The sequence below is a fragment of the Dipodomys spectabilis genome, unplaced genomic scaffold (genome assembly GCF_019054845.1).
Source record: "Dipodomys spectabilis isolate Male_0828 unplaced genomic scaffold, ASM1905484v1 ptg000301l, whole genome shotgun sequence".
In the NCBI taxonomy this organism is placed as follows: Eukaryota; Metazoa; Chordata; class Mammalia; order Rodentia; family Heteromyidae; genus Dipodomys; species Dipodomys spectabilis.
The window spans coordinates 9,402,905-9,474,993 of NW_024870978.1; the positions used below are offsets into that span (position 1 = coordinate 9,402,905).

General features: G+C 39.8%; 1 long non-coding RNA gene across 3 annotated transcripts; it reads right to left on the reverse strand.

Moving 5' to 3' along the window:
• Positions 1 to 9,764: 9,764 nt before the first annotated feature.
• LOC122127428 lies at positions 9,765 to 43,868 on the reverse strand. Of its 3 annotated transcripts, none has more exons than XR_006151154.1 (4): positions 43,667 to 43,868; positions 42,136 to 42,209; positions 25,653 to 25,727; positions 9,765 to 9,789 (listed from the first exon to the last, which is right to left on the reverse strand). It is a non-coding gene; the product is annotated as an uncharacterized LOC122127428 (long non-coding RNA). The 3 variants fall into 3 exon arrangements; XR_006151152.1 differs by lacking the exon at positions 9,765 to 9,789 and adding an exon at positions 10,771 to 10,905; XR_006151153.1 differs by lacking the exon at positions 9,765 to 9,789 and adding an exon at positions 20,519 to 20,670.
• Between the last annotated feature and the right edge of the window lie 28,221 nt (positions 43,869 to 72,089).

The window sequence follows — 72,089 nt, forward strand, 5'->3', positions numbered from 1 at the left end:
TGACATTTTTTACCTTTATTACATCCTATTACATAGTATATAGATTTGCACCCAAATTATACATCCTACCTGACACCGAGCACTGTCACAGAAAAGGAAAATTTATGTGTCATGCTCGAGTCCTCCTTCCACGATTACATATTTGGCAATGCTGGGATCTAAACTCAGGGCCTAGAAGGCTCAGTTTATGAATGGGTGACTGTCAGCGCTGCAGCCTCTAGCCAATTCAGCTGCCAGGCAGTGCCCAAGCCCTGAGATGGAGCCCCATATGTTGACTGCAAATTGTGCTTAGTGTAGTTACTCATTTTATTTTTTGTTTTATTCATTAACCATTTATTTTATTGACTGCTACAACACGTGGATTTTTTTTTACTATATTTATTACATAGATTATACATTTGTCTATGCATGAAACTTCACACCTGACACACAGGACTTTCACAGAAAAGGAAACCATGTGTCACCATGGGCTTCTTACTGCATGCTTCAATTTTTATAAGTGCTGGCATCGGAACTCACAGCCTACAAGGCCCAATTCATGAATGGGTGAGTGTCAGCATGCCAGCCTGGGGCATATGGAGCTGAAAAGCAATTCCCAGCACCTGAGATCCAGCCCCAAGGATAGACAAAATAACAGATTGACATGTAGGTGATAGTACACAAATACATGTAGATCTTTATAGAGTGTCAGATATTTCTATATATTACTCAGTTATATTGGCTACATTCCTACCAATTCTTGGGTATTTATTATGCCTCCATGTAATTAATATGATTGTTTTCATCCTTAATGAATTATTAATTAAATCAACCATTGTCCCGAAACTATTGTGTCCAGGTAATTAATAGAATTCTTTCAATGTGTCAAAAATGTTCATTAAATCCATTGGCCTCCTAAAATCACTCTCTAATTTTATCATTAGTATCATTCAGGAACAACTAAGTCAACCTTAACATTCATATTCATAACCTTCCATTGGTATTCCTATGAATATGAACTAGAATCTTAGGATCTCCCTCTATTGGTAGGGGTCAAGACCCAGCTTCAAACACAGGGCCTATGTTGCTGTGTTGGCCTATGGCTTCCCTGGAAGCCCATCAGTCTTCAGCACTACCAGGTTACTAACACTTTTCAGCCGTGTCATTCAGACCCAGTATGGTCACTTTGAAAAGAAAACAAATGTAAAATCAGCAGCCATCAGCAAGTTGCCGGATTTTTTTTCTGTGTCATTTTATTTATTTTTTCCTGTCAGCCTTTGAAGCCCAGATATCCAGGTTCAGCTGTGGGTCCAGTGGCTGCAACCCAGCCTAGAGTGATCAAAGCTGAGCAGAGTTGCCATGCCCTGAATTCAAACCCTGTGCTTCACAAAATAAAATTACCTACCTACCTACCTACCTACACACACATATATATATATATATACATACATACATACATACATACGTACATACATACATTAAAAATATTTAAAAAATTATGAGGCTCCTAGGCTTGGAATTCATGCCTTTTTTCTGCCGGGCCTGCGATTTGAACTCAGAGTCTGGATAAATCTGTAGCACTGTGGGGGAAGGGAAAGCTCACAGTGCTGGAAAACAAAAAAGACAGGCCAGTTCCCAGGAGTTGAATTCAAGCCCTAACACTCAACAAAATAATATTCGTATTCACTTTAAATACATGATTTCTATTTATATGCACATGTTTACTGCATTCATTTTATTTTGTGTTTTATTTAATTATTATATATTTTAGAGAGTATGATTACATGTACAAATTTTTTGATATCCTATTACATAGGACATAGATTTGCCTATGTATTATACATTATTCCTGAAACCCAGGACTTTCACTTACAAGGAAAACAAGCGGGACAATTGGCTTCTTCCACCAGGATTAAGTTTTTGGCAGTTCTGTGATTTGAACTCCGGGCCTAGAAGGCCCACTTCATGAATGGGTTAATGTTAGTACACCAGTCTGATGCCAGTGGAGTTGTCGGGAAAATTTGAGGACCTGAGATCAAGCCCTAGGAGTGGCCAATATATAAACAGATAGATGTGTAGATTGCAGTGTGTGTGTATGTGTATTTACATATGTATATGCATCTACAAATAAATTTATAGATTATTCCTATAGATAGGAATGAGTAGGTGGCAGTCCCAGGATCGAACTCAGGGCCTAGGTTTCTGGTTTGGGCTCAGGCTTCACTGACAGCACACCATCCTTCTGCTCTGCAAGGTCACATACAATTTTCAAGCCGATTCATTGAGGCCCAGGATGGTCACAGTACAAAGGAAACAAAGTAAAACTGTTGTGTAAAACTTCCTGGTTTAGTTTTTCCTCCCCCGTCTTGGTTTTTTTTTTTTTTTTTTTGCCAGAGCTGGGAGTTGAACTCAGGTCCTAGGATTCCCGGATAAAAGCTGCACCCCAGCCTAGGGTAACGAAGGCTGAGGCAGAGTTGTGACGACCTGAGTTCAAGCCCTGTGCCTACCCCCGCAAAATGTTAAAGTCCTGGCTAGGAATTTGGGCCATTTTATCAGCCATACCTGGGATTTTAACTCAGGGACTGGATAACTCTATTGTGCTCTGGGTGAAGTGGAAGCTAACCTCCTGGAAGAAAAAAAATTCAGGGTCAATTCCCAGGGCGTGAATTGCAGCCCCAGACCTGGCAAAAATAATATTCATATACATGTATATTATATATCATATATATGTATTTGTATAGATATTACACATTTTACCTAGGACACAATATTTCCACAGAAAGGAAAACAGGTCAACATTGGCTTCTTACTCTACCTATTGCTTTCGGCATTGCTGAGATTTGAACTCTGGGCCTGGAATGCCCAATTCATCAAGGGGTCAGTGTAAGCAAAGCAGCCTCAAACAAATTCACTGCCAGGCAGTTCCCAGGACCTTAATTCTAGCCCCAGGAGTGGCCAATATATAAATAGATAGGTGTGGAAATTGCTACAAATACATATACATCTATATATATATATGTATATTCCACTGTATATATAACTATTTACTTGCACTCTAAATGTTCTTAGAGTTCCTGAGCTATAGAAGAAGGAAAGAAACATCATTGACCCATCCTGGGTTCAAATGAAGTTCACAAGATCCAAGCCCTAGCCCTGTTAGCAGGATGAACTCCAGTGTAACCCTGTATTTGAAGGACAGAAAACAGTTTCAAAAGCCAGGCTAGGTAAGGAGACCAAGGCCTGCAGGATTAGGAGGCAGAATGTACACACTCAACAGGGAAATGAGTTGCAAAACCACTTCATTCATTCCAGGCACAGTCAGCAATGAAGGGAAACCTGAAATATTTGTTAGAGTTACACCAGGGTCAGGCTTTTCTCAGCCTCTTCAAACAATGACTAATTAACCTTCCTTCCTCAGGTGAAGGGAACCTCAGGCTATCTTTAGGTTACCAATAGAGAGCCAGTATAGTGGGGGAGAGGGGAGGAACAGAATAGAAAATCCCTGATCTCTGGTCTTAGGGAATAGTTTTTTGACTCTCCATCTGTCAGATATGAAGGCTCTTCTTTTAACTTTGCCAGTCTATTCTCCTTCCTTCATTCTCCACATCATTAATGCAAATCCCCAGTTCAAGGAGAGGCACGGTTATTTCTCCTCTGTCTCCAAGCAGCTGAATTAGAGCTTGGCTCTGCCCTCTTGTCTCTGGGGCCTTTGGCTACCTGAAAATTGAGAAAAAGACAGTTTTCCTCCTCTGTGGTTGTGTGAAGGCGATGCTGGTGGTCTGGCACATTGCAGAAGGCCTCGTTACTGGGAATTGGTCCCTTCTTTCCTGCTGATGTCCAAGACCAGATACATCTACCATTTTTCTATCTATCTATCTATCTATCTATCTATCTATCTATCTATCTATCTATCTATCTATCTATCTGTCTGTCTGTCTGTCTGTCTGTCTGTCTGTCTGTCTGTCTGTCTGTCTGTCTGTCTGTCTGTCTATCTATGTATCTATGTATCTATGTATCTATGTATGTATGTATGTATGTATGTATGTATGTATCTATCTATCTATCTATCTATCTATCTGTATCTCTCTCTCTCTATCTATCTATGTATCTCTCTCTCTCTCTCTATCTATCTAATCTATCTATGCATCTATGTATCTATGTATCTACGTATCTATGTATCTAGGTATCTATGTATCTCTCTCTCTCTATCTATCTATCTATCTCTCTCTCTCTCTCTATCCATCTATCTATCTATCTATCTATCTATCTATCTATCTATCTATCTATCTATCTATCTATCTATCTATCTATCTATCTATCTATCTATCTATCTATCTAATCTATCTATGTATCTATGTATCTATGTTTCTATGTATGTATGTATGTATGTATGTATGTATGTATGTATGTATCTATCTATCTATCTATCTATCTATCTATCTATCTATCTATCTATCTACCTACCTATCTATCTATCTGCCTATCTGCCTACCTACCTGCCTAAATAACTACCTACCTACCTACCTACCCACCTACCTACCAACCTACCTACCTACCACCTTAGCTATCTCTTTGACAATTCTTGGGCTGAACTCAAGGCCTGAGCACTGTCTCTAACACTCTACTACTTGAGCCACAGGACCAATTCTGGCTTTTATCTGTGTATGTGCTACTGAGGAATCGAACCCAGGGCTTCTTGCATGCTAGGCAAACACTCTCTCACTAATCCACATTCCCTGCCCCCTCATCTTTTTTCTTAAAGGTAGTTTTACATAAGTATGCTAGCATTTTGCATAACACAGGTTATTCCTATGAACCCTGATCTTCTCTTCCCCTGCCTGATTTGTGACGGTTCCTGCATTGGCCTCAATAAAATGTAAATAAAGGCTGCTGAGAGCTTTAGTATGCACCATATAAGGACACAGGCCTGGAATCTGGGAAGAGAAAAATGATGAGGTTGAAATGAACATAATGATGCAGTACGCGCAATGAGTATATCTGAAAAATAAATCAGTAAATAAAAGCAGAAGCATTGCATACAGCCTGTTTGCACTCAGGGAGGTAGTATACACATGTAAGTAGGATATTAATACATAAACTTGGCCTTTGCTTTTTGAAATTTTTTTGGTGGCCATCCCATGGCTTAAACTCAGGGTGTGATACTTTCCTCAGCTATTGTGCTCAAGGCTGAGGCTCTACCACTGCCACAGCTCCATTGCCAGCCATCAGGTCGTTCACTGAACAAAAGCGCCTCCCAGGCTTTCCTGACTGATCTGGCCTGTATCTCTTATTTGGCCTTCTCTTTCAAAGCTGGAGCTCTACCCTCTAGGCCACTGCTCCACTTCTGGTTTTCTGGTGGTTTATTGGAGACAAGAGTCTCACAGACTTTCCTGGTAGGGCTGGCTTTCAATCATGATCTCCTGAGGAGGCTTCAAGTGGTTTTCCTCAGGGATTCACCTAGGAGCCACTCCACACAAATCTTTCATCTAAATCTCGAGAGGTACTAGAAAAAAACGGAAACAGGAAGATGCTTCTAGTGTGTTCTAGATACTTAAGTTTGGAGACACAAAACACTCATAATTATTAGATCACTTCCTAGGCAAAAGGAGCAGTGCAGACAGTATGAGGATTGTTCCAGCTTTCGGTCCTCATACCCTGAGACAGTAAATTAAGTGCATCTCAATGCTAAGTGACAGAACTGGTATGTCTAGTGGACATTTTCTCATGAATCTTGTGACACTCAATTCTCACTTTTGGTTTCAAACCTGTGACCAGAGGGGATGATGAGTAGAGAAATTCCTTTTCAGAGAACGTAGCTATAAAGAACATTGGGTAGTTGACTTATAAGTCCAAACCATTGGAATGACCCTATTAAGAAGTCAGATTGTCCAGATTATAAAACAAAGAAGAAAAGAAAGAAGGTGCCAGTGTCTGCTGACTGTAATCCGTGCTCCTCAGGAGGCTAAGATGTAGAGATTCTGAGTTCGAATCCAGCCAGCATAAGAAAGTCCATGGCACTGTTATTTCAAAGAGATCACAGAAAAATCCAGAAGTGGGATTGTGACTCCACCTTAATGCACTACCCTTGAGCAAAAGGAGCTCAGAGACAAGGCCTAGTCTCATAGTTCAACCCTTGGACCTGTCCCCTCAAAAAGAACCTGCACACCTCCATGTCTTTGTGTATGTATAGATACATTCCTATAAGTGAAGCTCCTGAGTAGCTATGATAAATGGCACCCAAGGTAGGAAATTTGTATTCAATACAATGAGTTCATAACACAGAGATTGCTTTTATGACATTACATGTTCCAGGTCTCCCCTCATTGCTCCCAGTGTAGCCTGAGGGTTTCTCTGCATCCCAGGCCAGCTGGGAGAAGTCTCTTTCATTGCCTGGACAGGCACACAAAAGGCCTCACTCCTGTAGAGCTGTGTATCAAACAACTCCATCTGGGCCAATTAGTGAGGAGGAGTGTGGGCGGGCTCTGAAGGTCAGGAGAAAAAGTCCTCTTTGTACAACAAGCTATCTCTCTACCCAGTGCTGTTTTTTTGACAGGAAGCCTTCATTTGTGCCAACTCCCATGGCAGGCCAGGTTCTGTGCACTCATCTTGTCTTTGTGAGACTATATTCCAGGGCTCATATACAGTGCTCAATATAATTCAGGAGTATTTCTGGCAGACAACTAGGGCACTGAACCTAATGAAATGTTCCACGGAGGGCAATGATGGGTTTATGATGCCTTTTTTAGTTTTCTGGAAGCTTTGGAAATCCAAGCACATGTTGTATATCACAAAGCTTCCAGTCATCTATGGCTGGTGAAACTCATCTGATTTTGAAACCTTTGACCTCTCCTAGTTGGGCTCTGGATGACTAGGTTTTGGGGTTGAACACAGGGCCTGGGTGCTGGCAATGAGCTCAGAACAGAAGTCTAGTGCTTTACCATTTTGTGTCACAGCTTCACTTCTGCTTTCTCTGTGTGTGTGTGTGTGTGTGTGTGTGTGTGTGTGTGTGTTTGTGTGTGCATATTCTAGTCCTGGCGCTTGAACTCAGGACATGAGCACTGTACCTAGTTTCTCGTCTACAAGGATTGCCCTCTCCTACTTGAACCACAGAGGCACTTTAGGCTTTTTCCTAGTGATGTGGTCCTGAGAAATCATATATGCAAAGCACTCTACCCCTAAGGCACATTCCCAGCCCTCTACTTCAGTTTGTTAGTGTGTATATATATTTTTTTATTATTGTCGGTTGGAGGAGTGGAAAGCTGGGCCTGGGGGCTGTCTCTGAGCTCTTCAGCTCAAATCTTGTTGCTCTACCACTTGAGCCACAGAGCCACTCCTGGTTTTCTTGTGGTTCATTGGAGCTAAGTGTCTCAAGGGCTTTCCTACCCAGGCTAGCGTTGAGCCATGATCCTCAGATCTCATCCTCCTGAGTAGGTAGGATGATCTGCATGAGCCATAAGCACCCAGCTATCACTTCATGTTTCTTAGTGGTGAATTGGATATAATAGTCTCATGGAACCTTTTGTGTCTGAGATAGTTTGGAACCCAGATCCTCAGATCTCAGCTTCCTGAGAAGGCAGGATGACAGACCTGTGCTATAGAACCCTAGGCCGTGACACTCTGTTGCAAGAGGTTCCTTGGCTCCACGTGGTGAAGTGCTATCCATGAGCCCAAGAGGTAAGTGTCAGTGCTTAGGCCCTGAGTTCAAGGTTCATGACTGAGAAAAACAAAACAAAACAAAACAATTGTCTGCAGGAAACAACTCACTAGTCTTCAGTAAAACATAATTTTGCCCCTCCCATGGGGACATATCTGAGTGTCAATATTCTTGTCTGCATAATCATCTCAATTGTGGAGTTCTTACAAGGACAAGATGAAAGAATACACCCTTTGATGGACAAAACATATAACACTCTTTTTTATTCTGTCGTGAGGCTTGAATTTTTGGCCTGAGCTCTGTCCCTCAGCTCTTCAGCTCAAGGCTAGTGTTCTACCATTTGAGTTACAGCACCACTTCCGGTTTTCTTGTGGTTTATTGGAGATAAGGTTTTCACCGACTTTCCTGCCCGGGCTGGCTTTGAACTGCGATCCTCAGATCTCAGCCTCCTGAGTAGCTAGGATGACATGCATGAGCCACCGGTGCCTGCCTCCACATAACCCTCTTTACAGGGTTCAGCAAAGAGCATCTTGTGAAAGACTCATCATCCAGCACCCAATGCAGGACTCAACACACTGAACTCGGTGAAGGACTCAGCACATATCCTGTGCAGGATTCAGCACACAGCACCCTGTGAGGGACTCAGAACCCCAGAAAGGACTCATCACATAGCTGTATCCCACAAGCTGTCATTAGTATTAGAGTGCTTTCATCAGCATCACCATTCTTTCAGAAACACATCACAAACTGCACAAAGTTCACATCTAATCATTTAGAGGGGTATTTTTTTGGGGGGGAGTCACCCACAGGGATTGCACTAAAATGTTGGGGGTAATATCCTAAGATCTTTTGCTCAAGGCTAGAGCTCTACCATTTTGAGCCACAGCTCAGATTTTCACAGACATCCTGCCAGGGCTGGGTTTTAAACCCACCAGTGTCAGGTCTCAGCCCCCATGTATCTTGGATGACAGGGGTGAACAAGCCAGCAGAATCTGGTTCCATGGTGCTTGGTTGCAGTGGTATACATCTGGCTATTCAGATTAGATTGCAGTTGTCAGCATCAGACACCCAGCTTGCTCTGTGATGAGGTATTTGAAGTCTTATTCTTATAGAGTTGCAGTCACAACATTCAATCTTTTTTGGTGCCCGTCCTGGGTCTTGAGTAAGACTCTAGACACAGTCCCTAAGATTTTATGCTCAAAGCTAGTGCTCGACTGCTTGAGCGACAGCACAACTTCCGGATTTTTATGTGCATGTGGTGGTGAGGAATCGAATCCAGGGCTTTGTATGTGCTAGCCATCACTATAGCACTGAGCCACAGGAGTGATGTGTATAAACAGATAAATGTGTAGATCGGCATATATATATGTCTACATATATATGTAGATGTATAAATATATATATATGTATAAAACAAGAGAAAGATAAGTGTATATTATTAAATTACATAAATTATATTATTGCCAATTATTGAAAAATTATTCCTTCCATTTTTAAGTATCATGGTTGAATACATAATAAAGTATTAATTGAAAATTAGTCAATGTAGTGTAGTTGTTGTGTATAATTTTATAGTATACTCATACACTAACTACTAATTTAATTGTTACTTTTATAACATTTGTATGGATGTATTTTGGAATGCGTTTCTTAGAATCTCCCGCCAATCATTAGTGGCAGTCCCAGGATTTGACCTCCAGGCTTAAGTTGAGGTTTCGGCTATGGCTATCATAATAGCCAGCCAAACATCAGCATGTAAGATCATGTACACATTCTGGGCCTTGTCATTTAGACCCAGGATGGTCACAATGCAAAGCAAAAAAATGTAAAACCACCTTCTTGAACTTCTCTGTTTTATCCTTCTCCTTTTTATTTTTTGCTAACGCCGAGATTTGAACTTGGGTCCTAGGATCCCAAGCTCAGCTGTGGCAGAGATGCCAAGACCTGAGTTCAAGCCCCATGTTTGGCCAAAAAACATAATAAAATAAAGCCCTGGATGGAATTTTTTTGGAATTTTTTGGAATTTTTCTGTCTGGCATGGGATTTGAACTCAGGGTCTGGGTAACTCTGTGGCATTGTGGGTGAAGGGGAAGCTCTCGGTCCTTGAAGACAAGAAATTCAGACCAGTTCCCAGGCTCTGAATTGACGCCACAGCACTGGAAAAAATAATATTCATATATGATCACTATTTACATACATGGGTTTAGTAAGTATGACATTTATTACCCTTATTTATTTATTTATTATTATTACACATATAACATTTCATTTATTACATCCTATCACGAGTATATATTTGCATATGGATTATACATCATACTGAGACCCAGGATTTTTTTTTCAGGAAAAAAATGTGTCAAAAGTGGTTTCTTCCTACATGAATAAATTTTTGGCGATGCTGGGATTTCAACTCACGGCCTATAATGGCTAATCCATAAATGGGGTCACAGTCTTAGCACACCAGCCTCTGGCAATCTGAGCTGCCAGGAAGTTCTAAGGACCTATGATCAAGCCACAGTAGTGCACTATATATATATTGATAGATGTGTAGAAGGCTATGTATATATATATATACATATACACACACATACACACACACATATATATATATACAGAGAGAGAATGTGAGGATATCATTAAATTATATAAATATAGTCACCCATTATTAGTTATTAAATTATGTCTCCATTTAATGAAGTATCATGGTTGAATACTTATAAAAATTTTAATAAAAATTAGTCAATATCCTTCCATTAGGGGAATCATACCATGGTGCTAGAATGGAAGATATAAATCCAATAATTTTTGTGTGGCATTATAAAATAGAATCACGAATTAACTGCAAAATTAATTGTTATTACACATTCCATTAACATTCACATAAATAGGAACTAGTCTTTTAGGATCTCTCTCCATTTGTGGGTGGCAGTCTTGGCATTCGAACTCCAGGGTTAGGTAGTTTACTTCCAATGAAAACCATTGGAATAATACTGTGAAGGTTTCAGATGGTCACAATGAAAAAAAGAACAACAAGAAGAAAAGAAAGCCAGCTGTCAGTGGTTCCTGCCTGTAATACTAGCTCCTCAGGAGGCTGAGATGTATAGAATGCCAATTTGAATTCAGCAAAGGCAGGAAAGTCCACGACATTCTTATTTCTAAGAGATCACAGGAAAATATCCCCATGGGTTGGTTCTGTGGCTCAAGGGCAGAGGACTACTCTTGTGCAAGAGGAGATCAGACATAGGGCCTGGGCTCATATTTCAACCTCGGACCTGCCAAAGAAAAAAAAAGAAGGCAATAACTCCATGTCTCTGAGTATGGATGGATGATGTATGGATGTCACAAAGGATTTACAATATAATCATCAGTGTGATGTCACATTGTCATTATGACATCAGCTCATTGTGACATCACAAATATGTAATGATATCACACCACTATGATATCACATTGTCATTGTGACATCATATATACATTATGAATGCCAATTATTTGATTTCATTATATTTCAAATGTGGCATGTGGGTTCATATAAAAAACACATTTTGACTTCATAATCATGGTGACATCACAATCCCTTTGTGACATAACATTGCCACTGTGATATCTCTAAACATCTGTGCCAACTCAAACATGTCCTGTCCTCATGTTTTGTGACATGTTGCCACTGTGTTAGGCTCATTGAGAGCTCAATCTATTTTTGACATATTATTTCATGTATGACATGAAATATTAGCAATATACTGTGACATCATGAACATTGTGACATCACACTACTAGATTTAATGACCATTGTGTCACATTGTCACATCACGAATCTGTTCTGACTTCATCACATTTGTGCCAACAAATGCTTTGGAATCGTCACAAGCCCGTTCTAAATTTATATACTCATTGTGAGTTAATGACAATTGAGGTCTGGAATGCCATTGTCACATCACCAATCTACTGCGACATCACAAAACTAGTTTGAACTCATCTCTATTATGGCATCATCAAATAATTGTGATATAACAACACTATTATGACATTATAATTTGACATCATATTGCAATTGTGATATTACATACTTTCACAAACCTATTATGATCTCATCACATATAAGAAAATTCATGGCCTTTGGGATATCAAGCTCCTTCTGTGAATTGTATCATTGTGAACTTCTAGCAATTCAAATGTGAAATAAGATGTCACATTACAAACTAGTTTGGACATCATTAACTCATTTATTACAAACTAGTTTGGACATCATTAACTCATTTTTATATCAATAATTATATCATTTTTATATCATTAACACTTGAACAAACGAAACCTGTTAGCAACTTTAGCACTTGTAACAAAAAACATGGCCTTTGCATCATCATACTTCATTTGTGTATGTTGTGACTTCAATCTCATATCCTCACCATAAATTAGTGGCAATTAAGATCTGACATGCCATTGTGACATCACAAACCCTTTGTGACGTCATTACCAATGTGAAATCCGACTGTTGTTATGACACCATCAGCTCATTGTGACATCATCAAGCTACAGTGACATCATAGCATTATGACATCACATTGCCATTTTGCTGTCATAGACACATTGTGAATGTATATCCTGTGATTTCATTCTTTTTCAAATGTGGCATATCAGTTGATATCAGAAACACATTGTGACCTCATAACCATTGTAACATTACAAACTCTGTGTGACGTCATAACCAGTGTGACATCAAAATGTTGTTATAACATCTTTAGCTTATGACATTATAGCATTTGCCATTATGACATTATGACATCATAGTCACATTATGAATGCCTAATCATTGTATTTGAAATGTGGGTTGATATCAGAAATTCATTGTGATATCATAACCATTGTCACATCAAAATCCCATTGTGACATCAATTTGGCAATGTGACATCACAATGTCAATGTAAAGCTACTAAGGCATCATGATATCACAATGGTCATGAACTCACAATGGGCTTCTGATATCAACTGACATGCCACATTAAAAATAGAATGAAAAACATAATAGGCAACCACAATGTGTGTATGACATCAGAATGACAATGTGATGTTACAATGCTATGATGTCATTGTAGTTTTACACGTCAAAATGAGCTGATGGTGTCATAATGCCAACATGATGTCACAATTATGATGAAGTCAGAAAGGATTTGTTATGTATCAATGGTATGTCTGTCAGTTGTCATTAGTTCCCCATAAGAATATGGATACAAAAAAGGTTCTCTGATGTCACAGAGGCCATGTGTGTTTTCAAAGGTGGTAAAAGGTCCTAATCTGAATGGCACAATGTGATTCATCATGTCACAATGGAAATGAGATGTCCCATTGTGTTTTTGATGTCACCGTGGTGGGATGAGATCACAACGGTTTTGTGATATCACAATTTGTTTGTAATATCAGAATGATATATCCAATTTCAATTACTTAGAATTCAATATGAGGATACCAGGAGATAGAAGAAGCTTCATAGTATGAGGTCATATTATGAGAAAACCCAATGGGACAGTGATTTCACAAACACAATGTAATGTCTCAATATCTTGTTATAATAATGTTTTGATGTCACAATTGGTGACACCATACTGATGAGGTGGTCGTAATAGATTGGAGATGTCCCAAGGGGTTCATGATGTCACAATGGCATATGGGATCTCAATTGTCATTAACTCACCATGAGTATATGAGTTTGGGAAGGGATTCTGATGTCACTAATGTATATGTAGTCAAAAAGCTGAAGAACTAAAAGATCTGAGATGTCACAAAGTGACACAATGGTTATGATGTCCAGCAGTGTGATATCATTATGTTACACTGGATTTTAGATATCTCATGTCGTATCTGAAATATGAGGTCGAACACAGACTTTCAACTCACAAAGGGCCTAAGACATCACAATAGCATGCCACAAAAGTTGTGAGGAAAGGAGAGGTATTTGATGTCACAGTGAGTTAGTGATATAACAAAGGCAATGTGCTGTGACAAAGAGATTTTGATGTCACAAAAGTTATGAGTTCACAGTGGTTTCCTGATATCAACCCACATGGCACATTTGAAATAGAATGAAATCAAAGAATAGGCATTCACAATGGGTCGATGACATCAAAATGACAAAGTGATGTTAAGACAGCAATGTTTGATAGGATAGGAACTCATTACCTTGCTCATGTAAATGTAATCCCTCTGTACACTGTACTTATAATAAAAAAGACACAGAAGAAAAAAAGAGAAAAATGGTATGGTGTTATTGGGGTTTGGTGATGTCACAATGAGATGATGGTGTTATGATGACAATGTGATTTCACAGTCATAATTATTGCAGAAAGTATTTGTGATGATACAATACTATGTGTGATCACAATTTTCATTAGTTCACTATGAGGATATGGCTACACAAAGGTCTGTGAAGCCACAGAGGTTATGTGTTTCTTTAAAGGTGCTAAGAGCTCACAATAGCTTTGTGATGTCACAATGTGATTGTGAAGGCAAAACAGCAATGTGATGTCACAATGGGGTTGTGATGTCACAGTGGTGATGAGGTCACAATGAGTTTGTGTTGTCAATATGAGTTTATAATATCACCATGACATGTCCAATTTTAATTTCTACTAGTTCACAATGAGGATACAATTTCAAAGAAAGAATCTTAAGCTTCAAAGACCATGTGTTTTTAGTCATAACTTGTGTAATATGCAGCCATTAAGATATTTTAGTCCTTCAGTAGGCTTAGAATCTGTTTTCAAACTCATAATAATTCAGGTAGGACATATGATATCTATCAGAAATTGACTGACATCATGACCATTGTGACATCATATGGATAGATATTAAGACCATGGTGTCACATTGTGAACTCACAAATCTGTTAGGACTTCAACACATTTGTGCCAACACATGACATTGAAGATAACACGGTCCCTTTGTCAACTCATATCTTCATTGTGAATTAATGACATTTGAGATCCAGCATGCCATTGTGACATTTCCAACCAGTTGTGACACAAACAAGACCACACTAAAGCTACCAGCACGACTATATTTATTTCAGGATTATTTACCATATCTAAGATATGGAACCAACCCAGATGCCCCTCAGTAGATGAATGGATCAAGAAAATGTGGCATATATATATATATACACACATATATACAATGGAATTCTATGCCTCCATCAGAAAGAATGATATTGCCCCATTTGTTAGGAATTAGAAAGACTTAGAAAAAATTATATTCAGTGAAGTAATCCAGCCCCAAAGAAACATAGGTTCCAGGTTTCCCTTATTTGCAATCACTAGTATATGTCTGAGTCAAGCAGAAAAGGTCAGATAAGTTGATGTTACTGGAATGAACCCTAAGATAAGTATTCCAATTTTTTTTGTTTATTTTCCTTTCATGCAATTTTTTCTATCATATTTATAAGATGATTTCTATGTTGCTTTGTATGTCCCTCCCCCACAGTATAACCCATACTTTCACTGTATTTGATGTTGGTATAGTTTGTGGAGGGGAAGGGAAAAAAATAACAAATCATTTAACTAGGGATACAGGAGGACCCATTGCAACAATGAGATGTACAAGTCGTTTTGTCGAAAAACAAACTTAAAAACTTTGGTGGGGGGTGGGAGGAGGATTGAGTGGGGAGAGAGGAGGAGTATGGGAAGAGTTTGGAAGGGGAAACGAGGAGGCATTAATGCTTGATAAGAAATGTACTCGTTATCTTGCCCATGTAATTGTAACTTTTCTGTACGGTATTCTCACAATAAAAAAAACCACAAGACATTACAAACCCCCTCCCAAAAAAATTGTGACAGCACAAACCTATTATAGTAGAAACACATTATTATCTAATAGCCATTGTGGTAGCACAATACCTTTGTGATCCCACATTTCCATAGTGATATCACTAACCCACTGTGAAATTCCAATCCTCTCACACCCAATCCAGGTATGAAATGTGATACCCGAATCCAGTGTGACATTTAGATCATAGTGACATCACACTGATAGATGTTAAGAGCATTTTGTCACATTCTGAGAACACACACCTGTTAGGACTTCATCACTTTTGTGACAACGCATGCCTTTGGAGATACCACAGTCCCTTTATGAGCTCATATACTCATTGTGAGTTAATGACAATTGAGATCACATGTGTCATTTTGATATCACCAACCCATTTTGACATCACACACCTCTTGTAAACATCACTAGTGTGGCATCACCAATTGTGATATGAAAACCTTATTAAGTTATCATATTGCAACATCACATTGCCATTATTATATCACTGTTCCATTGTGTTTTCTAAAACCTAGTATGTCTTCATAGCATTTTAGAAAATTCATGGTCTTTTATACTTCATTCTTCTTCTGTGAACTCATATCCTCATTGTGAAATAGTAGCAACTGAAATTGGACATGTGATTTTGAGGTATGACTTCACAAAACTATTTGATTTCATTACCAATTTGACATCCAAACCCATTGAGAACTTTCATTACCATTTGACATCACTATCACATTTTGACATCCCAAACCGATTAAGACCTCTTAGCACATTTGATAAAAACATAGGACCTTTGTGACATCACAGTCGCTTTGTGTAACTATAACCTCATTATGAACTTCCAATTGGTATCAGACATGCCATTGTAATATCACGAACCCTTTGTGGCATCACCAGTGTGACATAACATTTTCATTATGACAGCGTCAACTACTTTTGATATCACAAAAGTACAATGACAAGATAGCATTATGAGATCACATTGTCATTGTGAAGTTACAGATAGATTGTGAATGTTTATTTTTAATTGTTTTTTTTTCCGGTTGTGGGGCTTGAACTCTGGGCTTGGTTGCTGTTCCTGCTCTTCTGCTCTAGGTGAGCACTCTATCGCTTGAGCCACAGCACCACTTCTGGTTTTCTAGTTGTTTTTATTGGAGATGAGTCTTATGAACTTTCCTGCCTGAGCTGGCTTTGAACTGCGATCCTCAGATCTCAGCCTCCTGAGTAGCTAGGATTACAGGTGTGAGCCACCAGTGCAAAGCTATTTCATTCTATTGCAAATTTGACATATGTGTTGATATCAGAAACATAATGTGACATCATAACCATTGTAACATCATAAATCAGCAGTGACATCAAATTGTCATTATGACACCATCAACTCATTGTGACATCACCAAACAACAATGGCATCATAGCAGTATAAATCACAGTGACATTGTTACATCATAGACGTAACATTGTAAAGGCTTATTGTATGAATTCATTCTATTTCAGAAACCCATTTTGACAATATATAACCATTCTGATATCACAATACATTGTGACATCACATTGCCATTGTGATATCATTAATCTGCTGTGCCATCACAAACCAGTCCTGTACTTACAAGTTTTGTGCCATGCTGCCCTCGTTATATATTAGGTCCTTGTGAGCTCATAATCTGTTTTCAATCTCATATTTCTGGTATGACATGTGATATCAGAAATCCCCTGTGACATCATATTGCCAGATTTCATGAATATTGTGTCACATTGTGACATCACAAAACTGTTAGAACAGCATTACGTTTGTGACAACACATGCTTTTGGAGACATTACAGTCACTTTTTGAACTCATATATTCATTCCCAATTAATGACAATTGAGATCTGCCATGCCACTCTGACATCATGAACTCATTGTGACATCACAAATTTATTGTGCTCATCACGAGAATGGCATCAACAACTAATTGTGGTATGAAATCATTATTTTGACATTATATTGTGGTATTGCCGTCGTGACATCATTGTTCCATTGTGTTTTTACAAACCTACTATGGCGACATCACATCTTAGAAAATTCATGGTCTTTGAGATTTCAAGCTTTTTTCTGTGAACTCATGTACTTATGACCCCTAAAGCAAGGACACAAGCCATTGAGTCAAATTTAATATAATAAAACAATTTACAATAGAAAGAGGATTGTGATTACCTTATCCTGGACTGGATACCCAGGTCCAAGAGCATCCTTGACCAACAAACCTCAGAACTTCAATGGGCATCACCACCCTTTTTAATTGGTCTGCAAACCACCATCCAAAAAATTATGATCTCCAAAGCTCCAAACCTCAATGGGCAAGGCTTTTTACTTTTCCATTCCTCCCTCCTTCACTACAGAGCTGTCCTTCCTTCCTGGTCTTTCCCTTTATCCCTTCCACCACTTCCTTCTTCTCTTCCACTCTCCTCCACTCTCCACAGGCCTGCACTACTCTGCCCCCGTGACCACTTGCCAACCTTCTGCTCTCCATCAACTTCCTCTCTTCTCAGATTTTTCTCTTTATTCCATCCTGGTAGCACCAATTTTTATTTCCCCTTCCAATGCTCTGAAAATGCAACCTATATATAGGTTTACCTCTCTTTACTCTAACGGGTCTTCTGCCTAACAGTTTTCAACAATCACTTCCCAAACTGCCCAATGCTCAATAACTCCTTGACAGCTCACCATGTGAGGCTTGACACTTCACCTTTGGCGGCATTCCCCACACTCTCCGGTGGGCCAGACCAAGAATTTACAATGATTATCAGCTCAGACAGATAATTCTGGCCCCACTGGTTATTACATTATCCTCATAGTGAATTAGAAGAAATTGAAATTGTATACGTCATTGTTATATTACAAACTTGATGAGACATCACTAAACCATTGTGACCTAATCACCGTGGTGACATCACAAACTCATTGGGATATCACACTGACATTGTGCTACCATGATCACATTGTGACATCCCAAACCTATTATGACCTCAGAAGCTTTGAAAGAAAGCATGGCCTTTGCGAAATCACAGGCCTTTTGGTATCCATACCCTTATTTTGAGCTAATGACAATTGAGATGAGACATGTCATTTTAACATCGCAAAACCTTTATGACATCATCACCAGTGTAATATCACATTGTCATTATGACAACATCAGCCCATCATGACATCATAAAACAATGACATCATAGCATTATGATATCACATGGTCATTGTGATGCCACAGACACATTGGAATGCCTATTCTGTGATTTCATTCTATTTCAAAAGTGCCAGGTTTGTTGATATCAGAAATACATTGTGACCACATAATGTTTATGACATCACAATACCTTGATGACACCATATTGCAAGTATGATATCACTAACCCACTGTGACATCACAAACTTTCTTATTCTCATAAATTTTTGACATGCTTCCAGTGTGATCCCTTTGGCCTCTCTGAGTTCATAAATTGTTTAACTCATGATACTTCAGGTATGACATGTGATATCAGAAATCCACTGTGACATCATGACCACTGTGACACACTGCCAGATATCATGACCATTGAGTCACATTGTGACATCACAAACCTGTTAAGACTCATGACACTTGTGCCAACATATGCCTTTGGATACATCATTAACCCTCCTGAACTTATATATTCATTGTCAATTAGAGATCTGGCATAAGATTTTGACATCACCATCTCATTGGGAAATCACAAACCTATGTGACCTCATCACCTGTATGGCATCACCAACAATTTGTGACTTCAAAACAATACTATCCCATGTAATGGTAACATCACATTACCAATGGGATTTTCACCATTGCATTTTCACCAACCAATTATTTCCTCATAATATTTTACAAATTTATGGCCTTTCTGACTTGTAGCTCCTTATGTGAACTAGTATCTTCATCGTGATCTAGTAGAATGAAATTGGACATGTAATGGTGATATTACAAATTCATTGTGACACCATTATCCAAGTGTGACCTTATCACCACTGTGACATCACAAACCCATTGTGACATCACATTGCCACAGTGATATCTCGGTCACCTTGTGACATCCCAAATCTGTTGTGAACTCTTAGCACTTTTGAAAAAGCACATGGTACTTGTGACATCACAGTCCCTTTGGGTAACCTTATCCTCATTGTGAACAAAGGACAACTGACATCAGACATGCCATTGTAACATTACAAACACTTTGTCACATCATCTCCAGAGTGAGATCACATTGTTGTTATGATACCATCAAATCATTGTGACATCCCAAAATGACAATGACGTCATAGCATTAGGACATCACATTTTCATTGTTAGGTCATAGAGACAATGTGATTGCCTATTCTGTGGTTTCATTATATCTCTAATGTGACATATAGGTTGATTTCAGAAACCCATTGTGACCACATCACCATTGTGATATTACAATCCCTTTGTGACCTCATATTGACATTGTGATATTATTAATGCAATGTAACATCACAAACCTCTCGTCCTCATAAATTTTGTAACAAGTGTCTACCTTGACCTGGGCTAGATGCCCACAGCTAAATGCAGCTTCAACCATGAACCCTCAGACCTCCAAAGAGGAGCCCAACCATTTGTTATCTGGCCTGTAAATAAGCAACCCCAAAAATAATGATCTCCAAAGCTCCAAACTTCAAAGGACAAGGTTTTTTTCTTTCTATTCATCCTCCTTCTCTACAGACCTGTCCTACCTTTCAGGTCTTTTCACTTTTTTCCTTTCACCATTCCCTTCTTTTCTTCAGGCTTCTCTACTCTTGACAGGCCTGCCCTGCCCTGTCCAGGTGGCCAGTTGCCATCCTTCACCTCTTGGTCTCCCTCAATTTCCTCTCCCAGGTTTTTACCCTCCTGCAGTCTCTTTACTTCTTTCCTTCCAGGCCTTTCCCTCTTTTCTCTCCCCTTCTGTTGCTCTGAACATGCAGCCTATGTATAGGCTGTACCCTTCCCCCACTGCACTATGTTTCCTGCATAACAGTTTTCAATCATCACTTCCCAAAAGTCCATGCCCAATCACTTCATGGCAGCTCACAATGTGGGGCTTGACAACCTATCTCCTTCAGCAGCATGTGCTGCTCCCTTCAGCTGCATGCACCCGCCTCTCCTGTGGTCCAGACCAGGAGGCCATGATGACTATCTGTTCCCATGGATGATAGGGTCACTGCTGGTTATTAAGTGTATCATGGTGATCTAGGAGAAATTGAAATTGGACAAATTTGTGATATTACAAACTCATGATATAACTAACCCATTGTGACCTCACCAACACTGTGACATCACAAACACATTGTAACATCACATTGCTGTTTTTGACACCAGGATCACATTGTGACATCCCAAACCTATTATGACCTCTTATAACCTTTGAAAAAAATACATAGTTTTGTGACATCACAGTCCCTTTGTGTACCCAAATCCCCACCATGAAATATTGACAATTGAGAATCAAACATGACATTTTAACATCAAAAAGTTTGTGAGATCATCACAATTGTGACATCACATTGTAGTTTTGACACCATCTGCTCATCACAAAAGTAAAATAATATGATAGAATTATAACTTCACATTGTCATTGTGACATCATAGACACATTATGAATGCCTTTTCTGTGATTTCATTGCATTTCAAATGTGGCCTGTAGGTTGATATCATAAACAAATCTTGAAATCATAACCTTTGTGACATCACAACCCCTTTGTACATCACATTGTCATTGTGATATCACTAACCTACCATGACATCACAAACCTATCCTGTCATCATAAATGTTGTGACATGCTGCAATTTTTTTTAAGCCTTTTTGTCCTCATGATCTGTTGTGGACCTCATTAGATTTCACATATGACGTTTGATATCACAAATTCCCAGTGACATCATGACCATGGTAACATCACACTGCCAGATGTCATAACCATTGCGTCAAATTCTGACATCACAAACCTTTTTGGATTTCAATATATCTGTGACAACACATACTTTTGGAAAAACTACAGTCCTTCTGTGAACTCAGATATTCATTGTAAGTTAAAGACAATTGAGAAACATTATGTCATTTTGACATGCCCCACACATTGTGACATCACCAATCTTTTGTGACCTCATCATCAATGTGGCATCATCAATTGTGACACCAAAATAATATTTTGACATGATGCAGTGAGTTGACATTGCCATGGTGATATTAATGTCCCGTTGTGTATTCACAAACCTAATATGGCCTCATAACATTTTTAAAAATTCATGTCCATTAGGACTTCAAGCTCCTTCTGTGAACTTGTATGCACATTGTGAAAAAGCAATTGAAATTGGACATGTGTTTAAGATATTACAAAATCATCATGACATCAAAAACCTATTGTGAACTCATCACAACTGTGTATCATGAAGCTATCATGGCCCCTAAGTACTTTTGAAAACACACATGACATTTGTGACATTTCAGTCCCTTTGTATACCCATATCCTCATTGTGAACACATGACAATTGTATTCATATATGCCATTGTAACATCACAAACCTTTGTTACCCCATCATCAGAGTGACACCATTATCTCCTTGCAACATCACCAATTTACAATGACCTCATAGCATTATGACATTATATTATCATTGTGATGTCATAGTTACCTTGTAAATGTCTATTCTATTTCATTCTCTTTCAAATGATGTGGCCTGTGGGTTGATATCAGAAAACCATTGTGATCTCATAAATGTATGGCATCACAATCACTTTGTGTTATCACAGTGCCATGGTGGTATCACTAACACACTGACATCACAAACTTGACCTGTCCTCATAAGTCTTGTGATGTTCTGCAATTGTGATGTCTTAGGCCCTTTATGAGTTCGTAATCTATTTTCAACCTTATAATATTTCAGTTACGATATGTGATATCAGAAATCCACTGTGACATCATGATCATTGTGACAACATACTGACAGATATCATAAATATTGTGTCACACTGTGACATCACAATCCTCCTAGGGCTTCATCACATTTGTGACAACACATGCCTTTGGAGATAGCACAGTCTGTTTTGGAACTCATATTCTCTGTGATTTCATGATAAATGAGATCCTTTATGCCATTTGGATATCACCAACCAACTGTGACATCATAGACCTACTCTGACCCCTTACCTGTAGGTCATCATCAATTAATTGTGACATCAATACCTTTTGTGATGCCACAATATGACACTATGATCATTACATCTGTCAGTGTGATGTCACAATGGTCATGATGTCACAGTGGATTTCTGGTATCTAATGTCATACATGAAATATGAGGTTGAAAACAAATTATGAGGGCAAAAAGTCTGATATCACAATGTCAGCATGTCACAAATGTTAGGAGGAGAGGAGAAGTTTGTGCTGTCACATTGTGCTAGTGACATCACAATGGCACTGTGATGGCACAAAGTGATTATGATGTCAAAATGGTTATTTAGGCACAAAAATGCGTTTCTGATAGCAACTCTCATGCCACATATTAAATACAATGAAATCACAGAATAGGAATTCACAATGTGTCTATGATGTCAAAATGAGAATTGTTGTCATAATATGATTATGTCATTGAGTTTGATTATGTCACAATGAGGTGATGCGCTTATAATGAAAATGTGATGTCATACTGTTGAGAATGTCACAAACACTTTTTGATGTTATAATGGCATGTCTGCTTTCCATTGTCATTAGTTAACAACAAGGATATGGGTACACAAAGGGACTGATGTTGAAAAGGGCATGTGATTTTTCAAAGAAGGTAAGAGATCATAATAGGTTTGAGATGTCACAGGGAATCATGTCACAATGACAATGTTGTCACCATGGGTTTGTGATGTCGTGGTGGTGATGATGTCAACATGTGTTTGTGATGTCACAACGAATTTGTAATATCACAATCAAATTTCCAATTTCAATTGCTACTAGTTCACAAGGAGGATACTGTAATAATCAGCAGGGCCCCGATAATCTACAGGCTTAGATAACCAGTGTGGCCCCATCTCCTGGCCAGCTGGAGAGGATGAAGTATGCCACCAAAGACGGTGGGGCATTCTGTGGGAGGGGCTGGGGCATTAATCATCACGTGCTGAGCTGTGGAGAAGTAATTTGACTGTGGGCAGTTTGGGATTTGACAGTTGAAAACTGTTAGGCAGTTGGAGTGAAGAAGGGGTACAGACGTTATATAGGCTTCTGGTTCAGAGCAATAGAAGGAGAGAGAAAAGGGGAAAAGTCCTGTAAGGAAGGAAGTGGTTTGATAGCAGAAGGAGAAAGACCTGGGAGGAGAAGAAGTTGAGGGAGGGCAGGAGGTAAAGGATGGCAACTGACGACCCATTCAAAGCAGTTCATGCCTGTGGAGAGTGAAGAGGCCTGAAGAGAAGAAGGAACTGGTAGAAGGGAGAAAGGGAAAGACCTCAAAGGAAGTATAGTTCTGTAATGGAAAGACAAAAGAAAGGGTAAAAAAGGCTGGCCCTTTGATGTTTGGAGTTTTGGATTTCATAATTTTGGGGGTTGGTGGTTAGGAGAACATTTATGATATTAAATGTGTCTCTATGGATTCTCTTGAACTATAGAGGTCTTAATTTTTGGAGACCCCCATCGAGATAATCCATTTGGATGGCATAAGGCCTTGGCCTCAGGGAAAAATCCCCATAGGTGAGAGTGTCAGCACTCAGGGTTGAGAGTCTACCTCAAGTGTTTGTCTCCGGAGGAGAATCATGGACAAAAAGTCATTTAAGGTCCTCTAGGGGTGTGTGGGCAAGCTTGCCAGCCTGATTGGGGCTCCCCTCTGGAGGTCATCTGTTGCTTCCTTGGGAAGCCATCTGGGAACTCCTTGAGAGGTCATGCAGGGCTTCTTTGGGAAGCCATCTGGAACCTCCTTGAGAGGTCATGTAGCCCTTCCTTGGGAAGACATCTGGAACCTCATCAAGAGTACATCTGCAACTTCCTTGAGAAGCCATCTGAGACCTACCCTGGAGGTCATCTGGAGCCTTCTCCTGGGGCCATCTTGCACTTTCTCCAGAGGTCATTTGGGGCTTCCTCAGGAGGTCAGCTGTGACCTCTATAAAAGTAGTGATTGGGAAATAAGGGAAACCATGGACCTAAGTTTCTTTGGGCCTGGCTTATTTCACTTAATATAATTTTTTCCAAGTCTTTCCATTTCCTAACAAATGGGGCAAAGTCATTCTTTTTGGTGGAGGCATAGAATTCCATTGTGTATATATACTACATTTTCTTGATCCATTCATCTACTGAGGGGCATCTGGGTTGGGGCATCCTTAAGAGGCAATCTAGGACCACCTCCTGAGGTCATCTGGAGCTTCTTTTGGAGGTCATCTCAGGTTACCTTGATAAGAAATATATGGCTGTCTTCGGACATCATCTGGAACTTCCTTGAGAAGTCATATAGGATGTCATCTGTGGCTTTCTCAAGAGGGTTATCTTGAACCTTCTCTGGAGTTCATATGTGGCCTCCTTGAGTGGCCATCTGGGAGCTACTGGTGAGGTAATCTCAGCCTCACTGAGAGGACATCTGGGACCTCCTTTGGAAGTCATCTGACACTTCCTTGGGAAGCCATTTGGAACATCCATGAGAGGTCATCTAGGGCTTCCTAAGGAGGACATATGTGACATCCTCCAGAGGTCATCCGCGACCTCCTCAAGAGGCAATCTGGAATGTCCTCTCTGTCATCTGGGACATCCTATAGAGGTCAACATTGAGAGGTTTGGGGCATGTGGGTTAAGTGTCTGTGGCTATTGTTCTGTGTGTGCATGCTGATAGTTCTGTGTCCTGTATGACCCTCTGTTTACTCCTTTTCTCAGGATGGGAGAACAAGGCCTAAATTTGTCATATCCAAAAAATATTCTCCCCCAGGGTTACAGAATCCCTCAGAGGAAGATGCACTGATGTACTCTTTCTCCTATTCTTTGCCATCAGCACCTCTAATGTTAAGTCCTCCCATGCGAAAATTGGTTACTTGTACCATCCTGAGGTGGTACAGTATGGTATGTTACCCTTATTACCCTTGAGACGGGAACATGGAGGAGATGGTGGGCAGGTCCCCTTTTTAATATATGGTCCCTTTACAACTAGTGACCTGTATTACTGGAAACAGCAAAATCCATCCTTTTCAGAAAAAAACAACAACCAGGGCTCATTACCTCATTAGAGACAGTAATTTTCACACACACGCACAACTGGGATGAGTGCCAGCAAACTTTACAGATGATTTTCACCTGGTAGAAAAGGGAGTGAATACTGCTCAGTAACTTGAATGTGGTCCCTGGACCGGACAGTAGCTCCACTATTGAACCAGACCATTTGGATCAAGTCTTTCCCCAGATTTATCCAAGCTGAGACTAACAGCAATTGAGGTATGGAGGTGCTTACCAATTATTGCCAGGTTTGGTTAGCAGTGATACCGCAGAGGCTGGAAAGCCAGAAAGGTGAGTGAGATGGGAGAGTTCCCCAGTGAGTACCCTAATGCTTTTCTGAAACTTCTCCCAGAAGCCTATAGGACCTATAGGCCTATAGATCTTGAAGCCTTGGAGAATCAAAGAGCCCTAAATATGGCTTTTGTTAGTCAGCCCCATATCTTAGAAGAAAGCTTCAAAAGTTATAAAGTTTTGAGGGAAAGGTGTATTTTGAGTTGGAAGTGGTTGCCCAGTGGGTGTTTGACAACAGAGGTACCCTGGAAAAAAAAAGAGTAAGAAGGGAGTTTGAGTTTTGGTAGGAGCACCAGAATAGGGATCAAGAAACCCTTGGCAAAGACAGTACAATTCATTTGCAAATGGCAGTAGGGAACCTCTAGGACTAGATCAGAGTGCTTATTGCAAGAAAAATGGACATTGGAAAAAGGAATGTCCAAGGGGGAGAAAGATTGAAAATGACAGGTTATGTAATCCCATTAACACCTGGAAAATGTGATTATATCTCTGGAGAAACATGCAAAGGAGCTTGAGGCTCTGAATTCCAACTGTGTTCAATTTAAAAATAGCCCTATAAAATTAAGAAGAAATGTGGCAAAGAAAAAATTCACACACTTCTATCTCAAAACACAGTTTATAAAATACTGAATCTCCAATATGTGCTAAACAAAACCCACTAAGAGGTTAAAAGCAAATAGAAGAGTACAGTGGAGAAACCAGAGAATTATTGACGTGAAGAAAAGCTTTGAAGATATAAATTACGAACTTGTGAGAGTCAAAAATGAGAAGAAAATCCTCAAAAGGAACCTAGAAAACAGTCAGAATTAAATGAAATTCAAGTACATTAGCCTGGGTGAGCATGAGGCAAGTTAGGGGACCACAGGTCAGAGGCCAACAGAAGCACAAGACAGCAATGCTACCATCCTTGCTAACCACAAGTGAGGCCAAGAAGAGATCCTGATGCTTCATTAAGAAATAGTGGACATGTTCAACCACTTTGGAAAGCAGTATGGAGGTTCCTCAAAAGACTCCACATAGAGCTCCCCAATGACCCAGCAATCCCACTTTTGGGCATTTACCCAAATGATCACAAACAAGGCCACACTAAAGCTACCAGCACAACTATGTTTATTGCAGCATTATTTACCATAGCTAAGACATGGAACCAACCCAGATGCCCCTCAGTAGATGAATGGATCAAGAAGATGTGGTATATATACACAATGGAATTCTATGCCTCCATCAGAAAGAATGACATTGCCCCATTTGTTAGGAAATGGAAAGGCTTGGAAAAAATTATATAAAGTGAAGTAAGCCAGGCCCAAAGAAACATAGGTCCCATGGTTTCCCTTATTTGCAATATCTAGTATAGGTATGAGTCAAGCGGAAAAAGTCAGAGAATGTGATGTTAGGAAAACGAAACCTCAAGTATGTATTTTAATGTTTTTGTTTCTTTCATGCATGTGTTTCTAATGCATTTATAAGATTATTTCATTGTTGCTTTGTATGTCCCTCCCCCACAGTGTAACCCCCGCTTTCACTATATTTGATGTCAGTATAACATGTGGAGGAGATGGGGACAAACAAGTCTTTTAAGGATTCAGGTGGACCTGTTGCAACAATGAGAAGTACAAAATGTCATGTCAAAATCAGCATTACAATGTCGGTGGGGGGGGTATGATTGGGCGGGAGGGAGGGGGGAGGCTGGGAAGGGAGGTGAAGGGTAAACAAAGGAGGAGGCTGCAATGCTTGGTAAGAAATGTATGCATTATCCTGCCCATGTAATTGTAACCCCTCTGTACAGTATGTTCTCAAATAAAATAAAATAAAATTTAAAAAAAAAAAAAAGAAATAGTGGACATAATAAAAGAGCTGGACCTGATATAAGAATGTATTAGGCTGAAGTACATGTTGATTATAAGCTTTGAAGAGTGTCACCAGAGAAAGAAGATAAAAAAAAAGAAGATAAAACAACAGAGAAAGAAGATAAGAATAGATATAGAGAAAGACGAGGAAGTGCTATGTCATAGAAGATGAGGCCAAGAAAAGTGAACAGGAAATATCAGGCTCAAGAAAGAGATTGTTACTCTTCAGTAAGAGTTAAAGGACCACATGGTCTGATAAAGAATGCCGGGGAAAGGAAAAGAGCATTGGGAAGAAAAACAGAAGCGCTAAACAAACAGTTGAAAGATCTGTCACAAAAATACGGTGAAGTGGAAAACTAGAAAGAGAAACTACTAGAGTAAAAAGCCAAAAAGACTGCTGAGATCTTCACCATAAATGTAATGCAGAAATATCATGTCCCAATGGAACAGGTGGAGGTGGGAAAATTTACCTCTCAATAGCACCTTTGTGAACTTAAGGAAGGAGCTGAAGAGCAAGCAAAGGGGTTGTGAGAAGGAACAGCAGTTGGCCAGTCAAAGGAACTCTCATGTGACCCTGCCAAAACATTTGCAGGTTAAGGAGCACATTGAGAAGGAGAGTGGGATCATGAAAGCAAGTTTGAGAGAAAAGGAGGAGAATAAAATGGAAGAAGTATCCAAGGTTCAGAGTACTATACAGGAGTTAAAGAAACTAGAGACCCTAAGATACAGAGAAACATCTGAGCTGGTTAGGTAGCTTGGGAGACCACTCTAAAACCAACGGGGTCTCTAGAGCTACTAGTTGTTAACATTAAAGGAAGAAGCAAAAACAGTGGTAATAAGTGTGCAAATTTTGAAACTAAACTTGGGAAAAATGCATACAGGCTTAAGCTGTCAGTTTATATGTATATATTTGCACCAAGGTAAATTGCCCGAGGCTACTGCCTAAGACTGTTCTGAAAACCAGTAGGGCCTCAGCCTACCAATCCTTTGTAATGTGTGTAGGTAATTTCCAACAGGTAAAAGCTGAAAAGCTGGAACATATGGAAAGAATTCATATGTGAGGAACCTCAGATGGTGAATTGGGCAAGTGGACTTCATAGAGGTAAAGCCTGGAAAGTATGGGTATTGGTATCTACTATAATAGTGGACACTTTTTCAGGCTGAGCTGAGGCATGTAATAATTCCTTGATTTGACTTACCCTTAGGTGTGGGGTCTGAAGTTGGCACTGCATTCATGGCCTAAGTTCTCAATTATTAACTAATGCCCTAGGAATAAATTGGAAGTTACAATCCATATATAGACCTCAGAGTTCAAGGCACTAGAAAGAATGAGTATGACCTTAAAGAAACTTTAACTAAATTAAATACAGAGACTGGCCATGGCTACGTAAGTCTCCTTCACTTTGCTCTTCTTCAAGCAAGATGTAGCCATTATGTTAAAGAATTTAATCCCTTTGAAATACTTTAGGATAGACCACCCACTTTGTTCCCTAATCTTGTGAAGGCTATATTAACAGAAATGTCTAACTACAAATTGCTGGCTTTACAACATATTCTTTTATGTACCTATCCTTTGGTAACCAAGGCCCACTTGCCGCCTAAGAAAAATTCCACCTGACAAGGAGGGGCCAAGATGGCAATGGAACAGCAGGGAAACACCACAGCTCTCTCCAACCAAAAACAGTGTTTGGCTTTCAATGCTCTGTTTCACCAAGTAACACCCTCCCACCCCCCAAAAAAATGCAATTGCTCAGAGAGATATAGGAAGTGATAAAAGAAAAGGGAAAAACCTACACAGACAGTAAAGTGGGAAGACCCTTCCCCCACCCCTTGTTGGTGATGGGGCTCTGTGCTGAGCAGCTTAAGTTGTGGGGATTCGTGCCAGGCTGCTTAAGTATCCTGGCTCTGGACCCTCCAAAGACCACACACAGGCAAGCATCCCAAGGCTCCCAGAAGACTCCCAAGGTACAGTGCCAACCCAGAGAATACAAACAGAAATCTCAAATGCAGAGCCGGCATGAAGACTTCCCTCAGTGGCCCTGGCACGGCGCCTCTGCCTGGTTGGTGCAAGCAGCCCAATCCAGTCTGGAACAGCAGCAGCTTTCAGCAGTGGTGAATGACCCTAGACTCACACTGTGGTACTTCTGTCCTGCTGGTGTAAACAGCCTAGCCTAACCTGGAGCAGCAGCAGCAGCAACTGGCAGTGGCAGCAAACCACCAAGACTCCGGGCACGATGCCTCTTGGCACTAGCCCACAGGAACAGCCCAGACGAGCCCAGGGCGTCAGCGGTGGCTAAGGTGACTACAGCTGCAGTGAACAACTCCAGACCCCTGGTGGTTTGTGCCTCTCCATACTGACCCACATAAGCAGCCCAGCCAAGCCAGAGGCAGAGCAGTGTCTAACACCTGACTCGTGGTGGAGTGTCTGGCTTGCATATGTGGCATAGCTGATCCTGGGGCAGTGGCAGCAGCTCAAGCAGTGCATCAGTTGTGGCAGCAGCAGTGGCATCGACAGCGGCTGTGAACAACTACAGACGTACAGTGGGGTGCAGCATCTCTCCATACTGGCTTGCATAAGCTGCTCAGCCCAGCCCATGCTGGCAAAGGTGGTGAACAGCCACAGAATTGAGGCAGGGTGTGGTGCTGAACTACCCAAGAAAATCCTCATGAACATTCTTGCCTGGGATGGCTTTAAAACTGAATACTCAGATGTGAGCCTCCTGAGCAGCTAGAATTACAGGCATTCCCACCAGCAGGGTCTTATTCTTGCAAACTCCCTAACTTTTTCTCAAATAGATCATTTGTTAGTTCATACAAGGAATTTAAGCAAATACAAGAGGATCGACATAGTACCCTGTATTCTATCTGACCATACTGGAATCAAACTGGTTCTCAATAACAAGGCATAAAGTAGATAAAACTTAAACATATGGAAATTAAACAACGTTCTTGGAACAATACATGGGTTACAGAAGAAATTAAAGAAAAAATTAAAAAGTTCCTACAATTCAATGAAAATGAAAATACATCAGAAAGGGACCCAGTGAAAGGAGTCCTGAGGGGCAAATTTATTGCTCTCAGCATGCATATCAAGATCAATAGAAAGCCTACGGATTGGGAGAAGAACTTCACTAGCCATACAACGGACAAGGGTCTCACATTTAAAATATACTTGGAACTCAGAAAATTAAATCCCCCAATAACAAATCCTCAAAGAAACAACTGCCCAATAAATAAGTGAGCTAAAGACTTAAACAGAAACTTCTCTGAAGAAGAAAGATGGATGGCCAATAGACACATGAAGAAATGCTCAACCTCCCTAGCCATAAAAGAAATGCAAATCAAAACAACATTGAGATACCACCTCACCACAGTTAGAATGGCTAAAATCAAGAACTATAATAATAACAGATGCTGGAGGGGATGTGGACAGAAGGAAACCTTACTTCATTGTTGGTGGGAGTGTAAACTTGTTCAACCAGTTTAGAAGGTAGTATGGAGGTTCCTCAAAAGACTCCACATAGAGCTCCCCTAAGCCCCAGCAATCCCAATTCTGGGTGTTTACCCAAATGATCACAAACAAGACCACACTAAAGCTACCAGCACGAGTATGATTATTGCAGCATTATTTACCATAGCTAAGATATGGAACCAACCCAGATGCCCCTCAGTAGATGAATGGATCAAGAAAATATGGTATATATACACAATGGAAGTCTATGCTCCATCAGAAAGAATGACATTGCTCCATTTGTTAGGAAATGGAAACACTTGGAAAAAATTATGTTACGTGAATTAAGCCAGGACCAAAGAAACATAGGTCCCATGGTTTCCCTTATTTGCAATATCTAGTATATGTCTGAGTCAAGCAGAAAAGGTCAGATAAGGTGATGTTAGGGAAATGAACCCTAAGATATGTATTCAAATGTTTTTTTTTCTTTCATGCGATTGTTTCTTACACATTTATAAGAATATTTCTTTGTTGCTTTGTATGTCCCTTTCCCACAGTATAACCCCTGCTTTTACTGTATTTGATGTCGGTATAATTTGTGGAGGGGAAGGGGAAAAACAAATTATTTAAGTAAGGATACAGGTGGACCCATTGCAACAATGAGATATACAAGTTGTTATGTCGAAAACTAACTTTACAACTTTGGTGGGGGAAGAGGGGGAGCAGGGGGGATTGGGTGGGGGTTCAGGGGGAGGATGGTAAGGGATGTGAAGGGGAAACAAAGGAGGAGGCTACAATGCTTGATAAGAAATGTACTCATCATCTTGCCCATGTAATTGTAACCCCTCAGTACAGTATTTTCACAATAAAAATAAATTAAAAAATTAAAAAAAAGAAAACATAGACCAAGTAAACAATGTTATTATGATGCAACTAAAACTGCTAGAGGAGCAAGAAAAATTGAACCTAAAGTTGCTAGACAGAAAAAGATAACTGAAATAAGAGCTGAAATTAATGAGATACAAAGAAAATTATTAATAAAATTAATAAAACAAAAAGCTGTTTAAAAAAATATCAATAAAGCTGACAGACCACTGGCAAGAGTAATGAACAAAAGAGAGGAGACCCAAATCAATAATATCAGAGATAGCACAGGAAAAATTACAACAATCATCCACTCAAAGCACTAGCTTTGAGCATAAAAGCTTAGGGACTGTGTCTAGACTCTTACTCAAGACCCAGGAATGGCACCAAATAAAGATAGAATATTTTTACTGCAACTATATAATGATAGCACTGCAAATACCTCATCATAGAGCAAGCCAGGAGTCTGTTGCTGACAGCTGCCATCTAACCTGACTTAGCCAGAGGTAAATGGCTCCACAGAACCAGATGCCACTGGCTCATTAACCCCTGTCATCCAAGGTACGTGGGGACTGAGATCTGACCCTGATGGGTTTAAAATCCAGCCCTGGCAGGAAGTCAGCAAAACTCTGAGCTGTGGCTCAAAGTGGTAGAGCTCTAGCCTTGAGCAAAAGATCGTAGGACAGTACCCCCAAACTTTCAATACAATCCCTGTGGCTGACTCCACCTCCTCCAAAAAAACCCCACCCCTCAAAATCATTAGATGTGAACTTCGTATGGTTTGTGATGTGATTCTGAAAGAATGGTGATACTGATGAAAGCACTCTAATTCTAATGACAGTGTGTGGGATACAGCTATTTGATGAGTCCTTTATGATGTGTTGTGTGCTGAGTCCTTTACACTGTGCATTTTTTTCATCTGGTTCTTATAAGAGTTCCACAAGTAAGATGATTGTGCAGATGAGAAATTTGAGGCTCAGATATATCCCCATATCAAGGCCAAAATTATGTATTTCCTAACTCTAGTGAGTTGTCTCCTACAGACAATTGTTTGGGTTTATTTTTCTCAGTCATGAACTTTGAACTCAGGGCCTAGCCACTGACCCTTCCCTGTTGGGCTCATCGCTAGCTCCCTATCATGTGGAGCCAAGAACCCCCTTGCAACAGAGTGTTACAGTCTAGGATCTGCAGCTTAGGTCTGTCATCCTGCCTACTGAGGAAGCTGAGACCTGACGATCTGGGTTCCAAACTATCCCAGACACAAAAGGTCCTAAGAGACTACTATCTCCTATTCACCACTTAGAAACACGAAATGGAAGCTGGGCGCCAGTGATTTGCACCTGTCATCCTAGCTACTCAGGAGCCTGAGAGCTGATGATCACAGCCCAAAACCAGGCTGGGCAGGAAATTCCTTGAAAGGTTTCTCTCCACTGAACTACCAAAAACCTGCAGGGGTGCTGTAGCTCAAGTGATAGATCACTTGGCTTTAGCTGAAGAGCTCAAGGACAGCACCCAGGCCTAGACATCAATTCCTCCAACTTCCAAGAGAAGAAAGAAATAAACCTGAATTTGAGGGCTGGGAATGTGTCTTAGGGGTAGAGTGCTTTGCATGTATGAATCCCTGGGTTTGATTCCTTAGTTCCACATCACTAGAAAAAAGTCTGAAGTGCCTGTGTGGTTTAAGTGGTAGAGTGCTATCCTTGTACTGGAGAAACTCAGGTACAGTGTTCAGGTCTTGATTTCAAGCTCCAGGACAAGTGTATGCACACACACACACACACACACACACACACACACACACACACACACACACACACAGATACCAGAAGTGAAGCTCTGAAACCAACTGTTAAAGCACTGAGCTCCAGTTCTGAGGTCATGCTCAGCACCCAGGCCCTGTGTTCAACCCTGAAACCTAGCCATCCAGAGCCTAACTAGGAGAGGTCAAAGGTTTCAAAACCTGATGAGCTTCACCAGCCCTAAATGACAGGAAGCATTGTGATATTAAACATGTGCTTAGATTTAGCAAGCTTCCAGAAACCTAGGAATACACCATTGCAAATAATGAAGCATTTTATTAGGTTAAGCTCCCTTGTTGTCTACCAGAAGGACGCTTGAATTAATTGTAGCAGGTTATTTCAGCACTGGAATATAGTCTAACAAAAAGACAGGATGAGTGCAGGGAACTTGGCCTGCCATGGGAGGTGGCACAAATGAAGGCTTCCTGTGAAAACAGCACTGGGGAGAAGAGATGGCTTGGGGTACAAAGAGGCCTTTTTCTCCTGGCCTTCAGAGCCCAACCACACTCCTCCTCACTAATCGGCCTTGATGGAGTTGCTTGTTACACAACTGTACAAGAGTGAGGCCTTTTGTCTGCCTGTTCCAACAATGAGGCAGAGTTCCTTCAGCAGTCCCTGGTGCCGAGAAAACCTCAGGATACAATGGGAACAGTGAGGGGAGCCCCGGAACATGCACTGTCTTGAAAGCACTGTCTCTGCTATGAAATCATTCTATTCAAAGCAAATTTCCTAGCTGGGTGCCTTTCATCTTAGGGACTCTGGACCTTCACCGATAAAAATACATCCATACATATATGGGGAGACATGGAGTCACTTGATTTTTTTGTTTGTTTCTTTTTAGGCAGGTCCGGGGGTTGTATTAGGAGCCTAGCCACTGTGCCTGAGCTCCTTTTGCTCAAGGGTAGAGCTCTGCCCTTGAGCCACAGCTCCATTCATGGAGATTTTTTATTCCTTTGATAACTTCGAATAAGAGTGCTGTGGACTTCCTGTCCAGGCTGAATTCAAACTGGCATTCTCTACCTCACAGATTCCTGAAGAGCTAGGATTAAAGGCAGGAGTAAATAACACCTGGCTTTCGTTTATTCTTGTTCTTTTTTTCATTGTGACAAACTGAAATCTTCACAGTGTCATGCTAATGGTTTGCATTTCGAAGTAAACTACCCAGGCCTGGAATTTGATTGCCAGGACTGCCACCTACAAATGGAGGGAGATCTTGAGAAAATCATTCCTATTCATGTGAATGCTTAATGGATTGTTATAAAAGTAACAAATAAATTTGCAATTAGTTCATGATTCTCTTATAGAATGCCACATGAAAAATATTTTATTATGTCTTCCATTCTAGCTACTTTGTATGATTCTCCCAATTAAAAAATACTGACTACTTTTACATTAATGCTACTTCATTAAATGGAGGCATAATTTGATAATAATTCATAAAATGTATAATTTCATATCCTCACATTTTCTCTCTCATATATATTGCAAACTACACATCTATCTATCTATCTATCTATCTATCTATCTATCTATCTATCTATCTATTATCTATCTATCTATCTCTCACTCTCTCTCTCTGTCTGTCTATATATCTATATCCACATCTTTATCTATATCTATCAGCCATTACTATGGCTTGTTCCACAGAACTGGCTGGCAGCTCAGTTTGCCAAAGGCTTTTGTAGTACAACTGACCCTTTCATGAATTGGGCATCGTGAACTGTGAATTAAAATCTCAGCATTGCCAGAAGTTTATATGTGGAGTCAGAAGACAATTTTGACACATGTTTTTCCTTCTCTGTGAAAGTCCTGGGTCTCAGTATGATCTATAATCCTTATGCAAATACATCCATGTGATAAAATGTAATAAATGAAATAAATATTATATATGTAATAATACTAAATAAAATAAAAAACAAGGGTAATAAATATCATATGGAATAAACCCATGTACGTAAATAGATCTCATATACGAATATTTTTTTTTCAGTGCTGGGGCTTGAATTCGGGCCCTGGAAACTGGGCTGAAATTCTTGTCTTCAACGACGGTAAGCTTACTCTCCCCAACAGTGACACAGAGTTACCCAGACCTTGAGTTCAAATCCCAGGCCTGCAAGAAAAATGGTGCAAATTCCAAGCCAGAGCCTTGATTTTTTTGGCCAGGACTGGGGCTTGAACTCAGCTTGTGACAACTCTGCGTCAGCTTCGATCATCCTAGGCTGGGGTGCAGCCTCTGGACACACAGCCCATCCTGAGATCCTACGACCAGAGTTCAAATCTTTGGACTGGCAAAAAAGGAGAAGTGCTGGGAAAGAAACTCAGTAATAGAGTGATTGCCTTGCATGCATAAAGCCCAGGGTTCGATTCCTCAACACCACATAAGCAGAAAAAAGCCAGAAGTAGCGCTATGGCTTAAGTGGTAGAGTGATAGCCTTGAGCTGAAGAGTTGAGGTACAACACCAGAGCCAGAGTTCTGGCCCCTAAACCGAAAAAAAAGAAAAAAAATGCAGAGGGGGAAAAAAAGAAGTACAAAACTGGGAAGTTCCAGAAGGTGGTATTACATTGTTTTATCCTTTGCATTGCAACCATCCTGGGTCTAAATGACACGGCCCAGATAGTGTACATGACCTTGCACTGCTGAAGTTTGGTGGGCTATCAGGGAAGCCATAGCCCAAACCAACAACCTAGGCCTGGGGTGCGAATCCCAGGACTGCCACCTATGAATGGAAGGAGATCCTAAGAAACACATTCTGATATACATCCATACGAATGGAATGTTGTAAAGTAATAATTACATTAGTAGTTAGTTTATGATTATATTATAAAATTATACACAATAATTATAGTACATTGACTAATTTTCAATTAATACTTTGTTATGTATTTAACCGTAATATTTAAATAAGTGAAGGAATAACTTATCAATAATTGGTAGTAATATAGTATATAAAATTAGATAATATACAGACATCTGTATCTTGTTTTATACATATATATATGTGCTTACATACATATATATATATATATATATATATATATGTAACAATCTACATATGTATTTCTACATTTGTCATTCCTGGGCTCAGTGGTAGAGGGTTTGCCCCATATATATGAAGCCTTGGGTTCAATTCTACACTATCACATGCACAGAAAAATCTGGAAGTCTCATGGCTGCTTGTTTTAAAACCAATACACATTAAAACTTTTAAAATCATATGGAATTTATTCTTAATGCAAGAATTACAATCACAATTCACCACACAACAGAGCACCCAAAATTATGCAAAAAACACTATTTTCCCCCAAATCCCAATATCTCCAAAGACTTGAATTGTTGGGGACGTTAACACACCACTTTCCCCACTAGATAGATAAACTCAGAAAAACTCAACAGAGAAAATGGAGATCTAAAAAACTGCATAGATGAACTAGATTTAACAGACATCTATGGAATATTCCACCCAGCAGCATCAGAATATACGTTTTTCTCAGCAGCACAAGGAATATTTTCCAAAATAAACCACACTTTAGGCCACAAAGCAAACTTGTCCAAATTCAGAAACATTGAAGTTATACCTTGCATTCTCTCACACCACAAGGGAATAAAATTAGAACTCAACACCAAAAGCCACCAAAGAAAATCCTGTAACACATGGAGGCTGAACAACACACTGCTGATTCACGAGTGGGTCATGGAAGAGATGAGAAAGGAAATTCAAATGTTCATGATATTCAACAACAATGAACATGCAAATTACCAGCTTCTCTGGGTCACAGCAAAGGCAATACTCAGGGGCAAGTTTATAGCTCTGAGTTCCTACATCAACAAATTGGAGAGATCTGAAACCAACAATTTAATGAGACATCTGAGCTTTCAGGAAAAAGAGGAGCAAGATAAACCCCAATCCAGTAGATGGAAAGAAATAATTAAAATTAAATCAGAATTAAATGAATTAGAATCCAAAAAATATAGAAAGAATCAACAAACCAAAGAGTTGATTCTTCAAAAAAAATTAATAAAATTGACAGACCCTTAGCAAACCTTATCAGAAAAAGAAGAGAACGCACCCAAATAAATAAATGCAGTGATAAGAATGGAAACATCACCACAGAAACAACCAAGATACAGAACATTATAAGGGAATACTTCTCAAAATTTTATGCTAATAAGTTTGAAAACTTGGCAGAAATGGGACTTTTCCTAGCAAATACTGACATGCCAAAAATGAACCAAGATAAGTTAAACCATTTTAACAGGCCCATATCAAGGATTGACATAGAAACAGCAATAAGAGACTTCCCATCTAAGAAAAGCCCAGGACCAGATGGTTTTTTAGTGGAATTCTACAAGGCCCTCAAAACAGAGCCGACACCAATATTTCTCCAACTCTTAAATAAAATTAAAAGAGAAAGTTCATTACTGAACTCATTCTATGAAGCTATGATAACCCTCATCCAAAAACCAGGCAGGGATTCATTAAAGAGAGAGGACTGTAGACCCATTACTTTGATGAACATTGATGCAAAACTTCTCAACAAAATTTTGGCCAGTCGTCTTAAACAATGCATCCAGAAAATCATACACCACGATCAAACAGGATTCATTTCAGGGATGCAAAGCTGGGTCAATATTCGCAAATCAATTAATATAATTCATCACATAAGCAAGAGCAAGGATAAGAACCACATGATTATCTAAATATATGCAAAAAAAAGCATTTGACAAGATCCAGCACCCCTTTATGATGAAGGTTCTGGAAAAATTAGGAATCCATGGAACATTCCTCAATACAATAATGGCTATATATGACAAACCTACAGCCAGCATTATACTTAATGGTGAAAAACTAAAGTCATTTCCTCTTAACTCAGGAACAAGACAAGGATGTCCACTATCACCACTTCTCTTCAATCTAGTATTAGAATTCTTATCTACAGCAATAAGACAAGATGCAAACATAAAGGTGATCCAAATAGGGAAAAAAGAAATAAAACTCTTCCTCTTTGCAGATGACATGATCTTGTATTTAACGAATCCCATAGACTCCACTCCCAATTTACTCAAGTTGATTTAAAACTTTGGCAAAGTAGCAGGGTATAAAATTAACCCCCCAAAATCAATGGTTTTTCTGTATGCCAACAATGAGTAAAGTGTTGCTGAAATTAGGAAAGCAACTCCATTTGTAATAGCCCCACAAAAAAATAAAATACCTAGGAATTAACTTAACCAAAGAAGTGAAGGACCTCAATGATGAAAACTTTAAAAACGAAAAAGGAAATCAAAACAGAACTTAGAAGTGGCAAAAACTCCCATGCTCCTGGATTGGAAAGATCAACATCGTGAAAATGGCAATACTTCCCAAGGCTATCTACAAATTCAATGCAACACCTATCGAAATTCCCATCTCATTCTTCAAAGAAATAGAAGAGGCAATCCAAAAAGTCATATGGAACAATAAAAGAACCCGAATAGCTAAAACTATCCTCAACAGAAAGAACAGTGCTGGAGGAATATCAATACCAAATTTCAAACTAGACTATAAAGCCATAGTAATCAAAACAGCTTGCTACTGGCACAAGAACAGACCTCAGAAGCAATGAAATAGAATTGAAAACCCAGAAATGAACCTACAGACCTATAGCCATTTAATCTTCAATAAAGGGGCTAAAAAAATAGAATGGAAGAAAGACAGCCTCTTCAGTAAATGGTGCTGGCTTGGTTAACTACTTGTAGAAAACTAAAGCTAGATGCTTATATATCACGCTGCATGAGAATCAAGTCCAAATGGATCAAAGACATCAGAGTCAAAGCAGACACTGAAAACATTACAGGATGGAATAGGAGAAACCCTTTGTCTCCTTGGCACAGGCTGAAATTTTCTTAATAGAGACCCAGAAAGACAACAAATTAAAGAAAGGTTGGACAAAATGGAATTGCATGAAATTGTAGAGCTTCTGCATGGCAAAGGACATAGCTTGCAAGATCAATAGAAAGCCCACGGATTGGGGAAAGATCTTCACTAGCCATACAACAACGGACAAGGGTCTCATATTTAAAACATACCTGGAACTCAAAAAATTAAATCCCCCAACAACAAATCTTCAAAGAAACAATTGCCCAATAAATAAGTGGGCTAAATACTTAAAGAGAAACTTCTCTGAAGAGGAATGAAAAAGGGCCAATACATACTTTAAGAAATGCTCAACCTCCCTAGCCATAAAAGAAATGCAAATCAAAACAACATTGAGATACCACCTCCTCCCAGGTAGAATGGCTATAATCAAGAACTCTAATAACAACAGATGCTGGAGGAGATGTGGACAGAAGTAAACCCTACTGCACTGTTGGTGGGAGTGTAAACTTGTTCAACCTCTTTGCAAAGGAGTATGGAAGTTCCTCAAAAGACTCCACATAGAGCTCACCTATGACCCAGCAATCCAACTTTTGGGCATTTACACAAATGTTCACAAACAAGACCACACTAAAGGTACCAGCACGATATGTTTATTGCAGCATTATTTACCATAGCTAAGATATGGAATCAACCCTGATGCCCCTCAGTAGATGAATGGATCAAGAAAATGCGACACACACACACACACACACACACACACACACACACACACACACAATGGAATTCTATGCGTCCATCATAAAGAATGACATTGCCCCATTTGTTAGTACATGGAAAGACTTGGAAAAAATTATATTAAGTGAAGTAAGCCAGGCCCAAAGAAATATAGGTCCCATGGTTTTCCTTATTTCCAATAAATAGTATATGCCTGAATCAAGCAGAAAAGCTCAGATAAATTTATGTTAGGGAAATGAACCCTAAATATGTACTCAAATGCTGTTTTCTTTCATGCGATTGTTTCTAACACATTTATAAGATGATATCTTTGTTGCTTTGTATGTCCCTCCCCCATTGTATAACCCCTGCTTTCACTGTATTTGATGTTAGTATAATTTGTGGAGGGTAAGGGAAAAAACGAATCGTTTAAATAGGGATACAGGTGGAAATATTGCAACAATGAGATGTACAAGTCGTTATGTCGAAAACGAACTTTACAACTTTGGTTGTAAAATTTGTGGGGGGTGATTGGAGGCTTGAATGGGGGGATAGGGGAAGGATGGGATGGGAAGGGGAAACAAAGGAGGATGTTACAATGCTTGATAAGAAATGTACTCATTATCTTGCCCATGTAATTGTAACTCCTTTGTACAGTATTTTCACAATAAAAACAAATAATAATCTAGAAAAAAAATAATTACAATCACCATTACTCTGCCAAGAAGCTAGGCTTAACACCTTTATAACTTTTAAAAACATCCTAATTGTAGAACATCATTGAAAGCAAGTTACATTATACAAATAAACTTTTTAACCCTCTTTTGAAGGCCATTTTAATTTTAATTTTAACACATACAAGGGGCAGTTTTAGCAATACTAATCAGATCATCACATCACTCATTTTAACCATGTTTTCAGGGTCTATCTGCAGGGAAAAGGGACAGAACAAAGATGGGCAACTCAGCCCCTCCTATGGAATGTGCCTGCACCCAATCTGACTCTTTAAGGTTAGATGAACTGCGTTTGTGCCAGCTTGCCCTCTTTTACCATGTGTGGACTCCTCCCAGGGCCAGTCCCACCATCTATGAAGCACCCCCCCCCTAGGTCGGTCCCACCACGCATGACCAGCTTAACTACACTTCTGCCTATTCAGCCTCACCCCTAAATATAGATCTTAGGTAGTCTTCTAAATTTTCCCTTTTTTGGGGGGTAGGGAGGTTTGAATAAAATACAGTTTTAGACAGACAGAACATGTCATGTTTTGTAACAGTGCTAAATTGACCTTTCCATTTAAATTTTTAATATTTATCCTGAAATTTTAGCCAAGGGAACTAAATCCCAAACTGCCAAAGCATTTAAAAATATTAAAATTTAAAATAACAGATTTTCTAATTTTTATGTTAAAGAATCCTTAAAAAGCCATTTAAAACAGTGTGAAAGTTTTTTAAATTTTTAGTAATGTCTAAACCTCTTAACCTTTTACATTTTAAACTTAAATTCACCCAATTTTTACAGCATGTTGACAATTTTTATCTTGAACATGTTTACAAACACATAGAAAACACACAGATCTTAAAGCGTGCATAAATCAAAATCAGTTTTACATAGATTTTTTCAAAGTTTTTTTAACAAAAATTTAAGACAGTATTTTTTTAAACTAAGTACCTTTGTTAAGCTTCATTTTCCCAGGGCTCGCTTGTTTAGCAAGGCAATTCATCAACGGATCTTTTGAATCCCACCTGTTGGAGAAGGGCTGGTTGAAGGGGTCACCTAAAACTAAACTGTCCTGAATTTTATCCAATTTTAGACAAGAGCACTTTACAAATTGTTACATTGTCAGGACTCGCTGAAAAATCCAAACCAGGTACATAGCCTTCCACACTCTCTGCTCAGGCAGCCTCCACAAGGAGAAAATTCAGCCCAAGACCTGAAAGGAACCAGACTAGTCCAGCAACCTTACATATCTCACAGTGACGCGAGCCTAGCAGGTCTGTGGCTGAGCCCAGCCAGAGGCTAGAACTTTTATTTCCTCAGAGATGTTCAAATAAATAACAAAAATATAAATAAACACAAAAACCAAGAATCCACACTTAAAACAGGTACCAATTCTAAAACAGAACTAGACAATAGCCAAAAGCTGAGTTGGGGACTAGTGGGCCCTCAGTTCATTCCGACTAGAACTGCGCCATTCTCAATCAGCAAGCTGAATTCAGAATCTGTTGAGTGAGCTGGCCACCCTCACCCAGAATTTCCCCACCTCAAAAATAGAACAGAAACGACACCAAAGTAAACAAGACAGACAAGTGGGGACAAAGACAAAATCAGATCTCCATGAATTGGGCAACATCTTACCACCAGAGGATTTCTTTTTTTCTTTTTTTTTTTTTAGATTCCTGCAAATGTTGATCCAGAGGCCTTCCAAGGTGGAGGAGAATTCTCAGTCATCTTGGGGCAAGGGAAAAAAGACCCTGGAAGCCATCCCCTCAGACTGACAGTCTCCTCCCCATACTCAGACCCTCTGGGCCAAGGCCCGAGGCTAAGATCTTGCTGGTGGCACTTGGTGGTCAGTGGCAGATTCATCTGGCTTAGAGTTTTCCCTGCAGGCCCCTTTCAAAGTTATTGCTAGATCCTGCAGGTTCTCCCTTCCCCCACTGCCTCCTCTTCTAGAGAATAAGTCAACCTTTGATGTCATCCTAAAATTCCAAAAGTATTAAAACGGGAGAGCGGCTGAGGTGAAAGGAGTGTCTGGCCACCCCATTCGGGGGGCTCCAGGATGCCCGCTGATCCGAAAATGAAAGTTAAATGAACAAGGAAAGGAATTAAAATGGCAACTACAAATGAGACAAAGAGAGCATGCATGTTGATCTCGAGCTCGAATCCACCTCTAAGCCACGGTTGTGGAGGCCAGACGAGTTCCTGTCCCATAGGATGGTGGAGGCCAATGAGTCCCTACCCGGGAGGTGGATAATCTACCCTTAACCCAGAGTAGCAGAGGCCGGACAAGTCATGGTCCAAAAGATGACAGAGTGAAGCGAGACTCCACTGGGGAAGGCTTCCCCAAGGGCCCAGGGAATTTCTTCAACTCGCCTGCTGGCTACCTTGTAGCACATCTACCAACGTTTCTTGCCAGCTCTAAAACCCTACTTGCAAATCAAACACATAACACGCAACATAAAGCAGCTGCACCCCCTCTTACCGGCTAGCTGGATGACTCGCTGATCAGGTATCTGTGTGGCTTATGGGGGGGCTATCCCGGACAAGCTCCCACATAAAGTGCTCAGATTTCGGACGCCCCCTCTCAGACCACCAGAGACCATGATCAATGCAAACAGCAAAGAGTCATTTATTGCAAGCTGGAGCTTGGTCCTATGTGTACTTGGTAACTGGTGATGCTAAGAGGCCCCAAGCATAAAATTGACACAGCTTTTATAGTATCAAACAAACAAGTTTAGGGGGTTTCCACACAAGCAAGTTCACAAGTTCAGGGGGTTTATGTCCACCCTGATCACACTTCCTTTTTCAGCTGGAACACCTGGGCAACTGTTCTGTTCTTTAAAGGTGGGCAGGGTTGGTGGCAACCTGCGGTTTTTCTGAGAACTATTTTTCTCTTTGGCAGCACAGCTCTCTTTGGGGGTTACTTTGAGGGCAGCACAGCTCAGGGGGCTTGAACTTAAAATGGAATTACTTTAGCTCTTCAGTTAGGTCCTGAGTTCAAACACCAGGAATGGTGTATGCACACACACACACACACACACACACACACACACACACACACACACACACACACACCCCACATGGAGGCACCTTTGCCAATAATATATCATTCCATTATGTTCAGCTCCCTAATTGTCTGCCAGAAGGACTCTTGAATTAATTGTAGCAGTTTGTTTCAACACGGAAATATAGTCTTACAAAGACAGGATGAGTGCAGGGAACTTGGCCTGCCACAGAAGGTGGCATAAATGAAGGTTTCCTATCAAAACAGACCACTGGGGAGAGAGAGAGCTTGGGGTACAAACAGGCCTTTTTCTCCTGACCTTCAGAACCTGCGCACATTCATCCTCATTAATTTGCCCGGATGAATTGTTTGTTATGCAGCTTTACAGAAGTGAAACTTTTTGTCTGCCTGTTCCAACAATGAAGCCGACTTCCTCCGGCAGCCTGGGGTATGGAGACCCCTCAGGCTACACTGGGAACACTGAGGGAGCCCCGAAACATGGATTGTCTTGAAAGCACTCTGTGCTATGAAATCATTCTATTCAAAGCAAATTTCCTAGCTGGGTGCCGTTCTTCATAGCAACTCTGGATCTTCACTGACACAAATGCATGCATACATACACAGACACATGGAGTTACTGGCTCTTTTTTTTGTGGCAGGTCCTGGGCTTGAATTGTGAGCCTAGACATTTTCCCTGAGCTCCTTTTGCTCAAGGAAACATTTTATTGTGTCTTAAACCATGATTACCCTAGGCTGTGGTGCAACTTTTACACCCACAGATGATCCAGGGATCCTAGGACCAGAGTTCAACTCCCAGCACTGGCAAAAATACATTAAACCAACAAAAATGGAGGAGGAAAAACCAGGAAATGTTACACAACAGTTTTTTCTTTTGTTTCCTTAGCACTGTGACCCTCCTGAGTCTCAATGACTTGGCTTGAAAATTGTATGTGACCTTGCATGGATGATGGCTGAGGGGCTGTCAGTGAAGCCTGAGCCAAACCAGACACCTAGGCCCTGAGATCGATCCTAGGACTGCCACCTACACACAGCTGAAGATCCTAGGAAACTCATTCCTATCTATAGGAACATTAATAGAATATTTGAAATTTATTAATTGAATTACTAACTAGCTAGTCATTCCAGTATAAGATTGTATGCAATAAATATAGGTCATTGATTAATTAATACTTTGTTAATTCTTCTACCATGATAATTGGAAGCATAATTTTATACCAAATAATTGGTAGTAATAGAATATATAAAAATAAGGTACAGACAACACTCTTTATATTGGGTTATACATTAGATTCTACATAAATGTCTATCTGTCTCTCTCTGTATATATTTATAGATGCATATACATATGTAAATACACACACACATGCACGCACACACACAAACAAACACACACACACACTGCAATCTAAACATCTACCTGTTTATATATTGGCCATTCCTAGGGCTTGATCTCAGGTTCTCAAATTGGCCTGCCAACTTCACTTGCATCAGACTGGTGTGCTAACATTTAACCATTCATGAAGTGGACCTGCTAGGCCCTGAGTTCAAGTCAGAGAATTGCCAAAAACTTAATCCTGTTCGAAAAGCCAATTGTTCCACTTGTTTTCTGTATCGATGAAAGTCCTGGGTCTCAGGAATGATGTAGAATACATAGGCAAAGCTATGTCTTATGTAATAGGATGCAAAATGTTATATGTGTAATCATGCTCACTCTCAAATACATAAGAAATAAAACACAAAATAAAATGAATACACTAACTGCAATATGCAATAAACATGTGTATGTAAGTATGAATCATGTATTTCAAATATATACGAATATTATTTTTTCAAGTGCTAGGATTTGAATTCAGGCCCTGGGAACAGGCCTGACTTTCTTGTCTTCCAGCCCGGTGATCTTTCCATCCCCCACAGTGCTACAGATTTACCCACATCCTGAGTTCAAATCCCAGGCCTGGCAAAAACAATGGCCTGAATTCCAGGCTAAGGAGCCTCATAATATTTTAAATATTAAAATATTTTAAATATGTATGTATGCATGTATTTTTATTTTCTCAAGCACAGGGCTTGATCTCAGGTAGTGGCAATTTTGCCTCAGCATTGATCACTCTAGGCTGGGGTGCAACCACTGGACCCAAAGCCAAACCTGGGTTCCTGGGCCTCAAATGCTGACAGGAAAACAATAATAAATAATGCGACACAGAAAAATAAAAACTGGCAACTTACCAGATTTACATTTGTTTTCTTTGCAAAGTGACCATTCTGGGACTGAATGACACGGCTGCAAAATGTTGGTAACCTGGCATTGCTGAAGGCTGGTGGGCCACCAGGGAAGCCTTAGGCCAACACAGCAACATAGGCCATGTGTTTGAAGCACAGTCCTGACCCCTACCAATGGAGGGAGATACTAAGAGTCTCGTTCCTATTCATAGGATTACCGATGGAAGATTATGAATGGCAAAGTTGAATTAGTTGTTTCTGAATACTACTATACAATTACATGGAGTGATTTTAGGTGACCAATGGATTTTAATGAATATTTTTGACACATTCAAAGAATAGTATTAATTACATGGATGCAATAGTTTTGGGACAGTTGTTGCTTTATTAATAATTCATTAAGGATGAAAACAAGAATACTAATTACATGGAGGCATAATAAATACCCAAGAATTGGTAGGAATGCAGTCTATATACAGGAATAATGTATAGACATCACTGGCACTCTATAAAGATCTATATTTACTTGTGTACTACCATCTGCATGTCAATCTGTTCTTATTTTGTCAACCCCTGGGGCTCAATCTCAGGTGCTAGAAATGCTTGTTAGCTCAATATGCCCCAGGCTGGCGTGCTGACACTCACCCATTCATGAATTGGGACTTATAGGCTTTGAGTTCTAATGCCAGCACTCACAAAAATTGAATCGTGGAGTAAGAATCCCATGGTGACACATGTTTTCTGATTCTTTGAAAGTCCTGGGTGTAAGGTATGAAGTTTCATACATAGGCAAATCTATATCTTATGTAATATATGGAGTAAATATTTCATGTGTAATAACAGCCAATAAAATAAATAGTAAATAAATTAATAAAAAAAATAAAACGAATAACTACACTAAGTGCAATATGTGGTCAACATATGGGGCTCGATCTCAGGGCCTGGGAACTGCCTGGCCGATGAATTGGCTAGAGGCTTCTGTGCTGACAGTCACCCATTCATGAATTGAGCCTTCTAGGCCCTGAATTTAGATCCCAGTACTGCCAAAAATGTAATCGAGGAGGAAGAAGCCGAGCGTGACACATGTTTTCTTTTCTTTTAAAGTGCTCAGTGACAGGATGTATAATTCAGATGCAAATATATATGCTAGTAATAGGATGCCATAAATGTAAAAAATGTCATTTGTGGAAGAATTGTCACTACAATAAATGAAAAACAGATTGAATTAGTAGTGAATCATTCTAGGATAAAATCAGACACACTAATTATAGGACATGGATTAAGTTTAATATTTTGTTAAGCATTAATAGAAAGAAAATTGCTTGGAAACATAAATACCTAATAATTGGTAGTAACACATGATGCATAATTTAATTATATAGACATCTGTCGCATTCTATAAAATATGTAATTAATGTACAGATGTATGTACTTATAATTTTAATTAATGCTTTATTAATTGTTAACTGAGACAAATGATTAAATGGAGACATAACTTAATACCTAAAAATTGGTAGTAATATTATCTACAAATTAATAATGTACAGACATCTTTTGTGTATAGAAAATTATACACAGCAACCTCTATCTATTTATAACTCTTTCACTCCTGGGGCTTGTTGGTTAAGTGCTTGACTAGTAAGCACGAAACCCTGGGTTCGAACCCTCAGTGTCACATAAAAAGTAAATCTAGAAGTTCTGCTGTCTTTCAATCAACTGAGTGCTAGCCTTGAGCACAAACACTTAGGGACAGTGTCAAAGCCCTTACTCAAGTCCCAGGACTGCCAAAAGATAAAAAAAAAAAAGGTAGAATATACTCACTGCAACTATAGAAGGATAGGACATCAAATACCTCATCACAGAGAAAGCTATGAGTCTGGTGCTGACAGCTGTCACCTAACCTGACTTAGCCAGATGTAAACTGCTGTAACCCAGCTCCATGGGTTACCCCCATCATTTTGGCTTACCCTGGCTTACCCCAGACATCTTGGCTGCTTGGAGGCTTTAAATCCTGGCAGGAAGTCTGCTAGAATCTTTGAAATATGGCTTGAAATGGTAGAGCACTAGCCTTGAGCAAATGTTATTAGAATAGTATCCCCGTGTTTTGAGCTCAAGCGGCATAAAACCTCCCCCAAAATAAAAACACCCCACTAAACCAATAGATATGAAATGATCCTCGAAGAATGTGAAACCACCTTAATTCTAATTATAGCTTGTGGAACAGAGCTTTGTGCTGAGTCCTCCATAGGGTGATCTGTGCTGAGTCCTGCACATGCCATGGTGCTATATGCTGAGTCCTTCACAAGGTGAAGTGTGCTGAGTCCTGCATTGGGTGCTGGGTGCTGAGACTCTCACAAGATGCTGTGTGCTGAGTCATGCAAAGAATGCCATGTGCAGTGTCTTTCACAGGGTACATTCTTTCAACTTGTCCTTGTAAGAGCTCCATAACTGAGATGATTATGCAGACAAGAATATTGAGGCTCAGATAGGTCCCCATGGCAGGAACAAAATTATCTATTACTGAAGACTAGTGAGTTGTCTCCTGCGGACAATTGTTTTGTTTTGTATTTTCTCAGTCATGAACCTTGAACTAGGGGCCTAGGCACTGACCCTTACCTCTTCGGCTCATGGCTAGCACTCCACCATGTGGAGCCAAGGAGCCCCTTGCACCAGAAGCCATGGCCTAGGGGTCTATAGCTGAAGTCTGTCATCCTTCCTTCTCAGGATGCTGAGATCTGAGGATCTGGGTTCCAAACTATCCCAGGCAAAAAGGTACCATGAGACTATCTCCAATTCGCCACTAAGAAACCTGAAGTGGAAGCTGAGTGCTTGACGCTCATGTTTGTCATCCTAGCTACTCAGGAGGATGAGATCTGAGGTTCATGGTTCAAAGCTAGCCTGGGCAGGAAAGTCCTTGAGACACTTTGCTCCAATGGACCACCAGAAAAGCTGAAATGGCGCTTTGGCTCAAGTAGTAGAGCACAAGACTTGAGCTGAATAGCTCAAGGACAGCACCCATGCCTAGATATCAACTACTACAACAATAAAAAATGATAGAAAGAAACTAACAAACCTGAAATAGAGGGCTGGGAATGTGCCTTAGGGGTAGAGTGCTTTGCATATATGAAACTCTGGGTTTGATTTCTCAGGACCACATCAATAAAAAAAAAAAAAAGCCTGAAGTGGTTCTGTGGCTCAAGTAAGAGAGGACTATCTTTGTACAAGAGAATCTAGGTACAGTGCTCAGGTCCTGAGTTCAACTTCCAAGAATGGTGAATGGGCCCACATGCATGCGCACGCGCGTATACACACACACACACACACACACACACACACACACACAGATTATGAGTGATGCTGTTACACAAAATGGTAAGGTACCAGGCTTCTTCACTGAGATCATGGTCAACAGCTTAGCCCAGTGTCCCCAAGAGCTAGCCACCCAGGGCCCAACTAGGAGAGGTCAAAAGTTTCAAAACCTGATGAGATTCACCAGCCCTAGAAGACAGGAAGCTTTGTGATGTCAGATATGTGCTTGGATTTCCCAAGCTTGCAAAAACCTAGGAAATGCATCGTAGGCCCAACATTGCCGTCAATGAAACATTTCATGAGCTTCAGTGCCCTAGTTGTCTGCCAGAAGGACTTTTAAGTTACATTGAGAACTGTATCTGAACACTGGTATATAGTCTCACAAAGGCAGGATAAGTTCACAGTATTTGGCCTGCCATGGGAGGTGGTACAAATGAAAGCTTCCTGTCAAAACAGAGCACTGTGGAGAGAGATAGTTGCGAGTACATAGTGACCTTTCTCTCCTGACCTTCGGAGCCCGCCTGCACTCCTTCTCACTATCTGACCCGGATGCAGTTGTTTGTTACACAACAGTACAGGAATGAGGCCTTTTTTCTGCCTGTCCAGGAAATGAGATTTCGTCCACAAGGCCTGGGATGCAGAGAAACCCACAGGTTTACTGGGACCAGAGAAGGGAGCCCTGGAACATGCAGTGTCAGGAAAGCAGTCTCTGTTATGAAATCATTTTATTGAATACAAATTTCCTAGCTTGGTGCCGTTCATCATAGCTACTCTGGAGCTTCACCTATAGGAATACGTCCATACATACACAAAGATATGCAGGTACAGGCTCCTTGATGGGGCAGTTCCTGGGGTTGAACTATGAGTCTAGGCATTGTCCCTGAGCTCCTTTTGCTCAAGGATAGTGCATTAACCTTGAATCACAGCCCCACTTTGGTTTTTTCTGTGATCTCTTAGAAATAACAGTGTCATGGACTTTCCTATGCTGGCTGGATTCAAACTAAGATTCTCTACATCTCAGCCTCCTAAGGAGCTGGGATTACAGTCAGCAGCCATTGGTACCTTCTTTCTTCTTCATTTTTTAATCTGGACAATCTGACTTCTTAACAGGGTCATTCCAATGTCTTGAATTTATAAGTTAACTACCCAATGATCTTTATGGCTGTTTTCACTGAGAAGGATTTTCTCGCCTCATCTTCCCCTCTGGTCACAGGTTTGAATCCAAAAGTGAGAAATGAGTGTCACAGGAATTGGGAGAAAATATCCGCAGGACATGCCAGTTGTGTCACTTAGCATTGAGTTGCAGTGAATTTACTGTCTCAGGATGAGAGGACTGAAAGCTGCAATGATTCTCATAATGTCTGCATTGTTCCTTTTGCCAATAAAATGATCTAATAATTATGAGTGTTTTGTGTCTCCAATCTTAAGTATCTAGAACACCCTAGAAGCATCTTCATGTATCTCTTTTCCTCTAGTGCCTCTTGAGATTTACAATAAGGTTTTGTGTGGAGCAGCTCCTCTGTGTATCCTTGAGAAAAGCTCCTTGAAGCCTCTTCAGGAAATCGCCATTCAAAGTCAGCCTGAGCAGGAAGTCTGTGAGACTCTTATCTCAAATAAACCACCAGAAAACTAGAAGTGGAGCAGTGGTCCAGAGGGAAGAGTTCCAGCTTTGAGAGAGAAAGCCAAGCAGGAAACACAGGCTAGAACTGGCAGGAAAGCCTGGGAGGTGCTTATGTCCAATTAATGACCAGATGGCTGGAGGTGGAGCTGTGGTGGTGGTAACACCTCAGCCTTGGGAAAAACTGCCAAGGAACGCATCGGGCCCTGAGTTTCAGCCCTGGGATGACCACAAAAAATTTTCAAAAGAGAAGGCCAAGTTTATTTATCAATGCCCTACCTACTAATGTGTGTATATTACCTCCATGAGTACAAACAGACTGTATGCAATGCTTTTTCTTTTATTTACTCATTCATTTTTTCAAATATGCTCCTAGTGCATACTGCACCATTTTCTTCATTTCAGACCCATGGCTTTTCTCTTCCAGGTTTCCAGTCCTGTGTCATTATATGATGCACACAGCAGCTCTTAGCAGCCTTTATTTACATTAATTATGAGGCCAATGCAGGACCAGTCACAAATCAGGCAGGGGAAAAGAATATCAGGTTTTGTAGAAGTAACCAGTATTCAGAAAACTAACCTAGGGGACTTAAAATGGTAGCATACTTATGTTTAAAAACTACCATTAAGGAAAATATGAAGGGGCTGGGAATGTGGATTAGTGAGAGAGTGCTTGCCTAGCATGCAAGAAGTCCTGGGTACGATTCCTCGGTATCACATACAGAGAAAAAGCCAGAATTAGTGCTGTGGCTTAAGCAGTAGAGTGCTACAGACAGTGCCCAGACCTTGAGTTCAAGCCAAAAACTGGCAAAGAGATACCTAAATAGGTAGGTAGGTAGATCAGATAGATAGATAGATGATAGATAGATAGATAGATAGATAGATAGATAGATAGATAGATAGATAGATAGATAGATAGATAGATAGATAGATAGATAGATAGATAGATAGATCGATAGATAGATAGATAGAAAGTTGATAGATAAATCTGGTCTTGGATATCAGGAGGAAAGAAGGGAACACTTCCCATTCATGAGGCCTTCTGCAGTGTACTAGGCCACCAGCATCACCTTCACACAATTACAGAGCAGGAACACTGTCTCTTTCCCACTTCTAAGGTAGCCAAAGGTCCCAGAGCCACGAGGGCAGAGCTAGGTTCTAATTCAGGGGCTTGGAGACAGAAGAGAAACAGCCCTGCCTCTAGTTGGTCTGGGGATTTGCATTAAGTGGAGAATGAAGTAAGGAGAATAGACTGGCAGAGGTAGAAGAAGGGCTTCAAATCTGACAGATGGAGAGTCAAAAACCAACTCCCTTAGACGAGAGAGCAGGGATTTTCTACTCTGTTCCTCCCCTCTCTCCCACTAAACTGGCTCTCTATTGGTAACCTAAAGATAGCCTGAGGCTCCCTTCATCTGAGGAAGGAAGGTTAATTAGTCATTGTTTGAAGAGGCTGAGAAAAGCCTGACCCTGGTGTAACTCTAACAAATATTTCAAGTTTCCCTTCATTGCTGGTTGTTCCTGGAATGAATGAAGTGGTTTTGCAGCTCACTTCCCTGTTTAGTGTGTACATTCTGCCTCCTAATCCTGCAGGCCTAGGTCTCTGCACCTAGCCTGGCTTTTGCAACTGTTTTCTGTCCTTCAGATACAGTGTTACACTGGAGTTCATCCTGCTAACAGGGCTAGAGCTTGGATCCTGAGAACTTCATTTGAACCCCAGATGGGTCATTGATATTTCTTTCCTTCTTCTAAAGCTCAGGAACTCTAAGAACATTTAGAGTGCAAGTAAATTCTCATCACCAAGGGAAACACAAGAAGCTCTTGAACATCTGACCTTTCAGAAGTGGAAGTCAGAGTGTCATAGACTTCCCTGCCCTGATTGGCTTCACCCTGTGTTCCTGAGACCTCAACCTCTGGAGCTAGGGTGATGGGCATGAGCTACTGGTGCTCTGGTAGGTTCAGAACTGTAATGACATTGACAATGGAAGTCAAATGCTTATCGCAAAGTGTTTGGCGAGCATATTATGCCTTTCAACAATGGACCGTTCAGAACCCTGTAGGACACAAGGTTACAATGCTGGAGTCTGAGAGGCTGGGTATATGGATCTGCTACACTTGAACCTGGAGCTCTAACTCCAATTCTGGTGTACATCAGTGTTCATTTTCCAGAGAATGTTCTCCTAATTAGTAATTAGGAAAAGTACTTTGATAAACCCTCATTTTTTTTTCCAGGTGTATTTCTCGAACTCAAGCCTGGGCACTATCCCTGATCCCTTCAGCTCAAGGCTAACACTCTATCACCTTAGCCACAGCACCACATGGGGTCTTTTGGTGGTTCACTGGAGATAAGAGTCTAACAGGCTTTTCCTTGCCTAGGTTGTCTTTGAACTTTGGTCTTCAGCTCTCAGTCTACTGAGAAACTAGGGTTCCAGGTGTGAGCCACTGTCATCTGGCCTATTGTTTTAGACACTTCTGGGGCTTTATCTTAGGGCCTGGGTACTGTCCCTGAGCTTCTTTTTCTCAAGTCTAGCCATTTGAGCCACTCCACAGCTTCTGGCTTTTTCTGATTATGTGGCACTGAGGATTCAAACCCAGTCATTCATACATGTTGAGCAAGCTCTTTATCACTAAGCCACATTTCTAAGCCACCCTCCCAATTTTATCCCTCACCTGCCTATCCTCAAGAAAAGGTTTCTGACTATAAACGTTCTAAAGAAATCCCAATGGGAAGATGTCCAAAGATAAGACAAAGCTCATACTTGGGGCAGACTCTAAACATGTGAAGACTGTGACAAATGCTTCCATTTAATTATGTACTGTGTTTCAACACTTAATAAAATATTAATGAAAAATGAGTCAATATCCTAAATTATTGTTTAATATTATAATATATGTGCAAAATGTAAAAAACAATATGTATATAATAATACTAAATACAATAATCAATAAATGAATCAAAGAAAAATAAAATACAAAATCAATAATAAAAATCATAATATGAAATTAACATATATATGTAAATATATATCATATATTACATATGTATAGAAATATTTTTTCTCTTGCAGGACCTTCATTCAGGACATGGCAATTCTAGCCTGAATTTCTTTTCCTCAAGGACAGTGAGCTCTGCCTTCACCCATGCTGCAAAGAGTTACCTAGATGGTGAGCTCAAATCCTAGCAATGGCAGAAATACTGGCCCCAGTTCCAAGATAGTGACTTAATTTTTATTAATGGAAGCAGTTATGTTTTTTCAGTTCCATACTGAACATTTAAAAAAAAAGCAGTGTAGAATTTTGTACAGCTATTCAGACATCCTTCCCTGAGTGCTTCTTTGAGAATTACATTGTTTCCCTTTTTTAAATACGTTTTTTATTGTAAAAATGTTGTACAGATAGGTTACAGTTACAGGAGCAAGGTAATGAGTACATTTTCTATTGAGCATTGTTGACTCCTGCTTTGTTTTCCCCATACTATCCTTTCCTTCCCATCTCCATAACTACCTCCCCCTGCCAAGGTCAGTGACTTAGTTTTCCATTTTTGGTTGGCACAGGCTTTGAACTCATGTAGTGGCAACTCTTCCCTCACATTGCTAAAGATTTACCAAGACCCTGATTCTAAATCCCAGGCTAGGAAAGAAAACTGGCAGAAATTACAAACCAGGGAGCTTTATTTTTTTAAATTTAGTTAAATGATTAATTAATTAATTAATTTTTGGCCAAACATGGGGCTTGAACTCAGGTCGTGGAAATTCTGCCTCAGCTTGGATCTCCCTAGGCTGGGGTGCAGTCTCCAGACCCATAGCCGATCCTGAGATCCTAGGCCCAGAGGGATTTTAGGAAGAAAAAAAAGCTGGAAAGCACAAAAAGTGGTGAGGTGCAGAGTGCTGGCGTTTTACTTGTTTTTTTCTTTGCATGTTGACCATCATAGGTCTGAATGATATGGCTGCAAAGTATACTTGACCTGTCATTGCTGATGGCTGGTGGGATATCAAGGAAGCCATAGGCCAACCTGTCAACATGGCCCTGGATTCAAATCCCAGTCCTGACACCAATGGCAGGAGATTACAAGAGAGTCATTCCTATTCATAGGAATACTGACTGAAAGTGTAGTTCATGCACCGGTCTAGTCTAAAATTGGATGCAATAATCGTAGAAAACTGATTGATCTTAATTAATAGTTTATTAAGCATGAAAAGAATAATATTCCTTCAATGGCGGTATAATAAATATCTAAGATTTGGTAGGAAAGTTGTAGGTGCCATTTAATCATAGATAGACAGCCCTGACACTCTTTACCAATATATAATTATTTGTATACCACCATCTGCCTATCCATGTATCACTGTTTTGGCCAAACCTGGGGGTTGATCTGGGAACCACCTGACAGCCTTATTGGCTAGAGGCTGCCAAGCTCAAACTCACTCATTCTTGAATTGAGCCTGCTAGGCACTGAGTTCAGATCCTAGCACTGCCAGGCTTGATGGAGAACACATCTAAAATCTAGATGCTTTGTGATGGGATGTAAACAATGTAATAAATGGTACATGTATCATCAGAGTCAATAAAATAAATGGTAAATAAATGAGTAAAACAAGAAATAAAATGAATAACCACAGCAAACACAATATGGACTGAACATCTCTACGGAATTACAAATCCTAACTTTAAAATGTATGTAAGATGAACTTTTCCAGGTCTGAGGCTTGAAGTCAGCCCTCCCCCTACAAGGAGGGATTTGTGGGAGACCCTGAGATACTATTTTGTGAACCTATGAGGAGTCATGGAAAGCAATCGATCTCATCCCTGAATGAGTAGTTCCTGAATGATGCGAGTAGGAAATGATAGGCAAGACTCATGGAGTATTGATTATTTGTAGAGAAGAGCTGATGAAGCATGATAATTATCATCACAGTCATGAAATGGAGGCATCCAGAAAGATCCAAGAAACGGTAGTCACACAGAATGGATTCCATTACAAGTCACCATCTCTCCTACTCTACACAAATATGTACTTATTTGCATACTACCTTCAGCTTATGAGTGGGTGACTATTATCCTCCCCATTTTCCCCCTGCCGGGGGCCTCAATCTCAGGTCCTGGGAATGGCCTAGGTCCTTAGTGGCTCACAGGCTGGTGTGCTCATGTGGACCCATTCACCAGTTGGGCCTTCTAGGTCCCGAGTTCAGATCCCAGGCCTGCCGAAAGATTCATCTTGATGTCAAAAGCCAATCGTTGCACCTGTTTTTCTTTCCTGTGCAAGTCATGGGTCTCAGCTAGGATGGAGAATAAATGGGCCACCTTGTGGCTATGGGAATAAGTTGTTATCCATGTCAGTGAAGGTATACTTGTCATTATATACTCAAGAAAATACACAATATATCCACGAATAGCATGCAAAATAAAGAGAATAACTACACTCAATGCACGATGAAGTCCACACACAGATGTGAATATACGTCCCTTGTTTCAATGATGCATTGAGGACTATTGAGGCCTCCCTGGGGCTCGAACTCAGTTCCAGGGAATGACACAGCTCCTTAGTGGCTCACAGTCTGGTGTGATCATGTGAGCCCATTGGGAAGTTGGGCCTCGTAGGCTCTGAGTTCGAATCCCAGCACTGCCAAAAGTTCACCCTGATGTGAGAGGCCAGTTGTTGCATCTGTTTTCCTAGGCTGTGCAAGTTCTGTGTCTCAGCTAGGATGGAGAATGTATAGGCAAGTCAATACTCATGGGAATAGGTTGTCATCCAGTTCACCAAAGTTATATCTGTCATCCTATACTCAAGAAAATACACAATACATCAATGAATAAGACACAAAATAAAGAGAATGACTACACCGAACACAAGATGCCGCCCACCAATGTTTAGAAACATAGATCCTCTGTTTAATTATGAATTTATGGCTATACTGGCCCCCACCAGGGCTGGATCTCAGATCCTGGGAATGGCCTAGCTCCTTAGTGGCTCACAGGCTGGTGTTCTCAACATGTCCCTTTCACTGATTGGGCCTGCTGGCCCTTGAGTTCAAATCCCAGCACTGACAAAATATTCAACCTGATGTGAGAATCCAATTGATCCACCTTTTTTCCTGTCCTGTGAAAGTCCTGGGTCTCAGCACAGATGGAGAATGCTATAGAGGCAACTGTATAGCCATGGAAATAGGTTGTCATCCATGTCAGCACAGTTATATCTGTCACCATACTCAATAAAATACACAACACATCCATGAATAAGACACAAATTAAAAAGAATAACTACAATGAACTCAAGATGCATACCTCTCCTGTAGGTAAAGAGAGATCTTATGTTTAAAAAAGGTGGGCTTATTATTTTGTCCAGTGCTGAGCCTTCAAATCAGGCCCTGGACCATGACTGACATTCTAGTCTTCAAGGATGGCGAGCATCAATTCTCCCACAGTGCAAAAGAGCTACCCAGACCTGAGTTCAAATCCCAGCACTGACAAAAGATTCATTCTGATGTCAGAAGCCAGTTGTTGCACACGTTTTCCTCTAATGTGAAAGAAGAGGATGGAGAATGCATAGGCAACCCTATAACCATGGGAACAGGTTGTCGTCCATGTCAGCACAGTTATACCTGTCACCATTCTTAGTAAAATAAACAATACCTCCATGAATTAGAGACAAAATAAGGAGAAGTGGACCAAACACAAGATGTTGTCCACACATGTATGTCAATGTTGATCCTATGCTTAAATTATGAACTTAGGAAATTATGAACTTATACTGGACCACCCTGGGGATCAATGTCAGATCCTGGGAATGACCTAGCTCCTTGGTTGCTCACAGGTTGGTGTGTTCACCTTGATTTATTGGCCAATTGTTCCTTCTAGGACCTGAGTGCAGATCCCAGCAATATTAACAAGTGGATCGTCGAGTAAGAAGCTGAATGCGAAACTTGTTTTCCTTTTCTCTGAGAATTCTAGGTGTCAAGCATGATGGAGTACATTTCTACAAACCTAGTGCTCTGTGATAGGATGTCATCAATGTAATAAACAAAATGGGTTTCATATAGTAAAATCAATGGTAAATAAATGAATAAAACAAAAAATATAAGGAACAACCACACCAAACATGTATGGACTGAACATCTATAGGTAAGTATAAATCCTATCTTTACAATGTATATAAATAGTATGTTTTCCAGGGATGGGGCTTGAATTCAGGACTAGTGAACAGGCTTGACTTTCTGTTCTTCAAGTACGGTGATCTTCCCCTTCATCCACATTGCTGCAGATTTACCCTGATCCTTAGTTCAAATCCAACACCTGGCAGAATAAATAGCTGGAATTGCAAGCCAGGGAGCTAATTTTTTTAAAACTTTTTCTCAGCACGGGGTTTGAACTCAGGTCGTGGTAACTCTGCCTCAGCTTCGATCACCCTAGGCTGGGGTGCAGCCACTGGACTCACAGCTGTTCTTGGGATCCTCGACCCCCAGGCCTTGCAGGGAAAACAATGTACAGAAAAACTATGGCCTTTTTAGGTTTTCTTCCTTTGCACGTGACCCTCCTGAGTCTGAATTACACTGTTGCAAAGAGTACTTCACCTTGCATTGCTGAAGGCTGGCAGACTATTGGGGAAGCTTTAGGCCCGCGTGGCAATATAGGCCCTGACCATCCAATGGCAGGAGATACTAAGAAATAGGTTTCCAACCATAGGAATAACAATGGAATGTTGTCAGTGTCACAGAATGAGTTGTTCATGAATAGTGCTCCTATAAAATTAGACAGCATGATTTCAGAAGGCTGATTGATTTTATTTAATATATATGAAGCATTAAAAGATTATTATTACTTACAGGAACACAATAATTTCAGGACACTGATTTCTTTTAAGAAAGAAAACAATTACATTACTTACATGGACACATAATAAATACCCAAGAATTGGTAGCAATGTAGTCTATATAACTAAATAATATATAGACATCTCTGGCACTCTATAAAGATATATATTTATTTGCTTACTGCCATCTGCATGTCAATCTGTTCCTATTTTGTTAACTCCTGGGCTCAATCTCAAGTCCTGTGAACAGTCTGTCAGCTCAATTTGCCCCAGGAGGGCATGCTGACACTCACCCATTCATGAATTTGGCCTTGTAGGCCATGAGTTCAGATGCCAGTAAGAAGCTGATGGTAACACATGTTTTCCTTTTCTGTGAATGTCCTGGGTGTCAGGTATGAAGTGGAATATATATGCAGACCTATATCCTTATGTAATCAATGTTCTATGTGCCATAATAGTCAATAAAATAAATGGTAAATACATGAACAAAACAAAAAAATAAAATAACTCCACTGAGTGCAATATAGTCAACATATGTATGTAAATATAAATCATATATGTAAATTGTACATGAATAGAATGTTTTCTAGTGCCGAGGATCGATATCAGGTCTAAGGAACAGACTTGAATTTCTTGACTTGAATTTCAAGGAGGCAAACTTCCACTTCCCACACAGTGCAACATAGTTACCAGACCATGAGTTCAAATCCCAGTCCTGGCAGAAAAATAATGGAACCTTTATAGTATGTGTGGCCCAATTCTTAGGTATTTCATTATGTCACCATTTTATGAATTTGATTGTTTAAATGCTTAATAAAGTATTAACTAAAATTGATTAGTGTCCTATAATATAATTGTGTATAATTTTATCATAGAAGCATTCAAGAACTGCTCATTCAATCATGACATACATAATATTCCATTGGGTATCATATAGATAGGAATAAGTTTCTTAGGATCTCCTGCCATTTGGAGGTGGCAGGATCAGGATTCAAACTGTGGGCCCCAGCTCCCACCACTTCACCACGAGAATTGGGTACTCACCAGTCTGTCCAAGAACATCAGCAAGACCAATGATTAGGCAGGCACCAGTGGCTCTCAGCAGTCCTCCTTGATACTTACAAGACTGTGAAAGGAGGATCATGGTCAAAGTCACCCAAGCCAAGAAAGTCCTTGAGACCCCTTTCCAACTTCAGTGCCAACATATCAAGTGTGGAGGGCCAGCCTTGAGCAAAAGCAGCTCACAGACTGTGTCCAGATCTTGAGTTCATGGTCCAGGACTGGCAACAAACAGGCATACACAACAATCTGTGCAGCCATCCAGCTAAAGCATGTTACCCTTTTGTCCCCAACTGCATTGGACAGAGTTCCCTGGGGAAAAGGCTAGGGGAGCCGCTGTCATCTTGCTCTGCCCATACTGCTTGCATCACTGGATTCCAGCCACACCCCCATTCTTTCATGTTCCTTTCTGACCAATGGGATACAAGAATGGTGACCACGCCCACATTCCATGATGCTGGGGAGCACCAGGATTCCCTCTGTTTGTTTACAACACTACCAGAAGTTGAGGAAGGTAGAGGTGGTTGAGTGATCAGCAAGAGACTCGAGGAGAGTTTGGAGTATAGTAGGAAATTGATGCTCCCACCAGCGCCCCAGCTCCCTCCCCGCTTCTTGCGGTGCTGGGATTCAAACCTCTCTGCCCCTGGTCTTCTGCTCTGTGCCCATGTGTCCACAATGCCACCTCCATCACTGCTCTTCCCACCTGGAACAGCTGCCAACAGCTTCTCTGAGCAGCACAGGTGAGTGGCTGACCCAACACTACCCCTGCCGCTGGTCAGACACTCTGCTGGGGTCCCCATGACCCCCTGCTTGTTTCCTCTCCCTGGCTCTGAGGAGCCACCTTTCTGTCTTGGACATTTCTGAGAAAGAGACTCAATACTCAGGCTGTGCTGGATCGGGATCCTCCTATCTGGGACAGGTATGCTCCACCAAGCATGGTCCTCTCTAGTTGGGATGGTAGACATGTAGTGCCATGCTCAGTTATTGGTTTAGATAGATTATCCCAAACTTTTAGTCCATGCCAGCAGATTCTTGACCACAGTTGAAGTTCTGGATAGTGCCGAAACCATCAGACCTCAGTCTCCTCAGAGGGCAGTTGTGAGGAAACAAGGGATTTATACAGAGGGTTCTGTGGAGCATGGCTAGGCAGAGAGGGAGCATACCTCAGATAAGGGTATCAGCAATTCTGTGAGCATATGACAGGAAGATACCCGGAAAGGGCTCAGGTGGGGTCTGTTATTAATTGTGCAACAGGTGTGGGATTATGAAACAAAACATGGCTCTCATCATTATCCTATCCCCATGAGGAAGGGGATCCTTCACTCTGTTGACTTTTGCAGCTGAGAAACAGATGCATGGAGAAGCTGGGTGACCTACTTATGACCTCAAGGTCACAGGAAGCTCAGCCTAACTTCTCTACCATGCTCCTTGGGACAATGGGTGCTATTCAGTCCACTTCATGTGAGAATCCACTTCTTGTTAGTTGTGGGTCTTGAACTCTAGGCCTGGGCGCCGTTCCTGAGCTCTTCAGCTCAAGGCTAGTGCTCTACCACTTGAGCGCACTTCCGGTTTTCTGGTGGTTGTTTGAAGATAAGAGTCTCACAGACGTTTCTGCCCGGACTGGCTATGAACCGTGATCCTCATATCTCAGCCTCCTGTGTAGCTAGAATTAGAGTTCTGAGCCACTGGCACCCAACTTAAGCATAATTCTGATTTTCTTTCTTCGTCTCTCGCATAGTAACTGGTTGAATGTTTTCTGGATGAGGTGGCCCAGTGTCCCTATGTGCCTGGAACCCAAGGTAGCCTTCTCATTCAGGAGGTGGGCTGTGGGTCAGGAGCTGTCTAGCTCAGACTATTGAAACAGTTCCATGACGTAAGCCCCTCTGTGCCCTGGGTAGACCATGACGGTTATTCATTTTCCATCTAACCTTCCTGAACTTATTGTATTGTATTGTTTTTACATCATTTCTAGCACCTGTCCAAAATTATGATATAGTTATGGAATGAAAATATAATGCCATCTTAAGAAAGTCATTTAGGGCTTTGTGAATGTGGCTTCATGGTTAGGTGATTGCCTAGCATGCATGAAACCCTGGGTTCAATTCCCCATTACCACATAAACAAAAAGACACTGGAAGTGGTGCTGTGCCTCAAGTTGTAGAATGCTAGCCTTGAGCAAAAAAAGAAAGACAGAAAGACAGAAAGAAAGAAAAAGAGAGAAAGAAAGAAAGAAAGAAAGAAAGAAAGAAAGAAAGAAAGCAAGAAAGAAAGAAAGAAAGAAAGAAAGAAAGAAAGAAAGAAAGAAAGAAAGAAAGAAAGAAAGAAAGAAAGAAAGAAAGAAAGAAGAAGGGAGAAAGAAAGAAAGAAAAAGAGAGAAAGAAAGAAAGAAAGGAAGGAAGGAAGGAAGGAAGGAAGGAAGGAAGAAAGCCCTGGGTTTCCCTTATTTGCAATAGTGTATGTCTGAGTCAAGCAGAAAAGATCAGATAAGTTGCTGTTAGGGAAATGAACCCTAAGATATGTATTTAAATGTTTTTTTTTTCCTGTGATTCTTTCTAACACATTTATAAAATTATTTCTTTGTTGTTTTGTATGCCCCTCACCCAGAGTATAACCCTTGCTTTCACTGTAATTGATAATGTTATAATTTGTGGAGGGGAAGGGAAAAAACACGTCATTTAAATAGGGATAGAGGTGGACCCATTGCATCAATGAGATATGCAAGTCGTTATGTCAAAAACGAACTTTACAACTTTGGTGGGGGGATTGGGAAGGAGGATTGGGTCTGGGGGCAGGTGGAGGATGGGAGGGGGTCAGAAAGGGAACCAAAGGAGGAGGATACAATGCTTGATAAGAAATGTACTCATCTTGCCCCTGTAATTGTAACCATTCTGTACAGTATTTTCACAATATAAAAAGAAAAAATTAGTAAATGCAAAATAAAGAATCCCTACTTTGAATATATAATTGCTCCTTCCAAACTGAAACCTGACAATAGTCCCTAATTCATGTATTTTACTTATAATACTGTGCTGAAAAAAAAGTTTTGGTCATTAGGTCACAGCAATTAATGCCAGTAATGTGCTTAGATGTCAGGTGAAGATTAATTCTGGAAATTCAAAGATTCCAGGATTTTGTGTGGTCACTGCTAATCACAAAGAGAAGGGTAATCTAAGTGACATTTGGAAACCTTTATGGTCAATGACTGCAACAAAAAGGCAGAGGCTAATTAACAGTTGTGACACAAGAGAAAAAATAACTCCAGATGGAAGGAATAAATGATAGTAACTAGGGTATACCAGAAATTGTTCTAGAAAACAATTTTGGTTATTGAAGAACTAGTTTTCAACTAGGGTTATTCCTCATTGCCTTTAGCATTCTAAATCTCTTAGGCTAGTTCTTAATCTTTGTGTGATAAATGTATCTCTCTCTATGCTGTTCTTTCATACTCGATATCCTTTGCTTTCTAAAAATCTGTCTTTCTATATTTTCCTATGAACATTTCCTGATACTAAATACACCTATACAGACGGTAGAGGATGTTAATGGAGGGATCCCATAGCTAATGAGTCATATTATGAGGACATATTATTGCTACCTCAATTTTTCTGAAAAGCTGCAATGGCATCATTTGGTTCAAATTTCCATTGCTTGTCTACATAGTGTCATTCAGAGCACATAAATGCAAATATGAGCCAGGTGCTGGTGGTTCACGCCTGTAATACTAGCTACTCAGGATGTTGAGACCAGAGGATTGTGGTTGAAAGCCAGCCTGGTCAGGAAAGCCTATGAGACCCTTATCTTCAATTAAGCACAGGAAACCCGGAAGTGGTGCTGCAGAAAAAGTAGTAGAGCACTCAACTTGACCTGAAGAGCTGAGGGACAGCACCCAGGATCAGAGTTCAAGCCCCATGATAAACAAAGTGAAATATGACTTTGTTTCCCCCAAAGGAATGACAAGATTAATAATCTTCCCAAGCATTAAAATAAATTCCAAAATGATTCAGTGCACTTACTTTTGCTGAATTATTTACTTTATGGCTTCTTTGCTGGACATATTCTCTACTTTTAAAAATAGTCAAATATTACCTTTACAAAAAATTTCATCAAATATTAGTTGTTTTAAAAGAGAAGTCTATTCAGTTGATGTCACTTAGCTTTCTTACTATCTTAGTTCAAAGCTAACCCAGGCAGGTTAGTCTGTCAAACTCATTTCTAATTAAACACCAAAAAAGCACAAGTAGAGTTTTGGCTCAAGCAGTTGAGTACTAGCTTTGGGGATAGGTGGGCAGGAAAGAAAATTGTTCAGGGACAGGGTCCAGCATCTGGGTTCAAGCCCCAGAACCAGCACAAACTAAACAAACAAGCAAACAAAATAACCCAGATATTTCTTTGGGACTCTCCTTAAAGGAGTACTCATTTGACAAGAGGTTCCTTTTGGTGATCATACTCACTGGATCCTGCTTTTTTGGAATCCGTATTGCTCTGGAGAACTCAGGACCAGACTAAAGGAATTGATAACTGACTCCTGCAAATAGAGATTCCTCTCAGGGGTGAAATAACCATCCATAAGGCACTTTAAACCTCCGTGTCTTTGTTTCTTTGCAGTAGAACACTTTTAAAACAACATTATTTCCTTTTGTTCTATGATGGCTTTCAAATGGCACATTATTTCTTTTTGTAATACTCTCAACTAGAACTTTACAGAAAAGTTTTATATGAGTAAAGAACATACTCGAAAAAGTCCAAGACAGAGTTTTCTTCAAGCCTTGGGATTCTTTTCTTGTACAGTAAAAACGAAAGCACAAGTTAACTTGAACTTTGTCATTCTTCTATTTTCCATTCCTCTCCTGGGATCAGTTTTCACATCCAGTTACCATTACTTCCAGTAACAATCGATGGTGTTGTTTGAGGTATAATAAATGTTTTCTGGCTTCACTGAAATAACACAAGGACACCTTTGGACATGAGGTAACACGTGTTTCAGAAAAAACTTAGTAAAGAGAAAATATGAAATTTATATTGCTTATAAATATATTATCCATGAGTATATTGAGTTCAAACTTTTTATGGTCTCTGTAAATTAAAGTGAATTGTAAATGGGAAGAAGGTTCTCAGATCATTCTTTTTGTGAGTGTATGTACAGCACATTATTTCCCAAGTGTATATGAGTTAACAGTAAGGGAAACTATAGCAATAATAGGAGAAAGAGACGTTCTGTGTTAAAGTATATGGGTTCAGTACACTATAGAAGACTCTACAAATAAGACAGCATTGAAACAATAAAGCCAAGTCCAGTGTGTAGATTTATGGGAGTGATATAGAGAAAGCATTACTCCTAGGTGGAACACAAGTATGAGGCCACTCCTCTTCTAATCACACTTGCTAATGACACAACTCTGTAGAAAGTAGAATGGAAGTATAATTCTGGTTCCAATGCACGTCAGATATAAGAGCATGGACTTAACTGGAAAAAAATCCATCTTGAGAGAACAGGGCTTATACTAACAATGAACTGCTGGCTAAGATGATATTTCTTTTTCTTTCCTTATATATTTATTGTTGTTGGTGGTGGTCTTGGCACTTGAACTCTGGGCCTGGGCACTGTTCCTCTGCTATTCAGCTCAAGGCTAATGCTCCACCACTTGATCCACAGTGCCACTTCCAGTTTTCTTGTAGTTAATTGCAGAAAAGTGTCTCCGGAACTTTCTTACCCTGGCTGGCTTTGAACCCCAATCCTCAGATCTCACCACCACTCAGCTTACGATCACATTTCTAACAGTGTACATTCAGGATATGTAATGGGTATATTAATCTGTCTTTATTTGAATTCTTAAGTTAAAAACCTGGACTACAGCATAGACTTTACACTCACAAAAATGTTTATAGCTTAAAAGTTGATACTCCTGGAGAAATAAAACCTAAGAATGTAAAGGAGTCTGGGAAGTTCAGTTTGCAACCAGCTAGGGTAGAACAGACTTTGCAACAGTACCTATAATTGAGGAGCCAAAAGCTGGGTTGGAAGAATGGCTCAGGTGATGGAATACCAGTCATGAGCAAGATTGATGAATAAGAGCTTGAGGCTTTTACGTACATATATACAAACATACACATACACACAGAGGCACTTATATGTGCACACACAAATACACAAATGAAACGACTCTCATAATATGTAGAAAAATTACAAAACAATAGAAAATATGTCCTGAGTAAGACTAGAATCATGTGATAATTTTTAATATTAGAAAGTCCTAAAGTTACTTTTTTCAAAAGTGTTTGAGAATATTACATAGGTAGGGACCAGAGATAGTAAGAGAGTCAAGTAATCATTATTTTTTTTTTAATTTAATTTTATTTTATTTGAGAACATACTGTACAGAGGGGTTACAATTACATGGGCAGGATAATGCATACATTTTTACCAAGCATTGCAGCCTCCTCCTTTGTTTACCCTTCACCTCCCTTCCCAGCCTCCCCCCTCCCTCCCACCCAATCATACCCCCCGTTCCCCCCCCCCCCGACATTGTAAAGCTGGTTTTGACATGACATTTTGTACTTCTCATTGTTGCAACAGGTCCACCTGAATCCTTAAACGACTTGTTTGTCCCCATCTCCTCCACATGTTATACTGACATCAAATATAGTGAAAGCGGGGGTTACACTGTGGGGGAGGGACATACAAAGCAACAAAGAAATAATCTTATAAATGCGTTAGAAACACATGCATGAAAGAAACAAAAACATTAAAATACATATTTGAGGTTTCGTTTTCCTAACATCACATTATCTGACTTTTTCCACTTGACTCATACCTATACTAGATATTGCAAATAAGGGAAACCATGGGACCTATGTTTCTTTGGGCCTGGCTTACTTCACTTAATATAATTTTTTCCAAGCCTTTCATTTCCTAACAAATGGGGAAATGTCATTCTTTCTGATGGAGGCATAGAATTCCATTGTGTATATATACCACATCTTCTTGATCCATTCATCTACTGAGGGGCATCTGGGTTGGTTCCATGTCTTAGCTATGGTAAATAATGCTGCAATAAACATAGTTGTGCTGGTAGCTTTAGTGTGGCCTTGTTTGTGATCACTTGGGTAAATGCCCAAAAGTGGGATTGCTGGGTCATTGGGGAGCTCTATGTGGAGTCTTTTGAGGAACCTCCATACTGCTTTCCAAAGTGGTTGAACAAGTTTACATTCCCACCAACAATGAAGTAAGGTTCCTTTCTGTCCACATCCCCTCCAGCATCTGTTGTTGTTAGAGTTCTTGATTTTTGCTGTTCTAACTGGAGTGAGGTGATATCTCAATGTTGTTTTGATTTGCATTTCTTTTATGGCTAGGGATGTTGAACATTTCTTCATGTGTCTATTGGCCATCCTTCTTTCTTCTTCAGAGAAGCTTCTCTTTAAGTCTTTCGCCCACTTACTTATTGGGCAGTTGTTTCTTTGAGGATTTGTTGTTGGGTGGTTTAATTTTTTGAGTTCCAAGTATATTTTAGATATGAGACCCTTGTCCGTTGTATGGCTAGTAAAGATCTTCTCCCAGTCCGTGGGCTTTCTATTGATCTTGCTAGCTATGTCATTTGCCCTGCAGAAGCTCTGCAACCTTATACAATCCCATTTGTCCAGCCTTTCTTTGATTTGTTGTGTTTCCGGGTCTTTATTCAGAAAATTTCGGCCTGAGCCAAGGAGACCCAGGGTTTCTCCTATTCCATCCTGTAATGTTTTCAGAGTGTCTGCTTTGAGTTCAAGGTCTTTGATCCATTTGGAGTTGATTCTGGTGCAGGGTGATATATAAGGATCTAGCTTTAGTTTTCTACATGTAGTTAACCAGTTTTGCCAGCACCATTTACTGAAGAGGCTGTCTTTCTTCCATTCTATTGTTTTAGCTCCCTTATCGAAGATTAGATGGCTATAGGTCTGTAGGTTCATTTCTGGGTTTTCAATTCTATTCCATTGGTCCTGAGGTCTGTTCTTATGCCAATACCAAGCTGTTTTGATTACTATGGCTTTATAGTAGAGTTTGAAATTTGGTATTGATATTCCTCCAGCTGTGTTCTTTCCGTTGAGGAGCGTTTTTGCTATTCGGGGTCTTTTATTGTTCCATATGAATTTTTGGATTGCCTCTTCTATTTCCTTGAAGAATGAGGGTGGAATTTTGATAGGTATTGCGTTGAATTTGTAGATAGCCTTGGGAAGTATTGCCATTTTCACGATGTTAATCTTTCCAATCCAGGAGCATGGGAGGTTTTGCCATTTTTTAAGTTCTGTGTTGATTTCCTTTTTCAAGCTTTTAAAGTTTTCATCATAGAGGTCCTTCACTTCTTTAGTTAAGTTAATTCCTAGGTATTTTATTTTTTGTGGGGCTATTACAAATGGAGTTGCTTTCCTAATTTCAGCCACACTTTTCTCATTGTTGGCATACAGAAAAGCCATTGATTTTTGGGGGTTAATTTTATAACCTGCTACTTTGCCAAAGTTTTGAATCAGCTTGAGTAATTTGGGAGTGGAGTCTATGGGATTCTTTAAATACAAGATCATGTCATCTGCAAAGAGGGAGAGTTTTATTTCTTCTCTCCCTATTTGGATCCCCTTTATGTCTGCATCTTGTCTTATTGTTGTAGCTAGGCATTCTAATACTAGGTTGAAGAGAAGTGGAGAGAGTGGGCATCCTTGTCTTGTTCCTGAGTTAAGAGGAAATGGCTTTAGTTTTTCACCATTGAGTATAATGCTGGCTGTAGGTTTGTCATATACAGCCTTTATTGAATTGAGGAATATTCCATGGATTCCTAATTTTTTCAAAACCTTCATCATAAAGGGGTGTTGGACCTTGTCGAATGCTTTTTCTGCGTCTATTGAGATAACCATGTGGTTCTTATTCTTGCTCCTGTTGATGTGATGAATAATATTAATTGATTTGCGTATATTGAACCAGCTTTGCATCCCTGAAATGAATCCTGTTTGATCGTGGTGTATGATTTTTTGGATGAATTGTTGAAGTCGGTTGGCCAAAATTTTGTTGAGGGAGTCAAGTAATCATTATTAAAGGTATCATATCCATTGAGGAATGAATCAGAGACCCCGCAGGTGCATCTGAAAATGTTCATATCCTGTGTCAAATGTTAGAAAATGTTTGAAAATAGTACAGGAACAGTCTGAGCAGTTTAGTGGGTAATATCACTGGAGAAATTCAGAATTGCTAATCTGTATCTAGATTAAATAAAATAAGAAACTATGGCAGGGCAATGTGATATAAGCCTAGAATTCTAACACTCAGACTAAAACAGAAGATTAGAGAGTGGAATTCATAGTGATACCTTCCCTGGAGCAGGTAGTATAATTTTGTCATAATAAAACAAACCAAACAAGAAAGGAATACACAGTTGGAAGGCTGGGCTAATTTTGTCATTTTTTGAGAAGTCAAGTTTCTTATTGAAATGCAACCCATATATAATCCTCACTTGTGTTTTAAATTCTCTCTCCATTACAGAACATTCCTAGATGCAAAATGACACATGATTACCTTCCAAAATTTGAGAAAGTAAGTAAACATCATTCTGTTGGATTCCAAAAAAATGATGAAGGATTACAAAAGCTTAAGACTGGAGAAATAGCAAAGTTTGTCTAATGTAGGACTTTGTAAATGTTGCTAAATTAGAATTGAGATTTAAAATAAATATTTTGGTTTTGTTTGCAATTTCATATTGTATTGGATACTACAAAATTCTTTCTTTTTTTGTCAGTCGTGTGGCCTGAACTCTGGGGCTGCACACTGTCCCTCAGCTCTTCAGCTCAAAGCTAGTGCTCTACCACTTGAGCCACAGCACCACTTCCGGGTTTTTACACTTATGTGGTGCGGAGCAATCGAACCCAGGGCCTCATGCCTGTAAGGCAAGCACTGAGCCACCTTCCCAGCCCCAAAATTATTTTTAAGTAGACGGTTTAATAGACAAATTCACAAATGATTCTTGCAGTCTACTTGCCTAGAATTTTCTTTCAAGAGAGATATAATTAGAAATTAGTTAATAGATAATTCCCACAATTCATGTATAAAATGTTAATGTGAATAATGTAGACAGAGTTGCCAAGAAATGCATGATATTAATTTATAAATTTATCAAAAGCAATTTTTTGAGGCTTTGGTATAACATAGTATGAGGAGAATAATTGTGTGTCATCTTCTTTGTTCTACCTATGTAACACAGGAAACAATTCCCTTAATTATGTGCCTCTGTATACAACGAGAAAAATGCTAGGTTGGGGGTTTGTTTTCATTTTTGTTTTTGTTTTATTGGTTTGTCCTAGTGCTTGAACTCTGTGTCTGGACACTGTCTCTGAGCTTGTTTATGCTCAAGGCTTGTTCCCTACCACTTCAATCTCAGTGCCACTTGTGTCTGGCTTTTGCTGAGAAGTTTATTGGAGATAAACATCTAAGGAACCTTCCTGCCTGGGCTTGCTTTGAACTGTAACATTTCGCTCTTAGCATCCTGAGTATCTATGATAGTTAAAAAAGTATTAATATAAGTAATATTTGCAAATGGTCTGATCTCAAGAATACTAGGGGGGGGGAAATGATGCAACCCAGTTTATTGTGGTGTTCTTTCCAGAACATGGAGGGCATCACATTAGCAGAGGTGTAGTATTTTTTTCACAATAAAGATAAGCTATTCGTGTTGTTAATTAAGGGAACTTTGAGGTGCACCTTACACCTTGGAAACTGTTGGGCTAGGATGACTTTATGGCATAAGTCTTCGGATTGATGGTCACAGAAATAATACCTTACTTTGATAAATAATTGCTTACTCTTGAAGAATTAATTATTACAGATGCTTCATAGTTTTATGCTTTACCGGAATGTGGCTACTTTTCTGTTTACTTCTCAATCTGTAGCAACCCATTGGAATATGAATCTATTGCAGAATTACATAATATGCAAACAGGTATTCTTTTGAAGCTCTCAGGTAGGAATGTTCAGAATTTGAAAATGAGTAGTTATTAGTCATAGGAATTTTGAAGAACACATATATTCTGTCCTCTTAACAACTTATTTACTTTTAAAAGTTATGGGTTTCCATTGAATGAAACTGTTTACTGTTTTAGTATGAGAAAGTTTAAATTTATTCTTTTTTCAAAATATTGGCAAGTATATTGTGAAAATATTGTCTAGTTGGATAACATTCAAGTTGATGGCCCTCTGATTAAAGAGGGGTAATTAATTCAAATTGAATGCCAAATAGTATTGATTTTTAAAAGTTACTAAAAAATAATAGTATTTACTATGCCAATACAGTGAAATTTTATTTCATGTAGCTTATTTATTTAATTTAATTTTCTTGTCAAAGCTATGTACAGTGGAGTTACAGTAATTGTAAGGTAGTGAATACATAATGTTTCAAACTTGTTATCCCCTTTCTTATTTTTCTCACAGTTTTCCTTCACCACAATACCCCTCGCAAGTTGTAATGTACATTTTCATCATATTGTCTTGTGAGCATTGCTATTGCATTGGTTTGCCCTTTGTCCTGTTTCTCAACATTTTGTTCTTCCTATTCCCTTCCCTAATTAAGGTAAATGTATACCAATACACAGGGTATCAAAATCAAATACAGCAGGGAATAAACCATAGGGAAAAATGTCAAAAGAAAAAAGAAATCACATAGTACATTAAAAACAACAACCGCAAATAAAAATCTCTGTTTCCATATCTTGGATTTCATTTTGCTTAGCATCAGCATATATGGTCATATATATAACATAACAAAGGCCCTGGAAAATAATAGTTGCATGGACACGATATCATGAAAACTACATGTTAACTGTTTAATATGGTAAAGATGAAATTAGGATTGGTGAATTCGTGA